General features: G+C 38.9%; 4 protein-coding genes across 4 annotated transcripts; 3 read left to right on the forward strand and 1 right to left on the reverse strand.

Annotated features, from left to right (window-relative positions):
* Positions 1 to 1,184: 1,184 nt before the first annotated feature.
* Positions 1,185 to 2,747, reverse strand: LOC120417102 (palmitoyl-protein thioesterase 1). Its single transcript, XM_039579079.2, has 5 exons — positions 2,474 to 2,747; positions 2,267 to 2,412; positions 2,010 to 2,098; positions 1,508 to 1,943; positions 1,185 to 1,452 (listed from the first exon to the last, which is right to left on the reverse strand). Exons 1-5 carry the CDS (start codon positions 2,580 to 2,582, stop codon positions 1,333 to 1,335), a joined length of 900 nt encoding a protein of 299 aa, XP_039435013.1. The 5' UTR covers positions 2,583 to 2,747; the 3' UTR covers positions 1,185 to 1,332.
* Positions 2,748 to 38,157: 35,410 nt separating this feature from the next.
* Positions 38,158 to 42,611, forward strand: LOC120417091 (retina and anterior neural fold homeobox protein 2). Its single transcript, XM_039579070.2, has 3 exons — positions 38,158 to 38,509; positions 41,904 to 42,015; positions 42,075 to 42,611. Exons 1-3 carry the CDS (start codon positions 38,303 to 38,305, stop codon positions 42,479 to 42,481), a joined length of 726 nt encoding a protein of 241 aa, XP_039435004.1. The 5' UTR covers positions 38,158 to 38,302; the 3' UTR covers positions 42,482 to 42,611.
* A 466-nt stretch (positions 42,612 to 43,077) lies between these two features.
* On the forward strand, positions 43,078 to 45,084 carry LOC120417097 (chitooligosaccharidolytic beta-N-acetylglucosaminidase). The gene is made up of 2 exons (XM_039579075.2): positions 43,078 to 44,778; positions 44,840 to 45,084. Exons 1-2 carry the CDS (start codon positions 43,179 to 43,181, stop codon positions 45,019 to 45,021), a joined length of 1,782 nt encoding a protein of 593 aa, XP_039435009.1. The 5' UTR covers positions 43,078 to 43,178; the 3' UTR covers positions 45,022 to 45,084.
* A 432-nt stretch (positions 45,085 to 45,516) lies between these two features.
* LOC120417096 (serine/threonine-protein kinase fused) lies at positions 45,517 to 48,277 on the forward strand. The gene is made up of 4 exons (XM_039579074.2): positions 45,517 to 45,768; positions 45,825 to 47,890; positions 47,948 to 48,077; positions 48,144 to 48,277. The coding sequence occupies exons 1-4, from the start codon at positions 45,658 to 45,660 to the stop codon at positions 48,207 to 48,209; spliced, it is 2,373 nt and encodes a 790-aa protein (XP_039435008.1). The 5' UTR covers positions 45,517 to 45,657; the 3' UTR covers positions 48,210 to 48,277.
* The last annotated feature ends 21,421 nt before the right edge of the window (positions 48,278 to 69,698 follow it).

Raw genomic sequence — 69,698 nt, forward strand, 5'->3', positions numbered from 1 at the left:
TGCACATAATGATCAACCACACAAAACGTGTTTGTTATTGTTTTCATTGCCTGCTCTCGTTTTAGTTTATTCAAGGTCAAACATTAAAACGCGTCTTTCTCGGAACGTCAAAAAGCGACACCTACAAATTCGGAACACTTTTGTGATAATTTGTCAATAGCATACAAAATGCATCTGTTCTGGTGCCTCTACTATTTTTAGGACCTTCATTTTTACATTCTCTTGCTATTTCACTAGTATAAGTAGTACTTTTCAAACAAAAAAAACTGCATTTCAAGACTATTTTATTCGAAGCAGCAAAACACTGCCTGCAAATTGCCTGTTCCATAATTATGGGATGTTATTGTACCTCCCACAGTCCCCTGAACTTAACTGATATTTTCACAAAAAGTTATCAGACCATGTATAAAACATTACTAAGCTTGAGTTTCATTGGTTTCAGTGTGTGAAGTCATTATTTTGTTAAAAATATGTTCTCCTGGTCCAGGAGAGAACCAAAGTTTGTTTACATCCGTAAGCAAAAAGTGTTTCGAATTTGTGGATTTCAAGGGTCAATGTTTTTCTTTGAAAATTTGATATAAAACCTTAACCGTTTCGTCTCAAAATTGCCACTGTTATTTTTTGACCATTAACTGGTAAACCAAATTCACACATTCTCCCCCTCCAGGTTTTTTAGTGGAATAAAAAGTACCAGACAAAAAAAATATAATTTTCACTCGTTTTTCCTCATTGTTTCGAATGCTTTTTTTAAATTTTTAACTTGACTTGACATTGACTATTATCAAAATTATTGTTAAAACTTCATTTAGGCCTTTTTTGCTGGGAGGGATAATCTGGATCTACATCACTCTCAAATTTTACTAAAATGGGGTCCCAGAACTCAACAAAAAGCCCAGACTCGATTATCCGAGAAGGCCTTGGAAAACTTTCACTTAGAGCTTGAGTGTGGCGATGATAAAATATCGAAAACATACATTTTGTTATTTAATAGGCAATCAACTATTCAAATTTGTCCAAAACTGGGGCGCAAAACTCGAAGAAAGAAAATAAAAAATACGAAAAAAATGGATTGTTAAGGATTCAAATATCCGAAGTCCCATACAAACCTTCGGATAAACGAATTTGGACTACACAAAACTTTTTGGTGTCCACGATTGACAAATCGACAATTCAAATATTAAATGGTTTGATTTGGTTTCGTTTGATACTAGTTTATTTGAAAATACACTTCCAATATGAAATCTCTTCTTTCTTACTTACTATGTTTAAAATTCACACTTAAGATAAATTATTATCACCAGCTGAAATCTCGAATGCACCACTATCTTTGGTTTACAAGAATGGGTAGATGTTCTGCTTGAACCAGTCCTTTGTGAACTGCAGATGGTTGCCAGGACATTCCAGGAACACAAGTTTGTTTCGCTGCTGCATCTCTTGCAGTCCGAGGCGGTTCTAAAAATATATTATGAGATCAACTCCAGTTGCTAAAGCGTATCGTTCAAATTACCTTCAGAAACAGCTCAGACTCTTCTAACTTTTGGGTTTCCCGATCTTGTCCGGGTTTGTAATACCCGAACCACTGGGACTCGATCGGTTGAACAATTTTATCCTTGGTAAACTTGACCATCACAAACTTGTTCAGCTGCTGCAGATTTTCGATGTACGTTTCGTTGACCGCCCGCTCGTTGTTGATGTCCGCCAAGAACGTGCTGGACTCTTTGTACGCCTGCTCGTTCAAGGGATCGTGCCAGTAGGTGGCCTGGACCAGGTAATTCTGCACCCAGCTTGCGTACGCGGCATAATTCAGCAGCTGCCGGAAGTACTCGCACGTTTTGCTGCTGATCGAGGGACAGTCGGGCAGTCCAAATACGCCCTGATGCTGGCCGCCGAGAGTGATCAGATTGTTCATGCGTGGCGTTGGGCAGCGCTGAGCAATCGCTCGTCTGGAAATGGAAGCAGTATCGTTAGAACATTGCCATAATTTAGGTATGACTCGACGTTTTGCATACAGAAACTGTCCGCCTTGTGAGAATCCTATTGCGTTGTACCCGTTGGCCAACTGGGGGTCGCCGTTGAGCTGATTGCAGACGTCTTCCACCTGAAATGCATTGTTACATATTCATATTATGAACTCAGTGGTGATCGATACTTTTCCCTTAGCCGGCAACACAACGCCCAGACGCAACACCTTCACTATCGTGCTTGCTTGACCGAGTAACGATGAAGCAAAAAAAAAAAAAGCTCTTACAAGGAAATTCCAACCAACCTGCCTATTTGGGTGAATTAGATAGCCGCTCTTGTAGTCGGTTACGATTGAGTTGCCGATTTCCAGCGACTTGACGTAAACGCCAAGCTCGGCCTCCAGAAACTTTTTGAAGCCGCCCAAACTGAACGGGAAGCAACAGGTATCGCCTGAAAATGTAGTTGTTATCATTTCTGGATTAAAATCAATATCTTTTATCATATTACTCACCCATTCCGTGCCACATAACAATGGGGAGTCCTGGACTTGTTACGTTATCCCCGCTTGCCTGTACAGCCAACAGGACCAACAAGACACCAATAGCACCGAACGTCTTCATTGTGATGATGGTGATGAAAGCCACTTACCTAATTGATCAGAACTATCTCAGCAATTCAAAAATATGAAATGCAACCACCTCGAATGATTGCCCACCAAGCAATAAAGCGCAGAAAGAAAATACTTATCGATTGCAGCTGCAAATCAAAATAATGCACTGCAATCGGTGCTCCAGCTCGAGCGTGACTTGTTCTTTGAGAAACGCACACTAGTTGAATCGCTTTTTGTGTCGTACATGGGAAAGCTTGAGAGAATTTTTGCGTTTCGTGGTGCGTTTTTAGTTGTGTTGCAGGTAAGTTCCGCTAGGTGGCAGTGCAGCGGTACTGCGAGCTTTTTCGTGTGGCTCTAATACTGAAGCAAGCAAGTTCGATATGTTTCTCTTGGGGGGTGTCTTTCGATAACGTTTGAGATTTTTTTTTAAAAAGTTTTAATCTTACGCGCTATATAAAAAATTATCAATAAAAATTCTAAGTAAGGCGATGAATAGTTAAAGGCATCGCCAAAAATAACAATAATAACAAGTTCCATTTTCAACACTTGTATTGAAGTGCAATACGATGGGCATTTTAGGAACTTAAAAAATAAACATTTCTTTTTAAAAGCTATTTTTTCATCTTTAATTTTTTTTTCAATAGTAAAAAAATGTCCAGCGGCGTTCAGGAGACTATGTTGTAGTAGAATCAACTTATTTCATTGCTAGCAACAATTGTTCATAGTACAGAAAAAATTGTTGTGGGGATTCATTGGCCAAACTAATTAGACCCATATTTCTTCTTAAAAATCTCATAACTTTTGGTAGAATTAACCAATTTGGATGCCGGTTGCAAAAGATCCAGATTTGTCTATATATTTACTGTCAGATGGAGGACAAATATGGTCCATTTTTAATGGAGATATTCCGGATTCGGCTGGGGTGCCTCGACCCTCCTACATGGGTTTTTGGTCAATATAACGAAAACTTTTCCAAAGAACAATGCCGGAAATTATGCAAAATATTAAGGTATTATCCTAATACAAAAATCAAATTCAAAATCAAAATCAAATCGCAGTTTTATTAAAAAAAGCTGATTTTTTCTCGTTTTTGTCATTTGTAATTTATTGGAAACGGTAGCCCGTTAGTAGAACACTTTGTATCAGGTTAAGGAATATCCTGTTTTTGTGCGTGGCTCGTCGAAAAACTCACCCTAATGGCCAAACAAAAAATACGGGTCTAATTATTTTGGCCAAGGAACCCCCACAAAAATGTTGAGCCCGATTGGAGAACTTTTTTTCGGTTTAGGCTCTTTTTCAAATGGAATTGCTGGCTATAAATATCAAAATTAGTGCCTTCCATTTCAAAACGGCACAAAACTTTAATTAACAAAAATGCATCCCTCTCACACCTTATGTAAACTGCGATTTTAGTGAAAGGGATACACTCGTGTTTACAAAAGTTTTGTGCCATTTTGAAATGTTATGCTCCAATTGTGAAAATTACGGGAATTAAAGCATGTTTTTCTTTTGTCCCATACGCACTATGGTACATTGGGTGGCCAAGTTTCAAAAAAGTGACCTTCTCCAAATATTTTTTGGTATTTTTTTCTCGAAAGTAAACATTCTAACTAAGAAAAATCCAAATTTTCAAAGCTGTAAGTTTGTTCGTTACGGAGATACGCAAGCTGAAAGTCAAAAAATGGAGTAAAAAACTAGCGTTTTTCGTAAAAAAGGCTGATTGTTTAATTTTAACATAGCTCAGCCATTTTAAATATTTTATTAGGACAATTATACATCTTTGGAAAGGTAATGAGATAAGCTTTTAAACTATTGACAGATAAAATGTTATTTCCAAACCAAAAACTGAAGTTTTCATCGTATAACTGGAGCATTTTTTTGACAAAACTTATTTTTTTTGTGTTTGTTAATCGAGTACTTTTTTTGCTAACCGATGCTAAACATGAAACTAAGATCACTTAAAAGATTGGATCATAATCTAACATTGCTGAAATTTCCAGCCTGCGATTTTTTGCGTTTTCGGAGATATGCCATTTTGAACATTTACGTTTTATCAAAATTTGCTGCAATCTACATATGCGCCCGTTTATTTCACTTGCTTTGCTACCTACTTCGTGGGCATCGTCGCTTCAAAAATCAATACCTGGTTTCAAGAAGTTCGAAATGACTTTATTGAAATTTTCTGTTGCCTACATTTAAAATTGAGTACCTTAGTCAAAATAAGGTATTCGTACCGAAGTTTTTCAAGCGAAATTGGAGAATCTCAGTTTGATACCGAAAAAGTATTCAGCAAAATATTGACATAGCATGATGAATTTCTGCGATCAATCCATGAAACTGATCCACATTTAAGTTCTATGTTGGTTAGTACAAAACATCATAAAAAGTACCTTTAACATATCCTGAAGCCGTCAGAAACTCTATAATCAAATGAATTTTCATGAACAAGAACATCAGGATTAGTAAGAATATGTTTTGTTTTTTATCGTTTTACTTCATAATTAATATTTTGAATAAAATTAATTTTTCTGTTATTTGATTTAACAATTCAAATTTTCGCAATTTATGCCCGTAAAGGGTAGGTGGGGCGTGGGGGTAAGTCTCAAGTTATATGGCATGGACTCACAAAAAGAAACACACAGCAGTAAATAATAAATATTTGACTTTAAATGGATTTATTACGTTTAACAAAATTTTGTTGGAGGGGAGGAGGGGAGGGGGGGGGGGTGTGAAAGAAAGTGAAGGGAGGGGTTGTGTCCTTAATGTGGGGATGTATTAGCTGATCCATAATTTAATAATATAAACTTGCAATACAATATATACGCAATTCTTTTGCACTTGCAAATGTATGAAAAGACTATTTATTATAAACAATCAACTTTTGAAAAACATGAAAAGTCATAAAAATCGACGTATATCATTTCAATACCATACAATTACCCAAATTTGTATGAAAAAAAAACATTTAAAAAGCAAAAAAATAATTTGGCCGCCTGTTTGTATGGAGATGGCCCATAGTGATACGGTCGTCTTTTTCCACATTTTTTAATTTTTTTTTTGGGAAATTGATGTGATGCTTTTTAAAAATCAATGATTTCAATACAGATTTTGTTTGAAAAATTGGTCTTGATGGTATAGAAAGTCTTCTCCAGGAGTTTATGATTGTATTATTAATCAAATAAAAAAAAACCTTACTTGATCCACCTATAGGTGGTTGGTGCCTTCCTCGCATATTTGTATCAAAATATCTGAGATCCGGCCTCAAAAAGGTTTATTAAAAAAAGGTGCAGGTGGTTATGTTACACATGACCAGTATGACAAAGAACTTATGCGTCAGATACTATCAAAACATTATTGGATTTATAATTTCGTTTAATTTCTCTATAAGCTCCGTATTAAAAAACCATGATATCTCTATAATTCGATGTTTGTCCCCCAATCGGAACAATCGTGAGGTAGCGGACTCTCCAGATTGTTGCCACCTTTTACGAAATGGCCAGTATTGTAAACCATGAGTTGTGATACCCATATTGCCAAAACTCGTTGGTTCAAAAGATGTCTTCCTGGGAAAACTTTCCTTTAGGGCACCGGCCACTGCAGCTTTTGGCCAACTTTTTCTAAATTGCCATTTTCATTACCAATATCAAAAACCATGAAATTTGATACCAATATTGCCCAAAATCGTATGGTTCGGTAAATGTCCTACCGGGAGAACCTCCCTGAGGGCACCGGCCACTCCAGGTTGTGGCCAATACTGTCAAAATGGCCATTTTCATCACCAGTATCAAAATCCAAGAAGTTTGATACCCATGTTGTCCAGTCTCGTATGGCCTTCCATCGGAACACCCCTGAGGAATCTGGCCACTCCGGGTCTTGTGGCCAGAATATTCCGGTGGCTCTCAATTATTCTGGCTGGCCTGCCTCCGCTTGGTCTGCTCCTAGCCCTGGGTTAGATGCTTTTCGGCCAACTGCTTCTGAACCTCCAGGTCTTCTGCTTCCAGGTCCAGTTTGTTGTTTACTCCTCGGCGTCCAACGATAGAATGATTTCCCAGGGTTGACCAAGCGGGCTTATATTGGCTTAGAATGGAGACGGATGTCCCGCCCCTTAGCGCCGGTTATCCCATTCCTACGTCATTCGCTTTTTGATGCACTGGTGAAAATGGGAAGTCGTAAAGGCAGCATTTTTGCCAACGATTTTCATTCCATCGTCATCGTTCGAACCGACAACATCGTAGCAGCAGCAGCAGCAGCAGCGGAAAAAATCAACGACTGGAGGAAATCAAGAGCGAGCTCCGAGAAGAAGAAACACGCCAGCGTGTGCGTGAAATTGCTGCCAAAACGACGTCGAAGGAGAAAAACAAGGCCTACTTGGATGGACGCTCGAGAAGATGGCCACAAAAATCAACTTCTGCTGCAATTTAACAAAATGGCGCTTTTCAGCGCCAACGAAAAATTCACGAAAGAGTTATTGTTTCAAATGATTCATGCACTGCTTTTGGTGCAGTTTTAAAGCTTTTGACGCTTGGCGTTTAAATTAATTTAAATATTTCCTCCAAAATTTTCATTTTAAAATAATTTAACGAATATTAACAATTTTCGCTTGCAAGTGTCCACGGTCAATCGATCGCAGTTGGCCTTGAAGAAGCAAGCGCGTGCTTCGACCCACGCAAAAAATCTTTCCGCTCTCTGATTGGCTGTTTTGTTTTGCCGTGGAGTCGTGAAGGCAGCATTTTTGCCAACGATTTTCATTCCATCGTCATCGTTCGAACCGACAACATCGTAGCAGCAGCAGCAGCAGCGGAAAAAAATCAACGACTGGAGGAAATCAAGAGCGAGCTCCGAGAAGAAGAAACACGCCAGCGTGTGCGTGAAATTGCTGCCAAAACGACGTCGAAGGAGAAAAACAAGGCCTACTTGGATGGACGCTCGAGAAGATGGCCACAAAAATCAACTTCTGCTGCAATTTAACAAAATGGCGCTTTTCAGCGCCAACGAAAAATTCACGAAAGAGTTATTGTTTCAAATGATTCATGCACTGCTTTTGGTGCAGTTTTAAAGCTTTTGACGCTTGGCGTTTAAATTAATTTAAATATTTCCTCCAAAATTTTCATTTTAAAAAAAATTAACGAATATTAACAATTTTCGCTTGCAAGTGTCCACGGTCAATCGATCGCAGTTGGCCTTGAACAAGCAAGCGCGTGCTTTGACCCACGCAAAAAATCTTTCCGCTCTCTGATTGGCTGTTTTGTTTTGCCGTGGAGTCGTGAAGGCAGCATTTTTGCCAACGATTTTCATTCCATCGTCATCGTTCGAACCGACAACATCGTAGCAGCAGCAGCAGCAGCGGAAAAAAATCAACGGCTGGAGGAAATCAAGAGCGAGCTCCAAGAAGAAGAAACACGTCAGCGTGTGCGTGAAATTGCTGCCAAAACGACGTCGAAGGAGAAAAACAAGGCCTACTTGGATGGACGCTCGAGAAGATGGCCACAAAAATCAACTTCTGCTGCAATTTAACAAAATGGCGCTTTTCAGCGCCAACGAAAAATTCACGAAAGAGTTATTGTTTCAAATGATTCATGCACTGCTTTTGGTGCAGTATTAAAGCTTTTGACGCTTGGCGTTTAAATTAATTTAAATATTTCCTCCAAAATTTTCATTTTAAAATAATTTAACGAATATTAACAATTTTCGCTTGCAAGTGTCCACGGTCAATCGATCGCAGTTGGCCTTGAACAAGCAAGCGCGTGCTTTGACCCACGCAAAAAATCTTTCCGCTCTCTGATTGGCTGTTTTGTTTTGCCGTGGAGTCGTGAAGGCAGCATTTTTGCCAACGATTTTCATTCCATCGTCATCGTTCGAACCGACAACATCGTAGCAGCAGCAGCAGCAGCAGCAGCAGCAGCAGCGGAAAAAAATCAACGACTGGAGGAAATCAAGAGCGAGCTCCAAGAAGAAGAAACACGTCAGCGTGTGCGTGAAATTGCTGCCAAAACGACGTCGAAGGAGAAAAACAAGGCCTACTTGGATGGACGCTCGAGAAGATGGCCACAAAAATCAACTTCTGCTGCAATTTAACAAAATGGCGCTTTTCAGCGCCAACGAAAAATTCACGAAAGAGTTATTGTTTCAAATGATTCATGCACTGCTTTTGGTGCAGTATTAAAGCTTTTGACGCTTGGCGTTTAAATTAATTTAAATATTTCCTCCAAAATTTTCATTTTAAAATAATTTAACGAATATTAACAATTTTCGCTTGCAAGTGTCCACGGTCAATCGATCGCAGTTGGCCTTGAACAAGCAAGCGCGTGCTTTGACCCACGCAAAAAATCTTTCCGCTCTCTGATTGGCTGTTTTGTTTTGCCGTGGAGTCGTGAAGGCAGCATTTTTGCCAACGATTTTCATTCCATCGTCATCGTTCGAACCGACAACATCGTAGCAGCAGCAGCAGCAGCAGCAGCGGAAAAAAATCAACGACTGGAGGAAATCAAGAGCGAGCTCCAAGAAGAAGAAACACGTCAGCGTGTGCGTGAAATTGCTGCCAAAACGACGTCGAAGGAGAAAAACAAGGCCTACTTGGATGGACGCTCGAGAAGATGGCCACAAAAATCAACTTCTGCTGCAATTTAACAAAATGGCGCTTTTCAGCGCCAACGAAAAATTCACGAAAGAGTTATTGTTTCAAATGATTCATGCACTGCTTTTGGTGCAGTTTTAAAGCTTTTGACGCTTGGCGTTTAAATTATTTTCAATATTTCCTCCAAAATTTTCATTTAAAAAAAATAAGTAATATTAACAATTTTCGCTTGCAAGTGTCAACGGTCAATCGATCGCAGTTGGCCTTGAACAAGCAAGCGCGTGCTTTGACCCACGCAAAAAATCTTTCCGCTCTCTGATTGGCTGTTTTGTTTTGCCGTGGAGTCGTGAAGGCAGCATTTTTGCCAACGATTTTCATTCCATCGTCATCGTTCGAACCGACAACATCGTAGCAGCAGCAGCAGCAGCAGCGGAAAAAAATCAACGACTGGAGGAAATCAAGAGCGAGCTCCGAGAAGAAGAAACACGCCAGCGTGTGCGTGAAATTGCTGCCAAAACGACGTCGAAGGAGAAAAACAAGGCCTACTTGGATGGACGCTCGAGAAGATGGCCACAAAAATCAACTTCTGCTGCAATTTAACAAAATGGCGCTTTTCAGCGCCAACGAAAAATTCACGAAAGAGTTATTGTTTCAAATGATTCATGCACTGCTTTTGGTGCAGTTTTAAAGCTTTTGACGCTTGGCGTTTAAATTAATTTAAATATTTCCTCCAAAATTTTCATTTTAAAATAATTTAACGAATATTAACAATTTTCGCTTGCAAGTGTCCACGGTCAATCGATCGCAGTTGGCCTTGAACAAGCAAGCGCGTGCTTTGACCCACGCAAAAAATCTTTCCGCTCTCTGATTGGCTGTTTTGTTTTGCCGTGGAGTCGTGAAGGCAGCATTTTTGCCAACGATTTTCATTCCATCGTCATCGTTCGAACCGACAACATCGTAGCAGCAGCAGCAGCAGCAGCAGCGGAAAAAAATCAACGACTGGAGGAAATCAAGAGCGAGCTCCAAGAAGAAGAAACACGTCAGCGTGTGCGTGAAATTGCTGCCAAAACGACGTCGAAGGAGAAAAACAAGGCCTACTTGGATGGACGCTCGAGAAGATGGCCACAAAAATCAACTTCTGCTGCAATTTAACAAAATGGCGCTTTTCAGCGCCAACGAAAAATTCACGAAAGAGTTATTGTTTCAAATGATTCATGCACTGCTTTTGGTGCAGTATTAAAGCTTTTGACGCTTGGCGTTTAAATTAATTTAAATATTTCCTCCAAAATTTTCATTTTAAAATAATTTAACGAATATTAACAATTTTCGCTTGCAAGTGTCCACGGTCAATCGATCGCAGTTGGCCTTGAACAAGCAAGCGCGTGCTTTGACCCACGCAAAAAATCTTTCCGCTCTCTGATTGGCTGTTTTGTTTTGCCGTGGAGTCGTGAAGGCAGCATTTTTGCCAACGATTTTCATTCCATCGTCATCGTTCGAACCGACAACATCGTAGCAGCAGCAGCAGCAGCAGCGGAAAAAAATCAACGACTGGAGGAAATCAAGAGCGAGCTCCAAGAAGAAGAAACACGTCAGCGTGTGCGTGAAATTGCTGCCAAAACGACGTCGAAGGAGAAAAACAAGGCCTACTTGGATGGACGCTCGAGAAGATGGCCACAAAAATCAACTTCTGCTGCAATTTAACAAAATGGCGCTTTTCAGCGCCAACGAAAAATTCACGAAAGAGTTATTGTTTCAAATGATTCATGCACTGCTTTTGGTGCAGTTTTAAAGCTTTTGACGCTTGGCGTTTAAATTATTTTCAATATTTCCTCCAAAATTTTCATTTAAAAAAAATAAGTAATATTAACAATTTTCGCTTGCAAGTGTCAACGGTCAATCGATCGCAGTTGGCCTTGAACAAGCAAGCGCGTGCTTTGACCCACGCAAAAAATCTTTCCGCTCTCTGATTGGCTGTTTTGTTTTGCCGTGGAGTCGTGAAGGCAGCATTTTTGCCAACGATTTTCATTCCATCGTCATCGTTCGAACCGACAACATCGTAGCAGCAGCAGCAGCAGCAGCGGAAAAAAATCAACGACTGGAGGAAATCAAGAGCGAGCTCCGAGAAGAAGAAACACGCCAGCGTGTGCGTGAAATTGCTGCCAAAACGACGTCGAAGGAGAAAAACAAGGCCTACTTGGATGGACGCTCGAGAAGATGGCCACAAAAATCAACTTCTGCTGCAATTTAACAAAATGGCGCTTTTCAGCGCCAACGAAAAATTCACGAAAGAGTTATTGTTTCAAATGATTCATGCACTGCTTTTGGTGCAGTTTTAAAGCTTTTGACGCTTGGCGTTTAAATTAATTTAAATATTTCCTCCAAAATTTTCATTTTAAAATAATTTAACGAATATTAACAATTTTCGCTTGCAAGTGTCCACGGTCAATCGATCGCAGTTGGCCTTGAACAAGCAAGCGCGTGCTTTGACCCACGCAAAAAATCTTTCCGCTCTCTGATTGGCTGTTTTGTTTTGCCGTGGAGTCGTGAAGGCAGCATTTTTGCCAACGATTTTCATTCCATCGTCATCGTTCGAACCGACAACATCGTAGCAGCAGCAGCAGCAGCAGCAGCGGAAAAAAATCAACGACTGGAGGAAATCAAGAGCGAGCTCCAAGAAGAAGAAACACGTCAGCGTGTGCGTGAAATTGCTGCCAAAACGACGTCGAAGGAGAAAAACAAGGCCTACTTGGATGGACGCTCGAGAAGATGGCCACAAAAATCAACTTCTGCTGCAATTTAACAAAATGGCGCTTTTCAGCGCCAACGAAAAATTCACGAAAGAGTTATTGTTTCAAATGATTCATGCACTGCTTTTGGTGCAGTATTAAAGCTTTTGACGCTTGGCGTTTAAATTAATTTAAATATTTCCTCCAAAATTTTCATTTTAAAATAATTTAACGAATATTAACAATTTTCGCTTGCAAGTGTCCACGGTCAATCGATCGCAGTTGGCCTTGAACAAGCAAGCGCGTGCTTTGACCCACGCAAAAAATCTTTCCGCTCTCTGATTGGCTGTTTTGTTTTGCCGTGGAGTCGTGAAGGCAGCATTTTTGCCAACGATTTTCATTCCATCGTCATCGTTCGAACCGACAACATCGTAGCAGCAGCAGCAGCAGCAGCGGAAAAAAATCAACGACTGGAGGAAATCAAGAGCGAGCTCCAAGAAGAAGAAACACGTCAGCGTGTGCGTGAAATTGCTGCCAAAACGACGTCGAAGGAGAAAAACAAGGCCTACTTGGATGGACGCTCGAGAAGATGGCCACAAAAATCAACTTCTGCTGCAATTTAACAAAATGGCGCTTTTCAGCGCCAACGAAAAATTCACGAAAGAGTTATTGTTTCAAATGATTCATGCACTGCTTTTGGTGCAGTTTTAAAGCTTTTGACGCTTGGCGTTTAAATTATTTTCAATATTTCCTCCAAAATTTTCATTTAAAAAAAATAAGTAATATTAACAATTTTCGCTTGCAAGTGTCAACGGTCAATCGATCGCAGTTGGCCTTGAACAAGCAAGCGCGTGCTTTGACCCACGCAAAAAATCTTTCCGCTCTCTGATTGGCTGTTTTGTTTTGCCGTGGAGTCGTGAAGGCAGCATTTTTGCCAACGATTTTCATTCCATCGTCATCGTTCGAACCGACAACATCGTAGCAGCAGCAGCAGCAGCAGCGGAAAAAAATCAACGACTGGAGGAAATCAAGAGCGAGCTCCGAGAAGAAGAAACACGCCAGCGTGTGCGTGAAATTGCTGCCAAAACGACGTCGAAGGAGAAAAACAAGGCCTACTTGGATGGACGCTCGAGAAGATGGCCACAAAAATCAACTTCTGCTGCAATTTAACAAAATGGCGCTTTTCAGCGCCAACGAAAAATTCACGAAAGAGTTATTGTTTCAAATGATTCATGCACTGCTTTTGGTGCAGTTTTAAAGCTTTTGACGCTTGGCGTTTAAATTAATTGCAATATTTCCTCCAAAATTTTCATTTTAAAAAATTTAACGAATATTAGAAATTTTCGCTTGCAAGTGTCCACGGTCAATCGATCGCAGTTGGCCTTGAACAAGCAAGCGCGTGCTTTGACCCACGCAAAAAATCTTTCCGCTCTCTGATTGGCTGTTTTGTTTTGCCGTGGAGTCGTGAAGGCAGCATTTTTGCCAACGATTTTCATTCCATCGTCATCGTTCGAACCGACAACATCGTAGCAGCAGCAGCAGCAGCAGCAGCGGAAAAAAAATCAACGACTGGAGGAAATCAAGAGCGAGCTCCGAGAAGAAGAAACACGTCAGCGTGTGCGTGAAATTGCTGCCAAAACGACGTCGAAGGAGAAAAACAAGGCCTACTTGGATGGACGCTCGAGAAGATGGCCACAAAAATCAACTTCTGCTGCAATTTAACAAAATGGCGCTTTTCAGCGCCAACGAAAAATTCACGAAAGAGTTATTGTTTCAAATGATTCATGCACTGCTTTTGGTGCAGTATTAAAGCTTTTGACGCTTGGCGTTTAAATTAATTGCAATATTTCCTCCAAAATTTTCATTTTAAAAAATTTTACGAATATTAGCAATTTTCGCTTGCAAGTGTCCACGGTCAATCGATCGCAGTTGGCCTTGAACAAGCAAGCGCGTGCTTTGGCCTACGCAAAAAATCTTTCCGCTCTCTGATTGGCTGTTTTGTTTTGCCGTGGAGTCGTGAGGGCAGCATTTTTGCCAACGATTTTCATTACATCGTCATCGTTCGAACCGACAACATCGTAGCAGCAGCAGCAGCAGCGGAAAAAAATCAACGACTGGAGGAAATTAAGAGCGAGCTCCGAGAAGAAGAGCAAAAACAAAATGGTGCTTTTCAGCGCCAACGAAAAATTCACGAAAGAGTTATTGTTTCAAATGATTCATGCACTGCTTTTCGTGCAGTTTTAAAGCTTTTGACGCTTGGCGTTTAAATTAATTTTAATATTTCCTCCAAAATTTTCATTTAAAAAAAATTAACGAATATTAGCAATTTTCACTTGCCAAAACGACGTCGAAGGAGAAAAACAAGGCCTACTTGGATGGACGCTCGAGAAGATGGCCACAAAAATCAACTTCTGCTGCAATTTAACAAAATGGCGCTTTTCAACGCCAACGAAAAATTCACGAAAGAGTTATTGTTTCAAATGATTCATGCACTGCTTTTGGTGCAGTTTTAAAGCTTTTGACGCTTGACGTTTAAATTAATTTAAATATTTCCTCCAAAATTTTCATTTTAAAATAATTTAACGAATATTAGCAATTTTCGCTTGCAAGTGTCCACGGTCAATCGATCGCAGTTGGCCTTGAACAAGCAAGCGCGTGCTTTGACCCACGCAAAAAATCTTTCCGCTCTCTGATTGGCTGTTTTGTTTTGCCGTGGAGTCGTGAAGGCAGCATTTTTGCCAACGATTTTCATTCCATCGTCATCGTTCGAACTGACAACATCGTAGCAGCAGCAGCAGCAGCAGCAGCAGCAGCAGCGGAAAAAAATCAACGACTGGAGGAAATCAAGAGCGAGCTCCGAGAAGAAGAAACACGTCAGCGTGTGCGTGAAATTGCTGCCAAAACGACGTCGAAGGAGAAAAACAAGGCCGACTTGGATGGACGCTCGAGAAGATGGCCACAAAAATCAACTTCTGCTGCAATTTAACAAAATGGCGCTTTTCAGCGCCAACGAAAAATTCACGAAAGAGTTATTGTTTCAAATGATTCATGCACTGCTTTTGGTGCAGTTTTAAAGCTTTTGATGCTTGGCGTTTAAATTAATTTAAATATTTCCTCCAAAATTTTCATTTTAAAAAAATTTAACGAATATTAACAATTTTCGCTTGCAAGTGTCAACGGTCAATCGATCGCAGTTGGCCTTGAACAAGCAAGCGCGTGCTTTGACCCGCGCAAAAAATCTTTCCGCTCTCTGATTGGCTGTTTTGTTTTGCCGTGGAGTCGTGAAGGCAGCATTTTTGTCAACGATTTTCATTCCATCGTCATCGTCAACGATCGCAGTTGAGCCTTGAACAATTGCTCAAAATCATATGGTTCGGTTATTGTCCTCCCGGGAGAACCTCCCTAAGGGTACCGGCCACTCCAGGTTGTGGCCAATACTGTCAAAATGGTATTTTTCATAACCAGTATTTAAAAACATGAATTTTGATACCCATATTGCCAAAAATCGTATGGTTCTCTTAATGTCCTCCCGAGAGAACCTCCCTGAGGGCACCAGCCACTCCAGGTTTTAGCCAATACTGTCAAAATGGTCATTTTCATTACCAGTATTGAAAACCAAGAAGTTTGATACCCATATTGCCCAAAATCGTATGGTTCTGTTAATGTCCTCCCGGGAGAACCTCCCTAAGGGTACCGGCCACTCCAGGTTGTGGCCAATACTGTCAAAATGGTATTTTTCATAACCAGTATTGAAAAACATGAATTTTGATACCAATATTGCCCAAAATGGTATGGTTCGGTAAATGACCTCCCGGGAGAACCTCCCTGAGGGCACCGGCCACTCCAGGTTGTGGCCAATACTGTCAAAATGGCCATTTTCATTACCAGTATTGAAAACCAAGAAGTTTGATACCCATATTGCCCAAAATCGTATGGTTCTGTTAATGTCCTCCCGGGAGAACCTCCCTGAGGGCACCGGCCACTCCAGGTTGTGGCCAATACTGTCAAAATTGCCATTTTCATCACCAGTATCAAAATCCAAGAAGTTTGATACCCATATTGTCCCCTCTCGTATGGCCTTCCATCGGAACACCCCTGAGGGTTCTGGCCACTCCGGGTCTTGTGGCCAGAATATTCCGGCTGGCCTGCCTCCGCTTGGGCTGCTCCTTGCTCCAGGCCAGCTGCTTTTCGGCCAACTGCTTCTGGGCCTCCAGGCCATCTGCTTCCAGGTCCAGGTTGTTGTTTACTCCTCGGCGTCCAACGATAGAATGATTTCCCTGGGCTGATCGAGTGGGGTTTATATTGGCTCGAAAATTCCACGCAACAGTGCCTTGTTGCGTTGCAGACCCCTTCCCCAGTACCAAGCATGCAACATTTTCGTAACGCGCGACATTTTTCGTTTTTCTGGATTGACACCTCACCAGAATAGAGCCCTTAGGACAAAGTTCTTTGTCAAAAACTAAAGTACTTATAGCTATTGATAGGGTTGTCAGATCATTAATCATTAAAATAACACTTAAGTGCTCATAACTTTTTATGGGGTTGTCAGATTTTCAATCTTTTGAACGCGTTGGTCTTTCAAATACCTTTCTAACAATATATAGCTTGACGGGTTTTCTTACAAAAACCACCCTTTTTTACAATATTTCAAATAACAGCCAAATCGTTTCTTAAGCATAAGTTTAGAAGTACTTTTCTAAACTTCATAATATTACTAGGGTCTTGTGGGACCCCAAGACTGATCAAATGAGACCAAAACGGTCCAAATCAGTTCAGCCAGTCCGGAGATAATCGTGTGCATATTTTTCGGTGCACGGACTTACAGACATACACACACACAGACATTTGTTCAGAATTTGATTCTGAGTCGATAGTTATACGTGAAGGTGGGTCTACGAGGTCAAATAAAGAAGTTCATTTTTCGAGTAATTTTATAGCCTTTCCTCATTGAGGTAAGAAAGGCAAAAATGTTGGAAGCTGTTTAATTTTTTTTTATATTTAGTATATCAATTCAAATTTATGTTAATACAGTAACTAATATTAATATAGATTAAGAGCAATTTGTAAACAAAACTTACTATACATTTCGATTTCGATATCCACATCTAATAACGCTTTGATGATTTGCATACTGTAGCTACACTTGAATCAAACATCTTTCCTCTCCAACAAAACGGCTTGAAAGGCGGCCGGCCTTCTTCAATGGTGGCCAAGAGTGCATTCATCCGCCGACAAAACGGACTCCCGGTCAAAACTCTTTCTCCTTGGCCGATCGCACCGGCCTTCTCCTCCTCCTACTACTACTGCGCTCAATCCCTGCCGGAAAGTGGCCAGATCAGCAGAACTTTGTACTATGCTGGCTGGGTGGAGAGTGGTGGTGGGAAGGGGCTGGGGAGCAGTTTAATTCCGTAATTAACTTGTGTAAATTAATCAACCGAGCTCGTTCAGTTCATCTGTCTCTCTATCTCTCTCTCTCTCCGGGCCAGGCTCCCAAGCCAACTGAAATGAAATGATGAAATTACATAATAGAGTTTATTTCGATTTGCTCCTGTGATGGTCTCGTGTCCTGCGGTGGAGCCTGGCTCAGAGTGAGGTGTGTGGTGCAAGGACGAATCATCCTCTGTGATGTGATGAAGAGGAAGCTCCTCTCGCACTGGTCACTTTGCTCTCTCTCCCTTGAAAAGGGTTTACACAGTTACGTCAGGGTTGGATTAGGCATTTCTGCAGGGTTGATGCTAATTTGGATGGTCAAAAGTACGTCCCTATTTCGGATACGGCCTGCAATTGAAACGGCACCATGCTGGTTGTAGCCCATTGAGAGGAGAACAGTGGCCAACAAAAAACAACTCACATAAACAAATTACCAAATGAAAATTTCATTAAATTTCGTCCAACTCAGTCGGGATGGGAGGGGTGAGTTTGTAGAACTTTGTGCCATTCGAACGTGGACCAGTTTTCGAGATCGTTGATTAGTTCGCCTCGTTTGACAGCATGATACCGGTTGCGATTGTTGGCTTTCCCACACACATGACATTTTTTGCTGCACGAATGTTTCGCTAAATTTGTGCCAATTCAATGGTTGACAAAATTTATTCAACAAATTTCATACTCTAACGCAATTTGGCAAATGCTCCTCGTTTTGCTGTGATTCAATATAGGCAGTCAGCAGTGAAATTGTCTTTTGAAAGCAGCACTTTTTTTTGCATACATTTATTCAATTCCATCATTCTGCTGAAAAAAGTAGCACACAGTTTCGACATCAAAAAGCTCGATTTTCCATGAATCGCAAAAAAAGCGAATTCGTTCCAATCAGTGATTCCATTATGAATATTATTAAATGATTCACAAAAAAGCTGCTGCTGCTGCTGCTGAACGATGCATAAAAATATTCGGCCCCGGAACCCATCAGACGAGATCGAAAATTTTTAATCAGTTAAGTAACGCTCCCCAGGTGATTCAATCTGTTGCTCGTTGCACTGCTCATTCATGGCTGCATGAATCCCGTTTCTCATCCATCCGCTTTCTTCGCCCCTCCAAACAAAGGTCCTTATTAATAGTGAAAATATTAATATTAATGCACGGTGGAGTTGGTTCGGTGCGCCGTGATCCGTGCCAAATGCGACACCTTTCGGGAACCGGTCCGGAATCCGTGCTGAGTGAATCTAAACAACGAGGGATACAAAAAAAAATCACTGAAATCATCACACCGCGTGAAAATCCGGACTCAGAGCTAAAACAATGGAAAATGAGCGGGCAGGTCAGGGAGAATAGTGTGGATGCGAGCGCGGAAAATATTTCATTTCAATTTGAGCACTTCTACAGAGAGAGAGAGAGAGAGAGAGTACTAAAAAGCAAGTAGACAGTCCGAGGGAAAGAGAGAGAGCGATGCCAGTGAAAGACAGTGAGTGTCGTGAGAATGACGAGGATGCTGTTCAAGCCACCGAGTTGCACAATAGGACAGTGGCACACGCGAATCCTTTTCCGTTCCTTTCGTTGAAACATCCTGAGTGTTTCGACGGTTTTGCGGAAGGAAGATTTTGAAAAAATATGAAGATTCTTTAAAAAGTTAAGTCATGTTAAATTTGTTATACAAATGCCGAATAAATTGCAGTTTCTTTTTATTTCTCGTTTTCCGTGAATGCTATTTTTATTTTGCAAAGAAGAAAAATGTTTGTTAAAATTAAAATATGATTATGGGTGTCATTGGTATAATTCCATTTGACATATTGGACCTTTGGCATATTGCTCATTTTGCATGATTATTTAAATTTTCTAAATTTGATTTCAGGTGACAAAATTTAATTTATCATTTTTGGAAGAAGAAAATTCTCTTGACTTACAATAACTGATAAATTTTTCCTTCTTTTAAGATCTCCTGACACAAGTTGAATTTTACCTTCTTTAAAGAAGGGAAAACTGTCTTGACTTGTGATATCTGCTAACAGAAGTTGAATTTTCGCTTTAAAGTTTTTTTTTCTTGTATTCTTTCTTGTTTCCATAAGGAAAAACTCTCTTGAAAAGTTGTGTAAGTGGTCAAGTATTTTTTCCCTTCCTTAACCCTTTCAGGCCTGAATTTTTCTGAGCTGTGTAAATCTACAATTTTGGTACCAGTAGTTAAATATTTCCATTAGTAAACAGAAACAGGCAACAAAAAGTTAAATTTCATTATTGGACGTTCTGGGTCCTCCAAAGTGTCCTGGAATACAGATCTTGGAGTCTACCGCCGTAACAACACGATTCTACCAAGTTTCCGATTATGGTTCATATTCAGTGATGTCCCTGGGGCCCTTTGACAACACTCGGAGCTATGTGGATCACTTTTGGGATGTTCTGGGTCCTCCAAAGAGTCCTGGAATACAGATCTTGGAGTCTACCGCCGTAACAACACGATTCTACCAAGTTTCCGATTATGGTTCATATTCAGTGATGTCCCTGGGTCCTTTTGGCAACACTCTGAGCTATGTGGATCACTTTTGGGATGTTCTGGGTCCTCCAAAGTGTCCTGGAATACAGACCTTGGACTCTACCGCCGTAACAGCACGATTGTACCAAGTTTCCGATTATGGTTCATATTCAGTGATGTCCCTGGGTCCTTTTGGCAACACTCTGAACTATGTGGATCACTTTTGGGATGTTCTGGGTCCTTCAAAGTGTCCTGAAAGACAGATCTTGGAGTCTACCACCGTAACAACACGGTTCTGCCAAGTTTCCGATTATAGTTTATATTCAGAGATGTCCCTGGGACCTTTTGGCAACACTCTGAACTATGTGGATCACATATGGGATGTTCTGGGTTCTCCAAAGTGTCATAGTGTTGCCAAAGGGTCTCAGGGTCATCACTTAATATAAACCATAATCGGAAACTTGGTAGAATCGTGTTGTTACGGCGGTAGACTCCAAGATCTGTATTCCAGGACACTTTGGAGGACCCAGAACATCCCAAAAGTGATCCACATAGCTCAAAGTGTTGCCAAAAGGTCCCAGGGTCATCACTGAATATGAACCATAATCGGAAACTTGGTAGAATCGTGTTGTTACGGCGGTAGACTCTAAGATCTGTATTCCAGGACACTTTGGAGGACCCAGAACATCCCAAAAGTGATCCACATAGCTCAGAGTGTTGCCAAAAGGTCCCAGGGTCATCACTGAATATGAACCATAATCGGAAACTTGGTAGAATCGTGTTGTTACGGCGGTAGACTCCAAAATCTGTATTCCAGGACACTTTGGAGGACCCAGAACATCCCAAAAGTGATCCACATAGCTCAGAGTGTTGCCAAAAGGTCCCAGGGACATCACTGAATATGAATCATAATCGGAAACTTGGTAGAATCGTGTTGTTACGGCGGTAGACTCCAAGATCTGTATTCCAGGACACTTTGGAGGACCCAGAACATCCCAAAAGTGATCCACATAGCTCAGAGTGTTGCCAAAAGGTCCCAGGGTCATCACTGAATATGAACCATAATCGGAAACTTGGTAGAATCGTGTTGTTACGGCGGTAGACTCCAAGATCTGTATTCCAGGACACTTTGGAGGACCCAGAACATCCCAAAAGTGATCCACATAGCTCAGAGTGTTGCCAAAAGGTCCCAGGGTCATCACTGAATATGAACCATAATCGGAAACTTGGTAGAATCGTGTTGTTACGGCGGTAGACTCCAAGATCTGTATTCCAGGACACTTTGGAGGACCCAGAACATGCCAAAAGTGATCCACATATCTCAGAGTGTTGCCAAAAGGTCCCAGGGTCATCACTGAATATGAACCATAATCGGAAACTTGGTAGAATCGTGTTGTTACGGCGGTAGACTCCAAGATCTGTATTCCAGGACACTTTGGAGGACCCAGAACATCCCAAAAGTGATCCACATAGCTCAGAGTGTTGCCAAAAGGTCCCAGGGACATCACTGAATATGAATCATAATCGGAAACTTGGTAGAATCGTGTTGTTACGGCGGTAGACTCCAAGATCTGTATTCCAGGACACTTTGGAGGACCCAGAACATCCCAAAAGTGATCCACATAGCTCAGAGTGTTGCCAAAAGGTCCCAGGGTCATCACTGAATATGAACCATAATCGGAAACTTGGTAGAATCGTGTTGTTACGGCGGTAGACTCCAAGATCTGTATTCCAGGACACTTTGGAGGACCCAGAACATCCCAAAAGTGATCCACATAGCTCAGAGTGTTGCCAAAAGGTCCCAGGGTCATCACTGAATATGAACCATAATCGGAAACTTGGTAGAATCGTGTTGTTACGGCGGTAGACTCCAAGATCTGTATTCCAGGACACTTTGGAGGACCCAGAACATCCCAAAAGTGATCCACATATCTCAGAGTGTTGCCAAAAGGTCCCAGGGTCATCACTGAATATGAACCATAATCGGAAACTTGATAGAATCGTGTTGTTACGGCGGTAGACTCCAAAATCTGTATTCCAGGACACTTTGGAGGACCCAGAACATCCCAAAAGTGATCCACATAGCTCAGAGTGTTGCCAAAAGGTCCCAGGGACATCACTGAATATGAATCATAATCGGAAACTTGGTAGAATCGTGTTGTTACGGCGGTAGACTCCAAGATCTGTATTCCAGGACACTTTGGAGGACCCAGAACATCCCAAAAGTGATCCACATAGCTCAGAGTGTTGCCAAAAGGTCCCAGGGTCATCACTGAATATGAACCATAATCGGAAACTTGGTAGAATCGTGTTGTTACGGCGGTAGACTCCAAGATCTGTATTCCAGGACACTTTGGAGGACCCAGAACATCCCAAAAGTGATCCACATAGCTCAGAGTGTTGCCAAAAGGTCCCAGGGTCATCACTGAATATGAACCATAATCGGAAACTTGGTAGAATCGTGTTGTTACGGCGGTAGACTCCATGATCTGTATTCCAGGACACTTTGTAGGACCCAGAACATCCCAAAAGTGATCCAAAGGGATGGAAGTGGTGCCAAATGGTCGTGGGGATGTGACTGGTAATAACTAAACTTTTTTTGCCTGGAAAAATCGTTGTGAGTCTGATTTTTCTTCAACATTTTCTGAAGTTTCCAAATTTCAGGTTTTCAGGATGTTCTAGGTCGTCAAAAAGGCCATTAACAACCACTCAAACATTTTTTACTAGGTAGAGAAACTCATAAATTACAACTTTGCTGAACAATGTTACATATTTTGAGCACTTTGTGATTTTATACAACCGAATTTCGGTATGGGTCATATATGACCCATCAGGCCTGAAAGGGTTAAAAGAAGGGAAAACTTTCTAGCCTTGTAATAACTGCTGATACAAGTTAACGTTGTGATTATTGCACTCGAGCGTAATATTTCAATCTTTATTTCTCGCATCACGATCGAGATTTTTCGATCTAAACATTACGATCATAATTTGTTAATGGTAAGTCAAAAAAACCAAAGCTTCAAAAATGTCATAAATTAAAAACATTTTCAAAATTCTCAAAAAAAATCAAAAAGTTTGAAATTCAAAAATCAAAATAAAAGAGAAAAGAAATTTTAAAATTTAAAAAAATCAAAGATTATGAATTTTTTTTTTTGTTTTTTGAAAATTTGAAATAATGGAAATTTTGGATTTTTTTGGAATTTTTGGAAATTTGAGAAACTTTAAAAAATTTGGAAATTATGGAAATTTTGGAAATTTTGGTAAATTTTGGAAATTTAGGATTTTTTGGAATTTTTTGAAATTTTGGATTTTTTGGAAATTTTGGAAATTTTAGAAATTTTGGAAATTTTGGAAATTTTGGAAATTTTGGAAATTTTGGAAATTTTGGAAATTTTGGAAATTTTGGAAATTTTGGAAATTTTGGAAATTTTGGAAATTTTGGAAATTTTGGAAATTTTGGAAATTTTGGAAATTTTGGAAATTTTGGAAATTTTGGAAATTTTGGAAATTTTGGAAATTTTGGAAATTTTGGAAATTTTGAAAATTTTGGAAATTTTGAAAATTTTGGAAATTTTGGAAATTTTGGAAATTTTGGAAATTTTGAAAATTCTGAAAATTTTGGAATTTTGGAAATTTTGGAAATTTTGGAAATTTTGGAAATTTTGGAAATTTTGGAAATTTTGGAAATTTTGGAAATTTTGGAAATTTTGGAAATTTTGGAAATTTTGGAAATTTTGGAAATTTTGGAAATTTTGGAAATTTTGGAAATTTTGGAAATTTTATAAATTTTGGGAATTTTGGAAATTTTGGAAATTTTGGAAATTTTAAAAATTTTAAGAATTTTAGAAATTTTAGAAATTTTTGAAATTTTAGAAATTTTAGAAATTTTAAAAATTTTAGAAATTTTAGAAATTTTGGAAATTTTAGAAATTTTGTAAATTTTGTAAATTTTGTAAATTTTGTAAATTTTGTAAATTTTGTAAATTTTGTAAATTTTGTAAATTTTGTAAATTTTGTAAATTTTGTAAATTTTGTAAATTTTGTAAATTTTGTAAATTTTGTAAATTTTGTAAATTTTGTAAATTTTGTAAATTTTGTAAATTTTGTAAATTTTGTAAATTTTGTAAATTTTGTAAATTTTGTAAATTTTGTAAATTTTGTAAATTTTGTAAATTTTGTAAATTTTGTAAATTTTGTAAATTTTGTAAATTTTGTAAATTTTGTAAATTTTGTAAATTTTGTAAATTTTGTAAATTTTGTAAATTTTGTTAATTTTGTAAATTTTGTAAATTTTGTAAATTTTGTAAATTTTAAAATTTTGTAGATTTTAAAATTTTTAGAAAATTTGAAAATTTTGGAAATTTTGGAAACTTTGGAAATTTTGGAAATTTTGGAAATTTTGGAAATTTTGGAAATTTTGGAAATTTTGGGAATTTTGGAAATTTTGGAAATTTTGGAAATTTTGGAAATTTAGGAAATTTAGGAAATTTAGGAAATTTAGGAAATTTAGGAAATTTAGGAAATTTTGGAAATTTTGGAAACTTTGGAAATTTTAGAAATTTTTGGAAATTTTGAAAATTTTGAAAATTTTGAAAATTTTGAAAATTTTGAAAATTTTGAAAATTTTGAAAATTTTAGAAAATTTGGAAAATTTTGAAAACATTCAGAAATTTTGAAAATTTTGGATTTTTTTTGAAATTTTGGAAATAATTATAATCACCACGATAAATTTTTCTGGGGAACGGTACATTCTGGGGAATGTTTTTCTTGAGAATAATACATTCTGGGGAATGTTTTTCTGGGGAACGGTTCATTCTGGGGAATTGATTTCTGGGGAATGGTATTCGGGGGAATGGTTTTCTGGGGAACGTGACACAATCCAAGATAGAACACAAGCAGCGATATGATTTTTATTGACATCAGGATTATTATACTTATTTTTTTAATGGTTTGAAGCAAATAGTTGAAACTACTTTGTGTGATTTTAGTTGATCTTAGAAATTACGAATACAATCTGAGAATATCGTTCTTTTCTCTATTGCACATTGTTTAATATTTTCTGAGGGCTTTTCTAGTGTAAGAAAGAAGATTTTGCATTTATTTTGCCAACATCTAGCATTTCACGCTCCGCTCCGAGTTACAAGTTTCCATATCAGTGCTTGTTTTTTTGTTGTGTCGCGAGGCGTCACCGTCATCATAGTCCTAGGCTATCGTGAGAATAATAGATAATAGCAGCGCAGCCGGAGCAGCTCTTAGCAAGCAAGAGCGCATATTCCAGTGCAGAATAGTGAATCCAAGCACAAATGCATTCATGCGATTTTCACGCATATTAAATTTTGACACCTGTTTCGCGTTGATATTTTGCTTTCCATTATGTTCTTTGTTTTGTCATTCTCTCCCTGTTACAAGCAAAACGCCCTCAATAAAGATTACCCCGAAGATTGGTCTGAAAAATCATCTATCCGTCAGCGACTTTGACTAATTGATATCCAGCGGACTGACTTCCGTTGTGATTGAAGCGCATTTTATCACTGAGCTAAATGTTGTTGGGGTTTTAAACCATTTAAAGACCACTAACAATAGGCAAACACTCTCTTTTGTAATCGGCTCTTTTGTGGAACACACTCGTCAAAAGTCATAATTGGAATTACTAGGGTTGCTCTAGAAGATACTTGTGCTAACAATATTATGTTTGTGTTTTTCGTTAAGGATCAACCCTAACCGATTTTTTCTCACATAATTGCTTTTGCCCTCGTAACAGGGGCATGCAAAAAGGGAAGGATCAAAACAGAACCAGCGTGAGCACGCGAGAGCACACACAATGAAATTACGCCCACTCTTGGTGTGTCCTCAATCCAGCATTTGCTTTTTTTTTTAATTTTAATGTGATTTCAATCCAACAGCTGGTGCTGCACCATTCATTGTTCGCTCGACTGTTTGACTGTGCGAGAAGGGGGTTGCGATTGCATAACATTTGATTTGATTGAGCCACATTGCACCCCCACAGCTCTTAAGGATAATTAATTTGCACTGAATGATCCTTTACTGAATGGGCCTGGCTTGTGCTGGATACTGGAACAACAATTAACTACTTTGAGGTTAATTACCAACGAGTAATCCCACCCCGAGCAAACAATTTTCCAACCCGGTGCACATTCCATTATCACTATTATTCCGTTTGCAGGCCGGGGCGTGGGACGTGACCGAAAAAATTTCACAGCTTTATGCATTTAATTATGAAAAATTTCTCGGAGTTTTTAATTTTAATCATCTTTTTTCCTCTTTGCCCGAGCGACCGTGCACGTGTGTGTGTGTGTGTGTGTGAGTGTATGAATGTGCGCGAGCAGGAAAATGGAAAATGTAAATGAAAATACGAAATCAGGGCTGCCAGCGCGCAATCCCGAGCAAAACGTACAATGAAAAGCCAGCAGCATACATAAACAAAAAGAATTTAATTTCTATTGAAAAGCATGATGTGCAAACGAATTGCATGAGCTTCGCAGAATGAGCGCTGGGGAACACAATAATGAAGTGCTCCTCCCGTGCTTCATCATCAGCCCGTCGTCGTCGAGGGGTCCATCAGTGTCAGTGTCGGCTGGGCTTCGTTGCAACATTGTCACTGCTCCCAGTGGAGCACCCCTCGGCAGTCTTCAGGGCGGTAACTCATTAGCAAACGGAGGAGAAAAAAAAAACAAATGAGAATGTGTACCTCAGGATTACATGCTGCTCGCACACGTGTTGCGCAAGGGTTTCTAAAATTGTTAATATTTTTCTCCCAGAGAGCACAAACGAACTAATTATCCAAAAAGTTCCCCAGGCAGATTTGTGCCGCCTGACGGTGAGATCCACCGAGACAGGCCGGGTTGACAATTGGATTTTTTTGCTGCTTCTTACTTTGCAGCGAATATGACGTTTGGTCGGGAAATGGAGGAAAACCGAGCAGGGTCTTAGTGGGGTACAAATACCTTTTTGAGATTTTTTCGGAAGAAATTCACAAATCATTATAAAAATGTTTTTGTATCTTAGTTTTACCGAGCAATGGAGCCTAGCGGTAATGCAAGGCCCACGCATTTTTTAAAAGTTTGTAATCGCTTGATTATGGCCGAGGTCGATCAAAAATTTTCAACACTTTCATTTCAAAAGAAATCTTTTCAATTTGTTTTAGTTGATTGCACGTTTATTCCCTTAGATATTTTGAAAGAATATGTTTTAAAATATATTTTTGACATTTTGCTGTCGAAAAACTCTTTTTGTAAGATTTAGTTTATAAATGAAACTTCACTTATACTACTAAGATCATCACTTTTGATGCTATAAAGTTAAACTGACTGATTTATTTAACTTTTGATTCAACAATTTAATTTTTCTTGGATATTTCAGACTAATTTAAATTTAAGCATATGAATGTGTATTTTAATAAAATCTATACAATTTACAGCACCGCTAAAAAAACCCACAAAAAAACAATATTTTGTCAATAATTAAATATTTTCAAAACTTATAATTTCAAAACTATTCATTTTGAATTTTCGTTCAAATATTGAAATCTTGATATATAATTTTTTTAACAACCCATCCGACTTCAAAAAATATTTGCAACGATCTTATAGAATGGATTGTAAAATATTCATAACGTTCATGTTTGACGTCGTCCATAAAGTATGTCACGAAAATTGGCAAAAAGAGCGTACTTTATGGATGACGCCTTTGCATTGATAATCAAATCGGCCAGTTTGGACCTATTGTATACTTTTATTTTTAAGACCACAGATTGGAAAAAGATGTTAAAATTTGAATATAAAAATAATTTTCTTGAACGCATTAAAATTTTGCAAAATTTGAAATTAATGAATAAAGCATATCTCGGATGAGATTTCAAAAAGCCGTAAGAGCCACCGTGACCTCCGATACTAATTTTCGTTTTTCTTCAAATTGAAACAAAATTTCCTTAATTTTTAGTTTGGGGCTCTTGAAGGACGTGTATTTGAACAATCTCAAGCATTTTTGAAATTGGTTTTTCGTAAGAAGGTTGAATACCGATGCAAAAAGGACTACATTTACCAATGGCACTTACGGCTTTTTGAAAACTCATATTATGAGCAATTCTCTACCAAAACTGGAAATGGATTTTATTTGTATTTTTTTATTTGGCTCATACTTTGTGGGGGCCTTCCCTATTAGCATTAGCATTAGCATTAGCAATAAAGGTCGCACAATTCCGGATGGCTGCACAACGCTTATCTTGCTGTTCAACTGTAATTAAACGTATAATAGCACTAGACTCTCATTCGGTTACAATATTCCAACACGGGAGATACCATGTTTTCATCTTTAGATGAGCGTGTAATACTATCCAGTAAGATAAGGGGCTCCTGGCCGGTACCTTGTTAACCTCGGGGATTGGAAGGCATGTTAGTAAACATCTATCTAGAATGCGCAGAGATCTCTACGTCACCTAGTGGTATAGATGTTTGTAGGGAGGTTTTGGACTCAATGTTAGTAAATTGAGTGTTCTTATTAATTGACACCATCCACCACCACCAAAAACAATTCCATCACCACAAAGAACTAAGCTAGATTTTAACACAAATACATTACAAAACGAATACGACAATGAAACCATCATTCTGCTGCTCACACGATCACTGGCGTGCCCAGCTCTTTGAAAAAGGTGGGGCAATAAAATGGACGTTTTGAAAAATACGTCATTTGTGGACACCCCCTGACCAAATTTAGAACAAATTTCTGAGGATGGTGGGGCAGTTGCCCCATGTTGCCCCACCCTGTGCACGCTAGTGCACACGATACTGACGTGCAATAATATTCATTAGCACAATGATCCCCCACCGCATGCATGGCATGAATATGTACAGTGTACATACACGAACACAGCACAAAGAGAACACCACAAAAATCCCTCTCCCCATCACTACTGCTTGCACGATAATCACGAACAGCGACACAAAAGCACAAAAAAATTAACCTGAATAATCTCGACTTCGCGTCCCCACTTCCAGCACACCAATGATGCTATTATTCGATTACCACAATCACTCAACCCATACGATCAGCGACACAAAAGCACACAAAAAAATTAACCTGAATAATCTCGACATGGCCTTCCCTATGGCCAAATAAGCTATGTTGTATCATTGGTTCACCCATACAAGTCTCCATACAATTTTGGCAGCTGTCCATACAAAAATTGTTTGTAAATATTCAAACAGCTGTAACTTTTGAGTGCATTTTCTGATCAATTTGGTGTCTTCGGCAAAGTTGTAGGTATTGTTGAGGACTTTTGAGGAAAAAATAGGTACAAGGAAAAAAAATTGCAGATTTTTTAATAAACTTTTTTTTTCACTAAAACTCAATTTCCCAAAATACGTATTTTTTTGATTTTCGAGATTTTTTGATATGTTTTAGGGGACAAAAATCCGCAACTTTTGAGCTATAGAGAAACATGGTCAAAAAATCTGCCGCCGAGTTATAAATTTTTGAAAAAACAGTGATTTTTGGAAAAAATTGAAGTTTCATGCAAAAATAAGTTTGACATTATTTTTTAACGCAAAATTGAATTTGCAATCGAAAAGAACTTTACAATTTTTTTGATAAAGGGCTCCGTTTTCAAGATATAGCCACCAAAAGTTTGATTTTAGCGATTTTTTTGCAGTTTTTCAATTTTTAAAAATAGTGACCATGAGTGACCATATCTAAAAATATTTTTTTAGAAAAGTTCAGAAAATTTGCTTTAAAATTGTCTAAGAGATATTGAAGATTGGACCTCGGGTTGCTGAGATAGAGCCGCTTTTAGAAAAAGAAACACGAAAATTGAAGTTTTCTAAGTCTCGCGAAAACAACCCACCATTTTCTAATGACGATATCTCAGCAACTATTGGTCCGATTTTCAATGTTAATGCATGAAACATTCGTGAAATTTTTCGATCTTTTTGAAAAAAAATATTTTGAAATTTTTTAAATCAAGACTAGCATTTTAAATGGGCGTAATATTCAATGTTTTGCCCTTTTAAAATGTTAGTCTTGATTTAAAAAATTTCAAAAAAAAATTTTCGAAAGGATCGAAAAATTTCACGAATGTGAACATGAAGTATTAACATTGAAAATCGAACCATTGGTTGCTGAGATATCGTCATTAGAAAATGGTGGGTTGTTTTGGTGAGATTAAGAAAACTTCAATTTTCGTGTTTCTTTTTCTTAAAGCGGCACTATCTCAGCAACCCGAGGTCCAATATTCAATGTCTCTTAGACAATTTTAATGCAAATTTTCTGAACTTTCCTAAAAAATATTTTTAGAAATGGTCACTTATGGTCACTATTTTTAAAAATTGAAAAACTGCAAAAAAATCGCTAAAATCAAACTTGCTGTGGCCATATCTTGAAAACGGAGCCCTTGATCAAAAAATCTGTAAAGTACTTTTCGATCGCATATTCAATTTTGCATTGAAAAATAATGTCAAACTTGTTTTTGCATAAAACTTCGATTTTTTCCAAAAATCACTATTTTTTCAAAAATTCATAACTCGGCGGCAGATTTTTTGCAAAATACGTATTTTGGGAAATTGAGTTTTAGTAAAAAAAATTGATTTAAAATTCTGCAAATTTTTTTTCCATGTACCTATTTTTTTCTCAAAAGTCCTCAACAATACCTACAACTTTGCCCAAGACACCAAATTGATCAGAAAATTCACTCAAAAGTTACAGTTGTTTGAATATTTACATACCATTTTTGTATGGACAGCTGCCAAAACTGTATGAAAACTTGTATGGGTGAACCAATGATACAAAATAGCTTATTTGGTCATAGGGAAGGCCCCCACAAAGTTTGAGCCAAATAAAAAAAATACAAAAAATAAAAATGGTCGAAATCGGCCGATTTCGTAGAGAGTTGCTCATATCGTGATTCTTTTTATCAAGATTTTTTGAATATTGCTTTATTTTTTTACGAGCGAGAAAAAAATTCTAGTGATAAAATATTATTGGAGTTTTCTATTTCATATTGTCATTATTTAATAGTTGATTTAATAGATGTATTTAATCATTTTGGGTGCCGTGAAATTGCCGTATTTTTATTAATGATAGAAAATGGATTCAAATGATCGCACACGACAAAAAGTAATAAAAAGGTAACAATAGACTTTTCTGAAATATATTTTTTTCAGTTTTTTCCCCTTTTTAACACCACAATAAGCTCTGCGACCACATTTTCGTCAAAATGAATGGTGAAATTACCAAATGCATATCCTCCATGTTTCATCACTTCCGTTTTGACCGCCATCATGAATCTAAAAAGTCTAACAACAATAAGAAATATGACAAGACAAAAACAATTACAGTCCAGACTCGAATATCCGAAGGCCTCGGAAAAATTTCACTTCGGATAATCGAAACTTCGAATAATCGAAACTTCGAATAATCGAACCAGGAAAAAAAAATTTCATCCGAGATGGCGGCCGAAATATTAAAAAAATGCATTTTATTATTTAAAAAGCAATCAACTATTCAAATTTGACTAAAATGGGGTCGCAAAACTCGAATTTGATGTTTAAAACAAGAAAAAAAAACGAAAAAACATTTTTGTTTGTGATTTGATTATCCGAAGTCCCAAACAAACCTTCGGATAATCGAAACTTTGGATAATCGAGTCTGGACTGTACATGATTTGATTATTCGAAGTAAAGTTTGTCCAAGACATCCGGATAGGCGAGCCAGGACTGAATAGCATTACACCCCTGTGCACTGAAAATGTTCATTTCCCACGTTCTTTTCGCTCTGGTGACTCGCAGCGTTGCAACAGTAAATTATCCTGGAAAATGTATTTCCCTGGCCACCTTCCCGTTTCCTCTCCCGCCTAAACGTGGATTAATTCTGTTATGAAAATGCATCTAGTGAATATTTATTCCTGAAGGAAAAGAAAACTCATGATATTTTTCCAACGCTAGAGGACAACAAAAGATCTCTGTGCCTTCTTTTCATTTCATTACGACTGGAGCGCAGTCCTTTCCTCTCCCATCACATCTCGCACAGTTTGATTAAACGTGCCTTCTGCGCTCAAGATTACTTTACTTTACCTTTCTGAGCTCTGTTGTGTACCCCTCAGCTCAGTATTGTGTACCATCTGCAGGAAAGGATGCTCTGCACAGCTCTATAATTCTGTGAGCTCGCGCGGGTATTGTTATTGTTTTGCAAAATGATTAAAATTACTTCATATACACGATGACAAAAGAGAGTGGGGGAGGAGGTGTGAGGAGAGGATGCTTGGTCGGAGAAATGAAATAAAAGAATGAAATGTGGATACACTCCCTCAGTCTGACTGGTTTTTCCCGCCTCTTACTTCCACTTACTGCCACCTTCAGCATCCTTCTGGTGTGGAAAAAGTGTGCTGCCTTTGTTGAGTCGAGATTTCCCATTGGCCTGCTATTGCAGCAGCCGCCATTCTCATCCCGGCAGGTTTTCCACTCTCCGAGGAAATGTCTGATGAGATTGTGTTATGATTATGAATCCTATTTGAATTCCACCAGACGAGCACACAGAAACCCAGTAGAAATGGAGGAAAATGTGCTGCAGGGCGAACAAAGCACAGTTTCAAATACACCGACAACGTTTCAACAAAGTTAGTATTGTTACTTGTTTTTTACCCCGTCCCGAGAGTTTTGCTTTTCCCACCTTTCCTCACCAGCATTTTTCCTCGTCTGCTCACTCTCGGCATCAGATGAAAATGAGAAATTCTTATCCAATCACGAGCTCTGGTTTGTGTGTGTGTAGGTTTCCACTCGTACACCGACAGTACAGACAGAAATAATATTTTAAAATTATGTTGGAATTTTGTGCTTCCACAAATGGAGCCCACCAAAACCCATTCCCTCCCCCCACCCACCACAACCACCCATTTTCATAATTCACAAATGAATAAACTTTTCATCACAAAGGACCTGGGTTGTCGTTTGAGGTATCTCCTCTGCAGCTGAGTTGAGCTTAGCTGGGATGCGGTGAATTTCCCGTTGTTTCGGGGCCCCGAGCGCCTTCTGGGACATCAAAAAATTAGACTGCAAAGCGAAACGAATAATGGGTTTGCGAGCTCCTCACAACAATACATTTTTGGTGATTAATTTGGAATGGTATGCGTTTGTTTAGCTTTGATGGTAAAGGGAAACTTTAGGATAAATGAGATAGAATTTTATTTATTCTTTAAAACTGGAAATGATTTTTGCCTTTTTAGAATAATACTTTTACGGATTGTTAAATTTATTGAGCAGGGTTTTGCTTATCGAAAATGAAAACATATAATTAAATTAATAAATGCACAATAACGCAGAAATAAAAAAATCAAGAAAATCACAAAAAAACTAAAAACTAAAAACTAAAAACTAAAAACTAAAAACTAAAAACTAAAAACTAAAAACTAAAAACTAAAAACTAAAAACTAAAAACTAAAAACTAAAAACTAAAAACTAAAAACTAAAAACTAAAAACTAAAAACTAAAAACTAAAAACTAAAAACTAAAAACTAAAAAAACTAAAAAAACTAAAAACTAAAAACTAAAAACTAAAAACTAAAAACTAAAAACTAAAAACTAAAAACTAAAAACTAAAAACTAAAAACTAAAAACTAAAAACTAAAAACTAAAAACTAAAAACTAAAAACTAAAAACTAAAAACTAAAAACTAAAAACTAAAAACTAAAAACTAAAAACTAAAAACTAAAAACTAAAAACTAAAAACTAAAAACTAAAAACTAAAAACTAAAAACTAAAAACTAAAAACTAAAAACTAAAAACTAAAAACTAAAAACTAAAAACTAAAAACTAAAAACTAAAAACTAAAAACTAAAAACTAAAAACTAAAAACTAAAAACTAAAAACTAAAAACTAAAAACTAAAAACTAAAAACTAAAAACTAAAAACTAAAAACTAAAAACTAAAAACTAAAAACTAAAAACTAAAAACTAAAAACTAAAAACTAAAAACTAAAAACTAAAAACTAAAAACTAAAAACTAAAAACTAAAAACTAAAAACTAAAAACTAAAAACTAAAAACTAAAAACTAAAAACTAAAAACTAAAAACTAAAAACTAAAAACTAAAAACTAAAAACTAAAAACTAAAAACTAAAAACTAAAAACTAAAAACTAAAAACTAAAAACTAAAAACTAAAAACTAAAAACTAAAAACTAAAAACTAAAAACTAAAAACTAAAAACTAAAAACTAAAAACTAAAAACTAAAAACTAAAAACTAAAAACTAAAAACTAAAAACTAAAAACTAAAAACTAAAAACTAAAAACTAAAAACTAAAAACTAAAAACTAAAAACTAAAAACTAAAAACTAAAAACTAAAAACAAAGATTCATCATTTGACTGGTTTACAGGGTTACAGTTTCCCAGTCTCAAGTTATGTGTTTATTTATATTTTATTATATGTTATTGTTTATTTATATTTTGTTCCCTAACTTTGTTCAAAGCCGAAGGAGATAAATTAAAAAAAAAAAAAACGTTTCTTAATCCACCTTAAGGTGGTTGATGCCTTCCTCGCATTCATAAAGTGAATACACTACACAGCCCCAAAAAAGTGTATAAATAACACTTATTATTATGAAAATATCTGAGATCTGGCCTCAAAAAAGGCGTATTAAAAGCACTAAAGTACTTATAACTTTTGATAGGGTAGTCAGATTTTTAATCTTTTGGGCTTGTTGGAAGGTTCTTTTGATTGATGGGTCGCATGGTAGATCCGAACTTTTTCATCAACATATTTGAGATTCGGCTTCAAAAAAGTATATAAATAACACTTAAGTGCTCATAACTTTTGATGGGGTTGTCAGATTTGCAATCTTTTGAACGTGTTGGAATGGTCTTTCAATTTCCTTTCTAACAATATATAGCATGACGGGATTTCTTACAAAAACCACCCTTTTTACAAACTTCCGAAGTTAAGCAAAAATCTTTTTTTAGCATAGCTTTTGAAGTACTTTTCTAAACTTTATAATATTAACTAGGGTCTTGTGGGACCCCAAGACGGATCGAATGAGACCAAAACGGTCCAAATCGGTTCAGTCAGTCTGGAGATAATCGTGTGCATATTTTTCGGTGCACGGACTTATAAACATACACACGCACAGACATTTGTCCAGAATTTGATTCTGAGTCGATAGGTATACGTGAAGGTGGGTCTACGAGGTCGAATAAAGAAGTTCATTTTTCGAGTGATTTTATAGCCTTTCCTCATTGAGGTGAGGAAGGCAAAAACTTCTTTCAGATTTGAGGCATATTTTTGTATTAACAAACTCATTTATAATGGTTATATGCTTCTATCGAACATTTGATAAATGTTTATAAATTCATGAATTCATGTCGCCATTCAGGCCGTTGCAAATATTTTTTAAAGTTTATTTAGCACCCTCCCTCCCTCTCCTTCGAAATTGGTCAAAAAATCAGGGGGCAACATTTTTTCCATAAGGGGCCATCCATGAACCACGTGGACACCTTAGGGGGGGGGCGGGGGGGTGCGGTATGGCGATTGTCCACAATCCATACAAAAAAGCAGACTTACCTTTTGACGGGTGCGACAACGGTTTGCTATGATACCGGTTTTTCTATGCGCACCATTTCTCGTCACGAATAAAACCCGACACAGCTCGGTAGCTTGATCGGTGCACCGAAACCGAAGTTTGGTGTGACGGCGGTGTGGATCGGGTATACAAAACTGACATAGTTTCTGCGCCTACCACACGGGAGAAGCTTGGAACTCTTGGTGCCTAGCAAGCCAACCGAACTCAACAGTTCTTAATGGTGTGGTTGTCAAAGGCAGTGCATTAGTATTTTAAAGGTTCTTGGTTCGAATCTCGACAGTTATTATTTTATTTTTTGAATGTTTTTTATTTGTTTAGAATAATTCGTTAGGAATAGAATTTCGTAGGGTCATGAAATATAAACTTTAACTTCTCGTGCATATAATCCTTAAATAGTCATTTCCACTTAAACATGCCTGCATAATATGGAACGTTTTCTCTATTCCACTACAAAAATCCATTCAATTTTCTAACTCTTTGACTAAAGCGTCGCAGGTTCGAAGAAGTTACTTAAAAAATGTATATAATCAGTAATTTTGACAGCAAACATTGAAAAAAAAATCCTCAAAAAATTGTGTACTCAGGATTGAACCTAGAACCTCGTGGTTAAAAGACGGAGACAACAACCGCCACGCCATCCCGCAGATGTGAATGATGGCTGACAAACCTCAATCAAAACAATGTCGCCTCCGGTTTACTTGGATCAACCATATGTTGAGTTGCATCCTTGGTATACAGTTTGGGTGCACCGGTGGTGTACCAAGGTGCTTTCGGTACAGTTGCTATGGGGTGACAATAAACAGCTCGGTTTGGTTTCTAGAGTGACACGAAAACCGCACCACGGCGCACCAGATCTTGGTGTTCAGTGAAGCCTGCAAAAAAGTTTTTTTTTGTATGAACAATTGTCCACGAGGGGGGGGGGCTGGTAACAGATTCCCAAAAAACCACGTGGTTTATGGATGGTCCCTTAAAGCTTCAAAATTTCCATGAAAATAGAAGTCTAATCTACTGAAAACAATCTAAAATGCCTTTTTGTGCAATTCCTCTGTGAAACTGTCAACTTTTCCTGTCCTTCTGGAGAAACGAAACGGCCTACTTTTGCCTACCAAAAACAACAGATTTGAAAATCAATACCTTTCAATACCAGTGCTGAAATGTTCAGCACTGAAATGGGTGCTGAAAAGTTGAACTTTTCAACACTTCTATCGAAAAGTAACATTTTTCAATACAGTTTTGTTTTGAACGGCGATTTTACTTATTGTATATGAATGTTTGTCATTTAATTCTATTCAATTCCATTCCGTTTTTCGGAATTGCAAAAAATGTTGTAAGAAACTCGTTGCAAAACTTGATTTTTTCAGCACTCGTCGTATTTTCGTCAGTACTTAAATATTTTGGAAACTAATAATGGCAAAACAACTGGACAGGTGTATAACGCATTTCAAAATACTTTTTTCATTAAAATGTTGAAACCATGGCTCGATATTCAAATTTTTATCCTTTTTTTTATTTTTTGCCCCCCTCGGGCCTCCTTGACTTTGGTCAGAGTCGAGGGACATAATCTTAAAAAAAAATTGCATCGGCCTCATTCAAAATCAGAATTTTCCTTGAATTTATTTTTTAGTCTAGATTTTGTGGTGAAATATACAAGAAGCATTCAAGCATTCAATTCCAAACAATTACCATTTTTTTAACAATTTCCCATTTTTTCATATTTTTCAATTTTTTTTATCATCAATTTCAACTGCAGGATTTTTTTTTATCTTAATGCTTTCCGTCATCAGTCAACAATTTGTTTACTGTCACCCTGACATCACCGCAGGAAAACTCATTAATCAAAAAAATCCCTAAACAGACTGCGTACGCGAAAACATTTTTCCCCCTGCCAACCCCTCTCATCTGCCAGCATCACAAGGACTCGCATATTGCTATATCGCATTATGATTGGCCTCAATTTGCCCCGCCTTTTTAATAACAACGAAACTAAAAAAAAGCGGCTTGCCTGCCTGTACATGATAATAAACAACAACAACCGCATGGGGTGCCGTTTTTTTCCGTCCCTTTCCACGAATTTTCTTGGCGCTGCTCCTGGCGGTAGCATTGTACTTTCCCGTGCTGCACCTCACCTCACCAGAGGGGGGGTTAAAAATTATCTCATCGCGAGCAGATAACATGAGAGAGCGAGATCGAGCACGAGCCTGCGATATGGGTGAGAGTGAAAACGAAACGATAACAATAGGGGCGCAAGCGCCAGTTATAATTTCATTTAGAATTGGATTGGTGGAAATCCTGGCGGGAAATATAATTGAGTTAAATATGTAAATGTGAAAACATGTTTTCAGCTTCTGGTTGAGTACAATGGTGGATTTTATAATATTTAAAGAAAACTTTTTTTTTTTAAATTTTAATAAGTTTTAAATGATTTGTAAAACAGTAATGATAAATTATTTTGGTTGAAAATTTGATGCTAAAATTTCTAATGAAAAATAAATCATAAAAACGATAAGATCAAACGTTGACACTTTATGCCTCAAAAAATACTAAAAAGGAATCGAGACCAAAAAAATAATCTCAGTTTAAAAGTGAGCCAATACCACACACCCTTGCTGGGCATCCAAATTTGCTCTCTCCCTTTCGCTTCTGCTCTCAGCTCAGCAGCCAGGACGACCTGCTTGTAGGGCGGGTTGAGGAGAGGAGAAACGTTTATGTGCATTATGATCGCAAGGACTCCGGTCTGGTCGGAGCCGGGAGGGTGGTTGAACCACGGCAGATTTGCATCAATTTTAAGGGATGTTTATGATAAAAATCTTCAGTCCCATTGTAGACTTCGGACAGGTCGGTTGTACTCGGGGTTCAAGGATAGCTTCCGGAATATCAGTTCAGTTAGAAAGTGTTGTTTGTTGGCAAACTGTTTCCAAGTGTGCTGACTAGCAGGTGTTGAGCGCCATGGCTGGACCATTTTTATCGCCGTTGCCCGGTGATCTGCTAACGGAGTACATGTTTGGCCGGAGACGCCAGCGACGGAACAGGACCACGTTTACGCCCCAGCAGCTGCAGGAGCTGGAGACGTTGTTCCAGAAAACGCACTATCCGGACGTTTTCCTGCGGGAAGAGGTGGCTTTGAGGATTAGTCTCAGTGAGGCGCGAGTGCAGGTGATAAGATATTGGAATATTTGTTTGTGAGAAGACTACAAAGGAAGCTAATCAAGAATGCAGAAATTATAAGTTATTGTTTGATTTAAAACATATTTTATAATTTAGTAATAAATTTTTAAAATGATGCTATTTGGAGGATCCACCCATGATGGAAATGTGCTGAACAAATTATAAAATTTATAAAAAAATCAATTTAAAATAATTGAATTTATTCAGCATTCAAGGATTTTTTCGAAGCTTTTTCCTGAAAAATAAGACTCCTTAAATTATATTTAGTGTATACCTTGGTATTATTTGTGATCCACGTCAACATCATGAGCGTGTCGGTCAACTTCTTACGATAAATTTAGTGTACACAGAAAAAAAGTTGAATTTTGGAATGTTGAAAATTTGGTAGGTTGAATATTACCTCTTTATTTGTGTAATATTACATAAAAAATGTGTAAAAATGTGAACCTGATGAATATTCTTCAAAAACTGATGAAAATTCATCATTTTCTGGGGTAAAATTTATCATTTATTTTGCCACAAAATCTGTCACCATTTCCTGATGAATATTACCATCATTTTTTTTCTGTGTATATAATATTGAAGTTTAAAGTTCCTGGAGCTCTGAACAGATATTTGAAGATAAAAAGTACGACTCGGCAAAATTATAAGCGTCTTAAAACGACGCTATCGACACTTTTGCTGAGAAAGTCTTTTTATTTTGGAAAGTCTATGCAAGTTCAAAACTTCAGTAAATATTTCTCAAAAATTCGTTCTACATGAAATGACCTACATGCTCATAATCGGCCGTTACGGGAAAAAGATTTTCCAAACTTAACAAAACTGATAACAACGATTTTTTTTAATTATTTACAGCATTTAGTTTTATGATTTATTTAAAGTGAATAGTGTAATGTCTCCCTAAATTTAATTTTGTATTAACAAAGTGAAAATTGTTTGAATAAGTGCAAATTATATCATAATTATACATATTAAATTAATAAAACAAAAATTAAATAAAAATCAGTGAGCTCCCTTTTCTGCAAATTATAAAAACATTCCAATTATTTTTTTAAATCTGAGAGCAAAATAAATAATTTTCTTTCTATAAATATATATTCAAAAACGCAATTACAATTAAGGTGAAGCTTCTAAAGAAAAAATGATCAGCATTTTATATGCTCTGTGATTAATGCAATTTAACGATTACATCTACAAACATTAAACAGCATGCAACAGCTTAGTACCTTTAGAAGCTGCTTAAGAAATTCCAGGCCTGAAAAATGTGCATCAAAATTAGTAAAAAACGTTTTTGATGCTCTGGTGTCAATCATTGGTTGGTGAAAAATTTCTAATCATTGCAAAAAATAGCTCTAATAAATCATTCACGTTTGTGGAAGGACTTTCGTTGAAATATTGGCAGTGAAGCAATTTTTGTATCTTCGATGGATGTCGTCACCTTAAAAACGCTTCAGCATTTTTAATTATTTTTTTGGATATAAGTTGCTTACAATTTGTGAAATACAAAACTGAATGGAATTGATGTTCTTAGGGATATTGCAGTGGAAAGAATCATACACCCAAAGGAAAAAAATATCTCAAAATCTGCAACATTGGATTTGCTGCAGAAAATGTCACATTTTATTACATTTTTTGCAGCAAGCCCGTAGATCATTTTTGCCCGCGTGTAAAAATTTCAGCGATCTGCAGTTCTCACCAACACATTTAATTCTGGCCTGTCCCCGAGCAACACTCCAAAGAGAAGCATATGTTGGTGCTCTTTCACTCACTTTTCATCAAGCGTTCATGGCGCGGTGGTAGCGTGTCGGATCAATAACCAAGAAGTTGGTGGTTCAATCCTCGTTCTGCTATGTTTTTTTTTGTGAAATACAACCAAAAAGCCGTCGGTAATGTCGATAATTGTCGGTAACGGGCAAAAATGTCATACTCCTATATTGCAAAAAATGCATGAGGACAGATTTCATGCAGATTCTGATATACTTTCATGCCGCCATGCATCACAATCATGCGACTGCCAGTTGGGTGTATAAAGTCTGAGAAAATCACAATGAAGTGTTAAAATATTGAATACATCTCAAAAATAATTAAACATATTTGTTAAAAGTTTTTCTTACTATTTTAATTTGCCTTTTAAAAATTCCGAAGTGTTCGAATTTTATTATAAACCTTTGACCTTAGGGTAGAGTGGGAAGACTTGATCCTCGGGGACACTTGATCCCAAGCCTGTTTCTCTTCAGCATGTGGGTAAAAAAATAGCCTTTTTGAAGAAAGTTGTGCAAAATTAATTTAAACTCATCGTAGAAAAATATTTTAAAAAAAATTGGATTAAGTTTATCTTTAAAGTGCTGAAAAAAAACCTCCAATAGATCGTTTTTCTTTGTTTTGATATGTATGAAAAACACTTCAAATTTATTCAAAAAATGTTTTATGCATGAATTGTTGGATAAACTTATCAACAACAACCCTTACCCATTTGACGTTTAATTTACTGTCATACTATTTTTAAAATCATTTGTTTAAAAAAGTTCGTTTCAGCCTAAAGCTTAATTAATTGAATTCGATTTTCGTACATGGTTTTCTTTAGTATAGTTGTACATAACTTATTGCAGCTTGAACCATTTTTCAAATGTTTGCAATCAAAAATTATCAGCTTTTGTGAACATGCTCAATTTTTGTAAAAAATTATGCTTTTAATTTTAAATGTTTGACATACTAAATTTGTTTAATTTTGAACACAACCGTACAGGTTTTATGTGTCATTTTTGTAACTTATAGAAAATCAAAAGTTTTGATGAATGAAAAACATTTTTCTTAACATTTCTTTAAAATGATGAATGGGGGATGAAGTTACCCCGAACATTTTGAAATGCCGGTTTAAAATATTTTATCAAATGCTTGACATGATTCGAAGAGTTCATATGATTGAATACCCTTATATGTCAAACAAAGTTGAATGTTTAAGCTTTCAATTCATGCAAATTGATCATAGTTTTTTGAAAAATTGATATAGTTATGTGCGATACTAAAAGGCTTCTGAAACCAATAAAATAGCAAAAGATTAAATTGACCCACAAACAAAATAATATTCTTTGGAAAAATTTATGGAACGTTTGCCATCGATTTTACAGACGATTTTACGTGACGCATTGAATCAAAAATGTATTTTTCTTATACTGACGCATATTTTTTAATTGAAATTATAAAAAAAATACGATGTCATGTGGTATCTTCAACATTACAACAAATCTTGAAATAGCAAAACTGCGTGACAATAGTTGGTTATTGCCGTGTTTTGTTGATTAAAGTATCAGTTCGGTTTGACGGTTATAATCATGACAATGTCCCACAAGTGTAACTAATTTGTATTTTTCCACTACATCAGGTATGGTTTCAGAACCGGCGGGCAAAGTGGAGGAAACAAGCTAGATTGCAATTGCTTCAGGATGCTTGGCGAATGCGTTGTTTGGGAATCAGCTCTCCTCAACTTGTAGCTGGTGAGTTATTTCAACAAGCAGAATTATTCGAAGAATTTACAAGACTTTAAAAATTTCAGATCCCCAAAATCCTGCATCGGCCAACAACAACAATCCTCCGAGCAAAAAACCAGACGATGCCGAGTCTCCTCCCAAAGAGCCAGAATTCACGCTGATGCATCCGGCCTTCCAGGGACCAAACGGTGGCACAAGCAATGGCAATAACAACAACAATAACAACAACACTGGCAACTTCCCCGACCCCGCTAAAAGGATGGAGGCCAGCGGAAACCCAATGTACCACAATGGAACTGTGCCGCCGCTGCGTGACGACCGGACACTGTACCACGCGATGCAAAGTTCTGCCAAGATTATGAACCATGCGGAGGACTCCAACAGCAGTGACCTCTCGGATGGATCGGAAGAGATCGATCTGACCACCAACGGCGGCTGCATCGACTACTCCAGCAGTTCCAAACAAAACTGAACTCGATGCGACGTTGAACTCGTTGTACATACTGATTCTCACGTAGTGGCACACAACACACATGTAGACAAGGTTTATATCTGAATTAAATACAAACTATCATTCTTCATTTATTTCTGGCTGAACCTAGTGGGTGGTGGTTTCATTTGCTTTCTCTGGATTTTGGGAAAGGTTGTTGAACTTCGTTCGAACTAAAACTACCACCCCCGACTTGACCCAATTTACTCAACTCTGGATGAATCTGGATTAAAACTTCAGAGGGATTTTGTAACACTTAAATGTTTTGGAGATAAAAATTATAAATCAAGACATAAGTACCGTGCACCTCCTTCTGCTCATTGCATCATTAGCTCTTATCGCCGCGAAAGTAAATCGTTATCTCGTTTGGATCGTTATCAACAGCTAAACTTGCTTGTTCCACAATACACATGTACCACTTTGTACACTTTTACTACCGCACGACACCTTTTTTGCATAATTTAATCGCAAAGTGCAGTTACTCCCGCGATGCAAAAGCGTCCTATTTCCAGCGTCATCATCCCAGCTGTGACAATTTGCTCCACAATCGCCAGCCGGCGTCGAGTGCGGTTATTCTGGGATGTCTTACCTTTACAGCTCAACACACGTACTCCCGCGCAAATCAGTATAAGTTCACTGCGCCGGGCACTTGTCGCGTTTAGTCCAATTTCACGCTACAATGAGAACGGTCGCGATCTCCCGCTGCGGTGGTTTCCTGGCATTGTTGGTTCTGGTTTTTGTGCTGATTAATTGCACGCTTTGTCAAAATAGCTCACCGTATCGATGCGTTGACGGAAAGTGCCTCCGCCAGTACGAGGACGACGTTTTGGGTGGAAATGATCAAGGCTTCGGTTCGTTGAACGAGTGTCGACTAGTTTGCGGAAGGTACAGCTCGTTGTGGCCAATCCCGACTGGGACAATTCAGCTAGGTCAAGGAACGCGAGAGTTCATCCCGGCAAATGTCGAGTTTAGCTTCAGTGAAAGTTCGGAAGATGAGGAAATTAAGATCTTTTTCAACGAAACTCAGCGGATTTTCGTGAAGAACCTGTACAAAGAGTGCAGTCGTCATTGCAACCACTCGACAAGCACAAGTTTGTTTGTTAGCATTAAAGTCTTGACCGCGGAAACGAAGCTCAAGTGGTCAACAAATGAGTCCTATGAACTGCACATAGCTACTCATGAGGACACGGTGCATGCAAAAATCATTGCAGGAACCGTTTTTGGGGCACGCCACGGTCTGGAGACCCTTTCCCAATTGACAACGGAGCGCAGCTATCAGGATGGAAGTTGTCTGGTGATTCTGTCCGAGGCTCAAATAACCGACAGTCCAATCTATCCCCATCGAGGATTTCTGCTGGACACCGCAAGAAACTTCATTTCACTTCGTGGAATCAAACGTCAACTTGACGGAATGGCTTCGGTGAAGTTGAACGTGTTTCACTGGCACATTACGGATTCACAGAGCTTTCCACTGGAACTTGTGAGTTTCCCTCAGGTTACAAGACTCGGGGCGTACTCTGCGAAGCAGATCTACAGTCAAGCGGAGGTACGGGAGACCTTCGAGTATGCCAGATTCCGTGGCATTCGAGTGATTCTTGAATTTGACGCCCCAGCCCATGCTGGTAATGGCTGGCAGTGGGGTCCCTCCGAAGGTTACGGCAATCTGGCAGTCTGTATCAACCAGCAACCGTGGCGGAAGTTGTGCATAGAACCACCCTGTGGTCAGCTGAACCCTGCCAATCCGAAACTGTACCAAGTCCTGCAAGAAGTATACGCAGATTTCGCAGGTCTCATTCCATCGGGGGAGATCCTGCACATGGGTGGAGATGAAGTATTCTTCGGGTGCTGGAATGCCACCCAGGAGATCGTGATATACATAAACGAGCGTAACTTTGATTTCTTAGACCTGTGGGGAGAGTTCCAGAGCAAAGTTTTGGCCCTTTGGGATCAAGCCCGAAATGAAGAAGCTCCTGTTCCTACTGTACTCTGGTCAAGCCATTTAACAGATCCGGAAGTGATTGAAAAGTACTTACCAAAAGATCGTTACATCATCCAGACTTGGGTCGAGGGAAACAAAGACCTGCCGAAGCAGTTGCTGAAGAAGGGATACAGACTGATCATCTCAACGAAGAACGCATGGTACTTTGACCACGGTTTCTGGGGTGTTACAAGCTACTACCAGTGGAAGAAGGTGTACAATAATAAGATTTTGAAAAATCCCCTTGTTCTCGGCGGAGAAGCATGCATTTGGACGGAGTTTATCGACGAGCACTCTTTAGGTAATTTATCGAAAATCAAATTAAGCTTTACAATGGTAATTTTGTCAATTATTTTCTGCAGACTCCAGAACCTGGCCACGGTTGGCAGCTGTAGGCGAACGACTGTGGGCGGATCCCAAACTGGACGCCTCCAAGGTGGAGGGCCGATTCTACCGACAACGTGATCGGCTCATCGCACGTGGTTTGAATCCGGAGGCCGTTACGCCGCACTGGTGCGAACAGAACGAGGATCGCTGTCAGTAGTTAGATTTGTATTTCACAGTTATTAAACAAATAAATTGGATACATTCTCCAACGACAAAACGACACGTTTCGACTGGTAGGTCTTAATTATTTATTCGTTACTTCATTGCAATCATCAATCACAGCACAGATGGATAAATAATTAGAAATGTTTACAATAACTAGAACATGACTTATTAGATTGTATGAAACTATAGTTATAAACAGGGTCGAAATTTCCCTAGTTCTCACTCCGTTGCAACGCCACGGAGTAATCGATGTGGCAAATAAACAATTTGACTTAAAGTGGCAAATAAACAATTTGACTTAAAAACTATTTAAAAAAATACTGACTCCAAAATTCATACAAGAAATTTCAGACAAGACTTCCATAAAATCCAAGATACACTAGAAATTCCAATTGAGAACACAACGTCGAGCTTTTTTCGAACGCCATCGATTCCAATAAGAACTCGAGCTCGAAAATGAAAACGCAAAAGTTTGCGTTCTTTGACAGTCGCTCCCCGCTGTCAGTGAGTGGGAACGGATTAATGTTTTTATTTGCACTGCTCGCTGTCGGAGCTGTTTTTACCTGTTGAACAAATATTTATCGAAATCGAAAAATTGTTTTGGTACTGTGTACGAGGAGCTACGAGGATGGATAAATACGCCATCAACAACCTGGTTGGGGAAGGGTCCTTTGGGAAAGTGTACAAAGCCATCGATAAGGAGTCCAAAATTACGGTTGCCCTCAAGATTATTAGCAAGGTAAGCAGTGCGAGGATTGGAGTTTACGAATAAACTAATATTGAGATTATTTTTAGAGGGGAAGATCGGGACGCGAACTGAAAGGACTCCGGGGAGAATGTGAAATACAACGAAATCTTCAACATCCAAATATAATCCGAATGCTGGATTCTTTCGAAACAGAACATGAAATTGTGGCAGTGACCGAGTTCGCTCGGACTGATTTACACAGTTTGCTTAGGGATGGATCGCTTGGAGAGCCAAAGACTCAGAAAATCACCTACGATCTGGTTTCGGCGCTGTACTACTTGCACTCCCATCGGATTCTGCACAGGGATCTGAAGCCACAGAACATTCTGATGGACAGAAACATGACAGCAAAGCTGTGTGACTTTGGGTTTGCACGAAATATGACGATGGGAACTCATGTGTTGACGTCAATCAAAGGAACGCCTCTCTATATGGCACCGGAGCTGCTGGAGGCCAAACCGTACGATCACCATGCCGATCTGTGGTCACTGGGTTGTATTATTTACGAAATGCTTGCGGGAGAACCTCCGTTCAGTTCTACATCGATGATACACTTGGTCCGCCTCATCCGAAATCAGTACATCAAATGGCCCAGTTTTCTCACCGCCAATTGCATATCCTTTGTTCAGGGACTTCTGGAACGAGATCCCTCTCATCGAATGGCCTGGAGTAAGATAATAAGCCATCCATTTGTAAAGGGACACATCGTGATTCTCAAAGAGGACATTCCTGAATCTCCCTTCACGAACCCCCTCACTGCCTCGCAGTGCCACGAAAAGAAAAAGCAAACCAACCGGATTATGTACGGTGAAAACTATGAATATTTGCAGTCAGGGTCGAAACGACCTCCTAAAACGGCAAAGGGTTCCAACGAAGAAGACTTGGCCTCTTCAAGGGATAGTATGAACGTGATCCTGCAAAGTGACATGGAATACGTGGAAACGGACGCGGAGGAACTTGGTGCTGGCTCGATGATGCGAAATAGCCAACACGATGATGAGAAAAGCAGCATAGTAGAAGTGCCACGAAATCTCAATCCAGAAGACTTTACGGTAGAATACCACCATCCGTTAGGAGAGAATGCTGAAATCGTACATGACAATCCAAACCTTGTGATGAACAATTTCAACGATAATTTCCCAATGTTGGACAAAAAGGGACAGAAGATAATCGGTCCCAACGAACTGGCAACTAGACTGAATAGTATGAGCTTACAAAACCAATCGCTTAGGTTTAAATCACAAGAATTGGAACGGAGGAAGCTCAGTCAGAATATTGACAACTTCTCAATAAGGTTGGAAAAGAACTCTCAGAGCATAAGTAAGAAGCCAGAAGAGGACTCCACTGAGATTGACAAAAAGCCTGAGAAAATGACCCCAACTCTGCTGCCAGGCTGGGACTCGTGTGACGAATCTCAAAATCCACCCATAGAGAATGAAGAATGGTTGGTGTTTCTGCAGAAATCCATGCAGGAAATCCTCGACGGAGAATTAGACTCTCTAAAACAACAAAATTTTGTCAGCATTATCGTTGCCCCTTTACGAAATTGTCGTGCCAGTGCCAAAGTGATAGAAAACGTTGCCCACCTGCTAAGTCTTCCGTTGGCAATAGACGCCCCTCCCGCAATAATCCACGACATCCTAAGCGTATACGCCGAACTTAAGCTCGTTCCAAACCTGGTGTACGCCTCCAAACTCCTGTGCAATAAAAAACTAACCTCCTCCAACAGCGAAAGCCAGTCCCACTCCCCAACACCGGCCCCGCTAACCCAATCGGACGCCTCGATCCGACAGCTGGCCTCGCTGGAACACGACGAGGTCAAGACCCTCACGGCAGTGTACGATCTCATCTGTTTCCTAATTCACTCGGGGGAGAACTTCCTGAACCAGTTTTGCGACGCCATCGAGATCCTGGGCGTGAAGGAGCTGTTTGTGAACTTCATCAACGCCGTGCGGACCAACGACGGGTACGTGAAGCTGAGCTGCTCGATTCTGGCCGTACTGAACTGTGCCTTGCGGGAGCTGCCCGAGAACGCGGAGATCATCGAGCAGGTCGTGTTTCACGACAACGTGGACCTGATTCAGATGCTGAAGCACGGCGACTCGATACTGAGGTGAGGACGGTGCTGACGGTTAGGTTGAGTGGAAGTTTAGAAAACTTTGAATTTCAGGCATAGAACGTGCATGCTGTTGAGAATTTTGGCACGGTTTAGCTGTCTGGCGCTTCAGAAACATTGGAATAACGAAATCAAGGAATCGTTAGAGTCACTGTTGGAAGATCGCGACCTGGAAGTGAAAACGGTAGGGTTGACATTAAATTATTTGTAGTTGAGTATAATGAGTATAATGAGTTTTTATTTATTTCAGGAAGCACAATGTGCGCTCGATGAGTTCAAATATCTGTCGTTCATCGCTGCTGAGACTGCATGTTAAAATAAAACTATTTTTTAAATATTACAGCAATTTGCTTCAAACTAAAAATATCACATCCCGGAAAATTGGCCAAAATTTAATACTCCGTGCCTTGTTGTCACTTTTCATATTAAATGTAGGTTTGACCGTGCAATTGTGGTAATTTGTCATAGGAAATTTTATTCAGTGGCATTTTGTCACTCTTGCATGCAAGTCTACTGTTTCTGTTTTGGATTATAACTCAGGAACTCGCCAACTGAATTTACTGACAGTGCGCAGAACAATCCGGAAATAAAAAGTGCTTGTTATTGTTTATTCTGATGTTTTTATCCACAAGCATGATGTTTTTATCCACAAGCATTTTAGGCCAAATTTGCTCACAATACCTCACCCAAGTGAATCCTGAGAAAATTCAATAAGAACAGAAAACTCCGTTCATTTTTGTCACTTGTCATATGAAAAAGGATTCAATCTTGCCGTGCTATCTTGACACATCCTGAAAATTAATGTAAGTGCGACAAAGGGCAAATGGATTTCAGGTCAGAACGCGTTTGACACAAGTACAAGGTCGACTACCGTATACATTTGTAATTATAACTCGGGACTCTAGCAACCAAATTCAACCAAACTTAAGAACAATGCACAAAATGGTCAGTCAAACAAAACATGTTTGTTATTGTTTACATTGCATTTTCTCGAAGTTTGGTAGCCGGAGTCCCGAGTTTTAATTATAAATGTTTACGCGTGCTGACCTGAACTCCCTTTTTTTCTACGTCCGCCAGATGACCCCCTCTAAGAACACGTTTACGGAAGTACGTTTCACGCGTTCCCCTTATGGTATACGTTTTCCCTGCGAAAGTCAATCAACTGCTGAGAAAGTCGTACCAGTGCCCTATATTTTTTCAACAATTTTCCATTCCCTTTTCCGCTCGCTCGTCCGCCTGGGCCGGGTGATAATTAATTAATTGTATCAATACCCAACGACAAACACCATTTGTGGCATCATCTACTTATCACTTGGGTGATATACCTGGCACACACTCCACAGTCTGGTGCATCTCCAAAAGGTGGCGAAAGCGGCCCAGCCGTGACAAACCCGTATATCTACGCACCGGACCGGACGTCTGCAACCGCGCGACCCCAAATAGAAGCAGGTTTCTATAATTACGGTATTCTTCAACTTCCAACTTGATTGGTTCGTGGGATACAAAAAAAAACTGTAAACATTGTTGAACTCATCATGAACGCGGAAGGTCAACCCCGTGTAAACCGGTGCCGCGTGGTCGTGGTGCTGGTTTAAGGAAATTCAACCACACACTTTGCGGGCACCCTACAAGGTCAATGACCGCTTTCTCACAACAACAACGCTGGCAGCATCAGGTTCGAGCTCGAAACTGGCTTAATAATCACACTTAAACGGAAGTAAATAAAGTATCACTCAGCAGCTGGTTTTATGCTGCGACTCCACACGTCTATTTTGTAACGCACGGCGAGTTGCGAGCTGCGTAGCGTCGCCGTCAGGTCCACTGGCGCTGCAGCAGACTCTTCTGGTCTCAGCTGCGTTTCTTCGAAGTCGTCGTACTGGTGAACGGGGTGGTGGGGCCTTGCATCTGGTTGGCCTACAATTCTTCCCGAGAAAAAGAATGTCATCCTTCCCGCTTCCCTCGGCCATGTTCCGGAAGAGGCCCACGAAGAGAGCGATTTGTGTGGGAATGGGGTTTGGAGTTCTCAATTGAAGTGGTTACAACCAATGAATCATGTTACGCGCATATTTACATAGCTTACCTTGAACGGTTCAACTTGGTCGTTGAACAACTTGCCCGGTTCGCACACCCTGCTCGTGCTGCCCCTTGCTCCGCGGTCTTGCTGGCTTTGTGGACGACGATCTGTTTTTTCCAATCCATGTGGAGTGGAGTAGTGCAGAGAGAAAAATGCATCTCTATTGCAGTTGGTAAGTCGCTCGTCGTCACTATGTATCAGTATTATGCGATTACGGAAAAGAAAACATTCGATTTCCTACTCGGACCTCCCCTTGCTACCATTGGCAGCATAAGCTGAAAGGAGGAGATTGTCAAGCCGGTTTTTCTTTGGTCCGGTACTCCGCGGAGGCCACAGCTGAAGTAGTAACCTAGGCCGTATCAACAAGGTGGCCTCAGATGATAGGGGGCTTCCCGAACTATCATTGGGAAGAATACTATTTTTAAAATATTTCTGAAATGTATACATTTATTATCCATATATTCCTTCGTTTTATAAAGCAAAACATAGCATTAGTGATTGCCCGTAGTTGCTACTTCGTTATTGAGCAGGACCTCCAAAAATTGCTCCATAGACCACAGATGAAGTTCCTAAGTGCACTTTATACAATATAAAAACAAAATTTCGTGAAATCGTTCAATATCAAACTAGCGTTTGGATAAATTACTTGGTAAAATTGTATAAGAACAATATCGCATCTCGGATATCTAGCTTAAACTAAAAAGCTTTTGGTTTTGCATGCAAAAGGGGGGATTGGCTTTTTCAATTTTTACTCATCGGAATTTTTGCTGACAAAAAATGTGATTATACACAAAATCGTTTTTTTTTGCAGCTGTCAAACATTCAATGTAATATTAGCTCACGATTGTCACAATAATAAGTAGCATAACGTCATGATTCGAATTCCCGGACGCTTTGAAACCCGGACACCTAATCTTGTTTTATCAATTATTTAGACATAAGTTCGCATTATGAATGTCAAAACTGTGTTATTTGATGAATACTAACATCAACTTCCATTTAAAGTTTGTTTGAACACTGTAGTTAAAGCCAAATCAATTGTATAAGATATAACATTACAAGTTTACCACAGATGTGAAACATTTCACTGAAATATTTCATTTGCACCGAGAAAGCAAAGCAGAAATTAATGGTTTTGATTTCCTAAAATTCTAGCATCTTTTTATATAAAATATCGATTGTTTAGATGTTAACAGCTTTCATTAACATTTCAGTCCAAATTTGTGCGGTTCATAGGCAAAATCGAGTGTCCGGATTTCGAATCAGCTATTATCAGTGTCCGGGATTCGAAGCACAACAAGTCATCTTAATTTTAAAATTCTGATGATTGTTTTTTACTAAATGTATATTTGACCGATTCTTAGCGAAGCTACACCAAAATGTCACTTTTTTCAATTTTCAATGTTATTTTTTATATGAAAAATTTCATTTTAATTATGATCTAATAATTGCAATGTGCTTTAAATGCGTTTTCTTATCTGAAATGCCAAAAATATTGACCAAACAAGGTCTGCAAGTCATTGAATGGGAGAGGAGTTTTTTCATAAATCTGCTCCTTTCGTTGTCCCGTCACGAAAAGAAATGGCTGGCAAAAACTCAAATCTCAACCAAATCTTTCAGTTCAAGGAGCAAAAGATTCGTTTTTCAATTTGTGATAATGTGTAGAAGAGCAAAAGTTTAAAAAAGTCAATCTGGCAAAACTGTGTCGATTTTTTTGGTGTGCCTTTTAAAATTCCAGTTTTACGATGTTGTCCCGTCACGCTACATTTTCATTTCAGGAGAAGCACAGGTATAATATTGTTCATTATGCATGTCATTTCTATGTTGGAAAATCAATTATCTTTTCAAATATGTAATAACATTGGGGGTTTCTTCTTTAATTGTGCCACTACAGCCAAAAGGCTGAAAAAAACTTGGGAATTTTTTGAAAAGGAGCCGAAGAATCGGTCATTTAACATGCATTCTCTTAAAACTGACTGTTGAAGCAGTGTTGCGATTTTGAGAGCTCATCCGCTCATGAGCGAGCATTTTTCGCTCATTCGTGAGGAGGAGCGCTACGTAAGCTGGCTCACGTTTGCTTCTGCTCATGTTTGCTCATACATTTTATGAGCGAAAATGCTCATCGCTCGCGCTCGCGCTCATTTTTTGCTCATTGAGCAAAATGAGCGGTCTTTTTTTACCTGTAACGGGTATACAATATTTTTTTTTTCAGCAGAGCTTTGTTGTTGTTATTTTTTATGGAGGCTGGAATAGGCTAATCTCAATAATATTGGGTGAAGATATTTTTTTATAAATTTTGTTTTGAAGCTTGTTTAGGATTCAGAGTTTAGATGACAAATTAGGATTATCATCGTTATCTGAAGAAATAATCCGATTTATAAAAATAAAGTTGATAAAAGAGTAACACGTGAAGGTCAACTATTTAATTAAACTGAAAAGTATCATTAAGGAACACAAAAATGTTTTTTTGGAAATACAATACGTCATTTTTTTTTTAAATCGTAAACGTTTTGAAGTCTGGGCATCTCTTCTTGTTTAATCAATTATTTGTAAATAATTTAGCATAATAAATGTCAAATCTGTGTCTTAGATGAATTGTAATAACCTATCTTATTTATTAATGAGTCCACAATTAAAATTATGTTTTTTTTAGTATAAAAAAGAACAATTGTCTTCCTGTTAACAGTTTATTTAAGACCTAAAAATGCCGTTTCTTGAAAGTTTAGTCTAATTATGAAAGTTAAAATAATAAGCTAAAAGGAGTGTTTGGAATTCTGAGCAAATGTATCTTGATTGCAAATCAGCAATTTTTCATTGATCGGGAACCTAATAACAACTAGTATTTTTAATTATAAAACTCTGAAAAAAAAATGCTTACAACATTAGATGAGTACTTGCCTTTTTTCTCAGGAATATGAAATGAGCTTCAAAAGTGGGAATCCAATTGGCCTGTTCAAGATTCATCAACAATATTAAAAATCTCCCTACTTTGCTGATGAGCGTTCATTGATCGCGAGCACAAGCGATGAGCATGAGCGAGCACGAGCTACCTGATAATTCCTCATGCTCATGAATGAGCGAGCATCGATTTGAGCTCGCTCGCTCATTCGCAACCCTGGCTGAAGTGAACACACACAGTAAATATAATATTTTTTTGATTTTTTGGATTTAATGTTCGAACCACCCTACTCCCATTGCTTTACTCTCCACTTTCCGCCAATTTTCCGACTGCAAAACAAGCTTTTACGTTGTTGTTTTTCCTGAGAGACGACTGCATCGCCACCACCATCCCCGGCCGCTTCTTCACGGCGCTTTTTCCTAATGCCACTTCCCTTAGAGTGGATACAAATCTCGGTCGCAGCAACAGCCACGTGAGACACAAAGTCGCCCCTGATGCTGCTGCTGCAAGTTCAGTTATTCCAGAAACGTGCCCCCCCGAGGGGTGGAGCGGGGTGTAATGTGGAGCTGCAGCGGCAGTCTTACAATTTACAGCGTCCGCGTGTGCACGCGCGGTGCCGAGAAAATAACATAATAGTGAATAACGACCTTTCACATAATTATAATAACTTAATATTATCTATTACACCTCTACGCACTATCCGGCCGCGCATGGACAGTGGAAGTTCGTCGAGCACATAAAAAGAGTGTTACATCGTTTTGGAGGCCGTTCCGAGGTGACTTTGGAGTGTGGAGTTGAGTGGATCCATTTTATGGTTCAAGCTGAACACAATGGAGATTGACCACTTGGCATTCGTACCGTTTTGGGGCCGAGCTTGAGGGGGGAGGGCGGTGCGAGGGCTAGAGGTGGGTAGATCTCCTGGCACGAGGCGGAACAAAAAGAAGAAATAGCACCGCACAGACAAAGAACCTAGATTGAAGGCACGCTAAAAGGGGCATCGGATCTGGCCGTCGGCCATGGGCGGTGGTACGAGATGGGTGAAGGGAGTGGTTTCGTCTTTCTCTTTCTTGGTGTCAGTCGGTCAGCACAAGTTGGAAATCTAGAGCAAGTTTAATCAGGGGTCACTGAACTCGGGAGCGGTGGGTTGGAAAGAAGATTTGTTGAATGTTTATAATATTGAATCTTAGATTTCAATAATAGCTTTCAAATTGTCTCTCTTGTTCTTATAGAGATCACCATGTATCTACCTCAAAATATTTTTTATCAGATATCAGGCAGTCCAGAAGTTCATTTCAATCTTTAGGGTCTTCATATGAATTTCGGCTAATCAAATCGCATTTTTGTGGCAATGTTTATGGCTTTTTTTATTTTTGAGTAATTGGTTCGAGTTCAGCAAACCAAATTAATCGGTGGTCGATTGTATGTTAGCCTACCAAATAAATGTTTTCAACACCCCACCACTGCAATATTTTCCAAAAAATCAAATCAAACCATCCACATTAACGACCCCCGGGTCTTTTGTGGTCTCTATTGCAAGTTTCTGCTCGAACCTAGGAGTCCGAAGGCTTGAATGGGGAGAGCACCCAAACCTCTTTTTACTGCAAGGAACCTTCCACCCCAGTGTTTGAACTGACGACCTTTGGATTGCGAGTCCAACCGCCGCCAGCGATTCCACCGGAGTAGGCTTGGTTTGGTGTGTTGTTTGTACTTATGGCATGGAGACGACTCCTACACCTGGAATGACTTAACGGCCTAACAACCAAGGCCGGGACCGACATTTTACTTCCTCATCCGATGGAAGGTTGCAGCAGATGGGAATCGAACTCCATTAACTCAATAATTGTCAACTGGGGCGAATTGGGACAGCAGTTTTAACCATGTTAGAGCATCATATTTTGATTTTTTCTGGTTGGTTTCGGATAGAACAGAATCAGACCAACAAAATATGTACATCCATTTCCAAATTTAAAACCTTTAAGTGCTCCAAATACTGCTGTCCCTATTCAGACTGTAGTCCCGATTCACCCCAGATGACGGTACCCAAATTACTAATCGAGTCTGGAACACATCTCGGAGTTTTGTTAATGTTAATCATTTTTTGAGTTGTTACGTAAATCATGCTGAAATATCTGAAAACATACTGTTACTTAAGAACCCAACCTTTCTTTTGCTACTCGGTGAGCAAATTTTTGTTCAGCTGTTATGGAGATATATTTAAAAAAAAATCATCGGAAAACATTTTTTTGGACATCGATGCCAAATTTAAGGCAGTACACTCATAATTCTGAAAAATCTACAATAGTATGAGACTTTCGAGGATTTGGTTTTTAGTTTGTGAAATTCAAATTTGCACACCTTTTTAAAAAATCTCCAGTTGGACCACCGCACTTCTTCCACTCCATCCCGTGGCTCTTGATGGTTTCGCACTCGCCAACTACAATTTCATCTGTGTGGATTCGCTTCGACGACCCTCACATCCCACGATCTTTGGCACTGGCGACCCATGTAAACGTTTGAATAGCTATTACCATCAATCCACTTTGCCCTACTCGGCCCCACCCCCTTCTTCAAACACCCCTTCCACCCTGTCGTACCATCAACGATCAACATCCACACACACACACACACGCTCGTCGCAACTCCTTCCGGCGATATTAAGTGATTGATTTTGTAACCTCTTGGAAAGTTGAATAAGACTTGTGTGGGCGCCCTCCTAACTGTATGTGCCTCCCCACCTGAACCCCCCACTCTTCCCCACCCAGCCGTCCGACGACGATTGCATCGTTTGGCTCTGAGCCGAGCGCGAAATGAACGAAAAGAAAGAAAGAAAGGTGTGCGGAGGCTCACTCAAGCCGAACTCTCAAGGGACCTCACCAACAAATCCCCGGAGAAAGGCCCCCCTTGTGGATTCGTGATGATCTAGTTTCGGTCCGGTTTTTCCTTCTCGGCGGTGGTGGGACGAGCTCTTATTATTCTGTCTGTATTTTTTTCTCTCTCTCTCTCTCTCTCTGCAGCAAATGTCATGAACTTGTTTGTTCTACTTCGGCGACTGAATGGTGCAAAAGATTGCCTGGCAGGCCTTCACGGTTGATCGGGACGGGAAATGCAAGCTGCTTACCTACAAAGAACTTAACAACAACAACCAGTGGGTGGAAAGACGAGGAAAACTGACGGAACAAATGCCTGTACACCAACTGGAGCAAGTGGGCGGATTCTTTGTGGGTGGGAGATAGTTGTAGTACTACAAAGAAAACAAAAGAAGTTCTCACCCGTAATTGTGCATCTCTCAACCCCACGAGTGCCATTGATGGATGTGGGTTTGGTGGGACAATGCTGTCGGATGTGGATTATTATTTTGTGAAAACCAAAACCACAAGATTTTTTTTAACAGTTGGAACTTTTGGGCAAATCTTCGCACTGCAGTTTTAGGTTTTTTAACAGCATTGTGATACAAAACTTTAAAATAAAAATTTATATTTGGGTACATCAACATCATTTATTTATTTCATTTCAAGGGTATTTTTTAAGAATTCGTAACAGAAATTAAGTTTTCTAGGATTCAATCAACCGGATCGCGCACTGGATTTGCAACTCAGCTTTCGTCAAATCCAAACCCGACATTTTGCCTCTCCCTGAAAATTGGTTTATGCCATTTGTTTTAATGGAGACGCATGGTGCTAAAAAATCATTCATTTTATACTTTTTCCAAGGTCCTATTAAGTCATTGCAATTTTTTTTATTCCAGCCTTCCTTTAAAAAGTTCTCTACAAAGGGCTATTTTTTTCAAACAGATTCAAAATTTTATTGAAGTTAGAAATGCAATAATCTCAAGTCTACTAAGTTTTGATTAAGGCAATAAGGTATTCTGGGTAGCTCAAACTATTTATTTTGTTTTTTTTTTTTTTTTTGCAATACCATTAGGAAAATGCTCTACTTATTAACATCAAAACTAACAGTTCAACTTTTCAGCGCTTTTATCGAAAAAAAATAATACTGTTTTGATTTTCATATTTATCTTTAAGAGGCAGTTTTTTTAAATATTGCTCGGTTTGTTCTAGAGGTCGTATCGAGGTGCTCCGATTTGGATGAAACTTTCAGCATTTGTTTGTCTATACATGAGATGAACTCATGCCAAATATGAGCCCTCTACGACAAAAGGAAGTGGGGTAAAACGGGAAGTTTGAGGTCCAAAAAACATGAAAAATCTTTGAATTGCTCGCATTTCCGTAAAACTTCATCAATTCCAACTCTCTTAGATGCATTCGAACGGTCTTTTGAAACACTTCAAAATGTGCCTTAGACATCCAGGATTGGTTTAACTTTTTCTCATAGCTTTTGCAAATTACTGCTCAAAATGGATTTTTTTAAAACCTTTATATCTTTTTGCAACAGCCTCCAACACTCATACTCCTATAGGTCGAAAGTTAGGGAATTTCATGGACTATAAGCCTATGGTATTAACTTTTTGGTCAATTGCAGTTTATCTCATAGTTTTTCGATTTTTCTATATCAAACATTTTACAACGTTAGTTTTTGCCCTGCAGGTTCCATAGAGGCACTTTTTGGTCTCAATTTTGTCATATTCGGAATAATCATGGATCATGGAATCAAAGTTTCATCCAAATCGGAGCACCTCGATACGACCTGTTACACATTGGTGAAAAGCTCGCTCTTAAAACTCTCTTAATGCATTTGCATGGACGTTTCATTTGAAAACCTTTTTATAGGGTGTTTCGGATTTTTTCAACACTCGTTGGATTTGTCTAACTTGACAGAGCCTCGTTTGATAAATGCACGACTCGTGCTTAAAAAATTATCATTATGTTATTTGTTGCAACTCCGTTGTGAAACTTTTTACTTCTTTTGTCTTTCTGTACTGATAAAAATGCCTGCTTTTTATCGCACAAAAAAATACAAAGAAGTTAATTGTTGCATTCATTTTAGTTTTGAAAAGTTCAGCTTTTCAAAACAACGTCAATATCAGAGAACAATGCTGAAAAGTTAATCTTTTCCCAATGTCGATAAGCGTAAAACTACGGAAATTAAAAAATCTGGAGGATTGGCGTGGAAACCAACGTGTCTGAAATACAAATATTTTGCTGATAAATCATATTCAAAGAGTGTGCTGAATGGAACTTATTGCAAAAATCGTGTTTTTTCAGCAGTCGTCGTAGTTATCCAACTCAGTCAAACCTAAACTCATGCTGAAAAAATCTGTTTTTACAGCTCTTTGCATAAAATTTCCTACACTCATCGCCATTTCAGAAAAATTAATCATAAGCAATAAAATATTTATTTTCATAATTTTAATTTCGTCATTTTCAACATATAGAATTTTTTTTTTTTTTTTTTGAATTAAATATACTTTATTGAATCTTTCTTATAATAATTACATTTGGTTTACATAATAAGTGGTCAGCTGTGGCTCTTCAGCTTTAGTATGCTTTTCGTGATTTAAACACTGTTCATTTTCATAACTTTAAAAGTATATGATTTATCATTTTTGTAACACTAGGTACAATGAGGAAAAAAAAATGTTAAGAAAACATAACCTAACCTAAAACTAACTTAAACTTATCATAAACTAAACCAATCCTTGAATCAAGGGGTATTCAGATATAGCACATTTTTCCCTGAATTTCAAACATTTTTCTTGAATCTTCTGATCCAACATTTTTACTTCTGCTAATTCATGAACCTCACTTGATCTTGTCCAGCCAGGAACATTCAAAACCATTTTGAGTACCTTGTTTTGGACACGCTGGAGCTTCAATTTATGAGTTCTAGCGCAACACTCCCAAACAGGTACTGCATACTCAATAACGGGGTAAATTATTTGTTTGTAAACTGCTAGCTTATTTTTCAAAGATAGCTTTGATTTTCTGTTAATTAAAGGATACAAACACCTGATGAGAATGCTGCACTTGTTCAGTATTTTGTCTACATGCTGTCGAAACAATAGTTTCGAGTCAAGTATGAGACCTAAATAGACAACTTCCTTTGACCAGGGTATCGAAACATCATTCATTTTTATCAAAACATCATCCTTTGGGGCAAATCTGGCCGATTTGGAAAGTGGAAAAATGATGGTTTGAGTTTTGGTTGCATTAATGCGAATTTTCCAGTCGCCAAAGTATTCGGAAAGAACGTCAAGACCCTTCTGAAGACGGCTTACTAAATATCTGGTTATTTTACCCTTATAAATAACGGCAGTGTCATCAGCAAAAAGTGACAACACACCATTACCAGGAAGAGTAGGCAAATCAGATGTAAAAATATTGTACAGAAGTGGGCCAAGAATACTTCCTTGGGGAACCCCAGCATCAATGTTGAATAATCCAGAAGCAATCCCATTCAGAAAAACCCTGAACGATCTCTCCGAAAGATAGTGCTGGATAATTTTGATAAGATACATTGGAAAACCGTATAAATACAGTTTATGTATCAAACCATCATGCCAAACATTGTCAAAAGCCTTCTCAACATCCAACAAAGCCATAGCAGTTGATTTAGACTCAAGCTTGTTCTGCTTGATGATTTTGGTTACTCTCGTAAGCTGATGAGCAGTATTATGTCCCTTTCGGAAGCCAAACTGTTCATTCAAAATTATATTATTATCGTTGGTAAAATCCAAAAGCCTTGAGTAGATGACCTTCTCAAAGAGTTTGGACAGACTACTCAAAAGACTAATGGGACGATAACTTGTTGGCGATGTTGGATCTTTTTGAGGCTTCAAAATTGGTATGACTTTGCCCAGTTTCCAATTGGTGGGGAAGTAACCAAGTTGCAAACATTTATTGAAAATATTGGCTAGATGTTGAAAGAACTGATCACTCTGTTTTTTCAACACTAGATTAAAAATGTTATCAAAGCCTGGAGCTTTCATATTTTTCATTTGTTTAACTGCAACTTTGACTTCCTCACCAGAAACATGGGAATCTGCAGGAAATTCAAAGGTAGAGTCATTGATTGTTGAAATACTATTGGCAACTGATGTTTCTTTACGGCTGGTCATAGAAGCGCCAAGATTATGTGAACTAACAAAATGAAGCCCAAGTGCATTTGCCTTTTCCTCGGATGTAATCAAAGGAGAACTCTCAACAATAAGAGGAGGAATAGGCTTTGGTTTATTTTTAAGAACTTTTGAAAGTTTCCAAAATGGTTTTGAATAATTCCCAAGCTGGCTTACATGTTTTGAAAATTCTTGATTTCTGATATTGTCAAGTCGGTCTTGTATGATTTTGTTCAAATTGTTCACTGAAATCTTTTTGTCATAGTCCCCAGTCCGTTGATATTGTCTCCTATAAACATTCCTAAGTCTAATCAAGTGTTTAGTATCTTCGTCAATATCAGTTACCTTAAAATTAACAGGAACCTCCCGAACGTTGGCAGCCTCTGCTTGGTTGATAGCCTGCTGGATCACCTCCAGCGAACGATCAATATCAGCAGAAGTTTCCGGGTGTTGATCATAGTCGATGTTGCTGTCGACCACTTGCTGAAACTGCTGCCAGTCAACGTTGTGGTAATCTTTCCGGGTTGGTTGCCGCTGCGGAGTAACGGAAGCTCCAACCTCCACAATCACCGGATAGTGATCAGAACTCAACTCTTCAAACACCTCAGGATGAGCCACGTTCTCAGCCATATTGGTAATGAAGAAGTCGATGATTGAGTGATTCCCAGACCGAGCCACCCTCGTTGGACGATCCGGACTCACAACGTTGTAGTATCCGTTTTGCAGATCGTTGTGCAGAATCACTCCGTTCCGATTCCTCCTGCTGTTGCCCCAAACTTCATGCTTCGCGTTGAGGTCACCAGCGATGATGTACTTTGCGCTCCGCCGTGTCAGCTTCTGGATATCGCTCTTCAGTTTTGCTGCTGAACCATCTCTGGAATTCACCTGACGTGGGCAGTATGCAGCAATGAAGAGTACTGGGCCAACAGAAGTGGGAATTTCCACCCCAACGGCCTCGATGATGTCCAGCTTGAAGTGTGGCAGCCGGCGTGGCTTGAGATCACGATGAACAGCGACAAGCACACCTCCTCCTCCAGAGGTGGTCCTATCGAGCTGCGTCGCGATCTTGTAGTTTTGCAGATAAACTTTTTCACCGGGCTTCAGATGAGTTTCCGTGATGGCAGCTACGTCGATCTCCTTCTCGCGAAGAAAATCCACCAGCTCTAAGTGCTTCCTCCTAATGGAGCAAGCGTTCCAATTCAGCAGCTTGAGGGACCTACGATCCATACTGGATGACGAACGAGGTCAGCACTTCAATCTGCTGGGTCTTGGTTTTGCATCCACGCAGTGCAGCGGACATCTGTTTGAAAATATTGAGGAGTTCGGTTGAGGTGTAAAGATCATTACCATTTTCCTCAACTGCTGGTTCTTGGGTTGGTCTTGGCTCCTGGCTGAAGCCCGGTGGTGGCGGTCTCGGCTCCTGACTGGAACCCGGCCGTGGATGATTCATCTCAGCTCTCTTCCTGGGATCCAACGGCAACGGTGCCAAGTTCGGGACCTGGCGTCGCGGTTGTAGAGGTGGAAAATTTTGCTCCACCAGGGCTGGAGGAGTTCTACGACGCTGAGGCTGATTCTTCGTCGATGCTTGCTGCCGAATTTTCACGAACTCAGCTCTCTTGGGGCACTTTCGATCGGTTGACGAATGCTCACCGTTGCAGTTGAGGCACTTCACCAGCGAATCTTGGATGCACTGGGATGTGATGTGCGCATCGGTACCACATTTGGCGCAACGACGCTTCAGGTGGCAGTTCTTACCTCCGTGCCCGAAACCCAGGCAGTTGAAGCATTGTGTGACGTCACGATGCACTGGTCGGTATCGCTCCCACGACACGATAATGTTGAAAACCGCTCGGATTGCCTTCAGCTCAGGAAGCGTCGTCGATCCCTTAGCCAAATGCAGCAGGTAGAGCTGGTCACGGTACTTGATGTCTTTGTTGCGTCGGCTCATTTTGTGCACGGCCAACACATCCAGTTTCAAAACTTTTAGCTCGGCAGCTAATTCCTCCACTGGCATGTCGTACAGACCTCTGACGACGATTTTGTACGGCTTATCCATGACGACATCATGGGTAAAGTACTCCGCCTCGTTTTCGGTCAAGTAATCCTTGACCAGTTGATAGTGCTGCCTGGATTGCACCAGCACCTTAAATCCGTCCTGACACAGACGAATGTTGCCTTGGACTTTCCCAGACTTGATGAGTTCAACCAGCCCCGCTCGAAAGTCGATCGTTGCTGCTGATTGCCTCACATAGAAAGGATGCAGTTTCTCCTTTCGCTGTTTCACTTCATTCTCCTTTGCTTCCGCTACCTGGTCCTCGTCAGGCAGTCCAGCGAACTTGTTGTTCTTCAATAGTTGCTCCTCGTGCGACGAAGAGTTCTCCTCCTCCTCATCCATCGGTACAGTACCGTCGCTCTTTTTCGTCTTTTTGCTGTTCGATGTCACTTCCAAAAGCACCTTCCTTTTGGAAATCCCCGGTTTTTGGCCATCAGTTGAGGCCTCAACCTTCCTTTTGGAAATTCCCACTTTTTTGCCTGCTTGAGCCGCAGGTAGGGCAATATTGCCGGCGTTCTGCGCCGGGACGCGACGAGTCATGTTGATTCAGACAACCTTCACCAACGAATGCTCGGATAACAATGATTCAACATATAGATTAAGCTCCTTTGTACCCATTTTAGTCAGGAGCGGTTTTGGAGTCATATTTGAGCTCAAAGACCAAATTTCATTATTCAAAGTGAAAGTTTTACGAATACAGTCGACTCTCTGGTTGTCAATATCCAAGGTACCGTCGAGGAATATAATCATCACTTTACAGAACGATGCAAAATGAGGACTCGATTAAAAATATGTTTTTCTTGGTACCCAGCTATGGGAGAGAATCATGGCAACGACCAGCAAACAAAAACAAACTAATGTCAAACACCTTTCAAAGTTTCGTTTCGCAAAGAAAAATGTCTATGCAAGCCATGAGATAGTGACAATATTGACAACCGGAAGAGATGTTTAAAGCAAACAGAATCCAAGGGACCGTCGAGCAAGAGATCCTTCAAGCAAGAGAAAATATCGAGGAATAAAGCCAATCGAAGTATGCAGTTTGAAGGGACTGAAGAATTCATCGATGGATGGAGCAATATTGATATCGAGAAGATGGACAGCCAGAGCGTCGACTGTAATAAGAGTCCCGGCCCGGAACATCCAACGTGAACAAATGCTGCGAAGCGAAGATTCGCAGTGAGGTTTGAATTTTTGTTTGTTTGGATCACATGAATTATCCCATTATCGGATTCTCACACGGGTGAAGTTAAAATTGCACTTGTCTTTAGTCTAAATGTTTTATTAATTAAAATTATTTGCTGATATTTTTTACTACATGTTTGTCAAATTTCGTAGACAAAATCGCTTGAAAATAAAAGATGATCTTGCTAAAAAACACGGTAATTATGGGAAATATTTAAAAATTCAAATTAAACTTTCACACAGATATCGACAGATCTATTAAGAGGACGTAACACATAGAGTTTTTCAACAAAAAATTAGCAATTCAGTCATTCTCGTACGATGAAACAGCCTACTTTTCTCTATCAAAAATAACAAAATTTAATAGAAACACTTTTCAAAACAAGCACTGAAATGGATGCTGAAAAGTTGAACTTTTCACCACTTGTTTTGATTTATACGGTGGATTGACTAAATACAGAGACATTTGACACGGTGAACCTCTTTGAATAAACAAACGGCGCCATATTGCCATTGTTGTTCTGTAGCGTTTACCAGGTCGTCGCCGGGGACCGTATAAAAAGATGCATAATTTAGTTTATATGAAAATGTTTCAAATCCTTATCTTCTACGCAAAGTATCGCAAAATTAAACTTCCAAGAAGAAAATACGCCCAATGATGCTGTGCCCATCCGTTAGAACACGTTTCTCATACTACTCAGCTACTAGAAACGATGTCAAACCCACCTTCCTACACACGCACACCTCTCCGTTGAGATCATCAACCGGTCCGATCTCCCAGCAGCAGTGCAGTGCCGTGGGGTGTTTGGGGTCGACCATCGTAGAACCACACACACACACACTCTAGAGTAAACATTGTAGTACCGGATCGTTCGCGCAGTGGGCATTAGCATTTGCCATTGCCATATTCCATCGAGATAAGCTGCCCTTGGTTCTTGATGTTGGTAAGGGGAGGGGCAGCACCAGAAGACGGATGACGTTGTTATTGTTAATCAAATGCACCTCATCAAAGAAACATGCCCTCGCGCGGGCGATCTCTCTCTAGTACAAACGCGAAATGCTTTTTCTTTAATTTTCCCTTCTGTCCCTCCAGCGATCCCGCTCTTAGCTTGTTGTTGTCACACACATTCAACGTGTGCTAAGAGCTCTCCTCCTCGCTACTCGCTGTACTATTGAGCCAAGAAGTGTGTTCCTCATTTTCATTCGAGCGCGCGCGCGAGCTTCTTTCTTTCTCTGCCTCCTCTCCAGTGCTCCTCGTACCTCTTTCTCTGCGTCCTCCTCTTGCTTATTTTGTTTTCTTCTGCTCTTCTGCGCGCTGTTCGTGCTGCTGCTGCGACGGCTGTCACCTAGTGTTCTACATTTCGGCCTCGGAATATGGGTCAATGGAGGGGGCGAATCTTGCAGTTCAATGACCGCTCGTGAACGCGCCCGCGAAGAGTCAGTCGTGCCGGAGAAGAACTCAGCCCCGGGAGAGCGGAGTTGCTCAGCCGTTTGTCGTCGTCTTTGGGTCGTCGTCGTCGTCGTCGCGGCTTAGTCGGTATGCGCGTGTTGTATAATGTGTGTTTTGAGAAATGCTGATCGCGAGCTTTGAGCTTTCGGAGTGGGAGTTGGGGGAGGTGGTGCGGATCGAGGGGTAAGATCACGCATATGGCCCTCGCGAGAGCTTTTGTGCGTGTGGATGTGACTCTGGCCGGTGAGTGGCAGGCTATACAGTTATTCATCTGCAATCAATCGCAACGTGTTTAAGCGGTGGAGAGTCGCGGAGGTGACCCCGTGCAGGCCGATGAGAGTTTTTTTTATGTTTGATAATTTTAATATTTTTATAAAGGGTCCCCAAGATTATCAATAGGCATTTTATTTTAAGTTTGTTTGAATATATAATTTAGTTGGGGGTTTCCCCTCATTTTGTGTTCGCATGAATATGGCAATATTTTATATTATGCTAATACTGAATAGCTAACGAATGCACAGAAAAAAAATAGCATAACAGCAAGTTAGTTTGAATCAAAGGTGTATCTGCTAGAAAAACTAGTCTAAATATGCTTTTAACTTTCAATACGAGAAATTAAACATTATTTGTGAACAAAACAGAGCATTGATCAACTCTTCATTATATTTATCATATCAAATATTATTATAAACAAAACATCATTGTAAACAGTAGGTGACTTTAATGGTGAAAAAAGCATTTAGATTTTAGGAAATGTAATTTTAAGTTGAGTTCATACTCGATTTGGAAATTCTATTTCCAGCATTTTTTATGTGTAATTATTGGATTCCTTTATAATTGGTACAGAAAGGTAGGTTCGAACTACGAGAATAACAGGAAGAGTATGTACAGAAGATTCCATTATACGAAATTCGGTTATCCGAAGGTTTTTATGGAACTTTAAACAATCGAATTATGAACAAAAAAATCTAATTTTTTATTTTCCTAATTTTAACATATGATTCGAGTTCTTTTTTCAGTTTTTTTTTAATATTTCAACACCGCCATTTTAGTAGCCATTTCAGATTTTAAAATTTCAAATTACTTTAGAGCATGTTTGGGGTCACATTCAAGTTCGATAATCAAAAACAAGATAATGAAAAAAAATCTTGATTCGAAATTTGTTCGATGCCTTCGGATAATTGAGTCTAGGCTGTAATGTTTTTCAACAAATTACCCAAGTAACATTTTTTTCCAGGAGTTCTACAAGAGCTCTTCAAGATAGCTACAGCATAGCAGTTTGGACCGCGGTAGGATAAAATTTTCATCAAAACTTCTTCAGGAGTTTGGAAGAGTACTTGAAGAGAGTTTTATCCTACTGCGGTCCAAACTGCTATGCTGTAGCTATCTTGAAGAGCTCTTGTAGAACTCCTGGAAAAATTTTACTTGGGAAACTATGTCGGATTGTTGAGCTCAACAACAAAACAAACCACTAAGAGTAAAAACCCCCAGATCTTTTGTGAAACCTCATTCAACAACTGAAGCCGGAACCAACGTTTTACTTCCCCATCCACCCGACAAAAATAGAAATGTTTCAAAATTGAAATGCATCATGATACCAATCCTGCAATCATTAGATTTCAAAATTTTAAAGTATTAACATAATGTTTTTTGGCAAAAAAAAAACACCGCGGTAATGTACATCGGATTTATACAGAAATTATTTGTTTTTGCAATTCCGTCGTGAAACTACTTTTTTTTACTGTCATTCTTGAACGACGAAATAGCCTACTTTTCTGTACCAAAAATAACAGAATCGAATAGCAACACTTTTCAAAATAAATGCACAAATGGGTGCTGAAAAGGTGAACTTTTCAGCACTTGTTTCGAAAAATAACACTTTTCAACATTGTTTTGATTTAAACGATTTATTGACAAAATACATGAAAATTTTACAAAAAATTTCACTCAGTGTGTTTTTTGGAATTGCAAAAAATGTTGTATGGAACTCATTGCAAAACTTGATTTTTTCAGCACTCTTCGTATTTATCCAACTCGGTGAACCTCGTTGGATAAATGTACGACTCTTGCTGAAAAAAATCCTCTTTTTGCAACTTGTTGCATAAACTACTATTATACGTTCCCAAACATGCTAGATTGTTTTAAAATAAATTTAGTTTTCTTTACATTTTTTTTTCATGTTTTGCTCCTTGATTTTTTAGGGTGAGCGAAATATACATCCAGATAGACTTTCAAAGTTAGATAAATTCATTATCGAGGGTAGATAAACAAAAGTTTTTGATTCTTCGAATAGAGCATTCAAAAAGCAGTCAACTCCATCCCAGCAAGTTTTCGGCAAAAACAAATAACTAGATACATGTTTCAAAATTGTTATGCTTCATTTTAGGTTTCCCAGATTTTTTTTCATGCTGTTATAAGCTTAGATTTAGATAGGACAAAATAATATACTTAAGCACCTGATAATTTAAATAAATCTATCTTGATAAGGTATTTCAAATCTACTTCGTGTCTTCGGTGAAGTTGTAAGTTATGATCAGGACTTTTCACACAAAAATGGGTCACGAAAAAAAAACAATGTTTTTATTTGATTTTTATAACTAAAAGTTGAATACCCACAATAAGGTTTTAATTATATTTTCGAAATTAAGGGTCTCAAAAGCATCTTTTTCGCTAGAGTTTAGGATGGTGCAAAATCTGGTACCGGAGTTACACAGTTTTGAAATAAATAAATATACATTTTTAAATCAAAAATAAGAAAACTTCATATACACAATTCAAAAAAAAAAATAAATTGGAATTACAAGCCATGGTTTTAACATGAAACTTCAAAAGCACTTGCTAAAATCACAATTCACAAAAGGGGCATATTATACCCAAATGATGCTAGCTCGTCAAAAATCTGTTGATCTGATATTTTTTCCTAAGTATGGAGTATGGAAGAGAGTGTAATTTTTCAATATTAAATTTTGCCACGGCCTGATTAATCATATTTTAAAAATAAACATTAAGATATTCAATGACTCCATTTCGGTTTTATATCACTCCAGCCTAATGCCTGTGTCACAATACTTCACCTCGCTCCACCTTCAGCTTCATTTCTCCTCTACACCACCCGTCCCCGGAGCAGCTCGCACGGGTTCCGAAGGCCGGCTAAAATTGTGGCAAATAACTGTACATCTTTTTCTCCCCGCGGTTTACGAGAATTTTTCCCAAAGATTACCCCGCGAGCAACAGGCCGTCTGACTGCCTTTCTAGCCTAGCCTTCATCACGGGCTTTCTAGCTTCGACAGACCACGGGAAGTAGCGTGTGAGAGAGTGAGCGAGAAGAAGCGTCGCAGCAGTCACCTAGATACGGAGAGAAAGAGAGAGATAGAGGGAGTGACGTTACCAAAAAAGGCTTCCCTCATTACGCATCTGTCAGCGGACTTGGCTCAGATTATGGCCTACTCCCGTTGGTTCGGCGTTCGGATTAACGGCCATCGGGGAGGAAGACATAAAATCCTAGTCTACATATCATTTGTCATAAGAGTACGAACGTATACAAAAGTGTTTCTTCTTCTTTATTTCTCTCTTGAGCCGGCACTTTAGGCTGATTTTGGGTGTCTGAAAATTTACATAACCACAGACTGCGGAGGAAACAGTGCGTCTTGTGCGTTTCTTCCTTTCTCCTGGCACCTGAGCAGTTCGCCAAATTGAAAAAGCTTGACTACCTCTCGAAAAAAAACGCTTTCCGTCAGATGATAGATTCATGGTGCGTGTGCGTATGCGTGCCCCCCAACCGAAAGGCTGTAGGGGAGTGTGGTTCAGTTGGTATCACTTCAAAAAATGTGGGAATCATATATTTTCCGTTCTAGCTTATAAACCGATTTTACAAATTATGTTTCAGAGTGGTTTTTTACTTTGAATCTCTCGTCTCCCCTAGACATGCGTGGCTCCGTGAGAGCTCACGCAACTTGGTCAACGATTTTCGACACGTCCGCCCCGACTGTTGCTATGGTCCAAAAAGATCCGAAACCGGCCCCAGGGTAGCCGGCCATACAATGGCCAGCGCACGGACAATAATCTGCACAGCAACATCACTATTCGCCAGATGACCTTACATAAATGCTCCAGTCTCTTTCTCCTCTCCGTGGGTCTCTACTTCTATCGCAGCAGTGCCACGACGAGTTTCGGGGGTCCGTCCGCCAAAGCCTCTTTCATTACGCACTTTTCGCATTCTCTATGCGTGGCCAGCCCCAGCGGACGGCCAGATAGTCGAACGGACGGGCCGAAATCATATGGCAATGATGTGATGGTAGTGGTGGGTTTTGAGACATGCGTGTAGCGGCACTCTGTGTTCAACAAAGATAAAGAAGAAGAATGATCCAGCAAATGTATTCAATAGTACCTTATTTAAGTTTAAACGTTGTTACGTAAAGATTTTATGCAAAGTTGAACCAAAACCATAAGGTTTGATATAATTTATGGGGAGCGTTTTGAAATCGATTTAATTTATGTCTTTTCACAACAATATAGAAATCATGCAAAAACAGATTTATGATAATTTCGTTATTTCACTAACCGAACATTTTCAGTTTTAAAATGAATATGCTTAGGTCAAACAATCAAATAAAACCTTTAAATTTAGTCATGAAGTAGGTTGTTTTATTAAGAAAAACGGGTTTGAAACTCCATGAAATCACACCCTTATTGATTTTTTTCTAAAAAAAAACGTTACTTAATCCACCTTTAGGTGGTTGGTGCCTTCCTCTCATTTATAGTGATTCCAACCCCCCTAAAGTGTCCACATGTTTATGGATCTCCCCTAATAAAAATAAGTGATGAGTAAAAAAACAGACTACCTACAGACTTTTTGTCAAGATTATACAGACACGGCCTTTGAGGAAAATGGCATCCCTCTACACGGCTTTTTCGTGGCGATCAGACCCGACCAGTTGAGGTTATGTGAATTTAGACCATTTTTTAAACTGCTTGTAATTTAAGATAGGTAAGTCAGATCTTGAAAATTCTTACTCCATCTAAAAGATCTTCTCATATGCTTTCTAAAAATATACAACATGTGAGGGTTTCATGAAAAAACCACCCTTTTTACCATAATTTTAATTTAATATGAAACATTTTTTTTAACATAACTT

The sequence above is a fragment of the Culex pipiens genome, chromosome 1 (genome assembly GCF_016801865.2).
Source record: "Culex pipiens pallens isolate TS chromosome 1, TS_CPP_V2, whole genome shotgun sequence".
NCBI classification, from domain to species: Eukaryota; Metazoa; Arthropoda; class Insecta; order Diptera; family Culicidae; genus Culex; species Culex pipiens.

Excerpts from the sequence above, each read along its gene's own strand:
- LOC120417091 (XM_039579070.2), top strand. The coding sequence starts at position 38,303 with ATGGCTGGACCATTTTTATCGCCGTTGCCCGGTGATCTGCTAACGGAG. Across the intron at positions 38,510-41,903 it reads TCAGTGAGGCGCGAGTGCAG|GTATGGTTTCAGAACCGGCG; the intron begins GTGATAAGATAT and ends CCACTACATCAG. Across the intron at positions 42,016-42,074 it reads CTCTCCTCAACTTGTAGCTG|ATCCCCAAAATCCTGCATCG; the intron begins GTGAGTTATTTC and ends TAAAAATTTCAG.
- LOC120417096 (XM_039579074.2), top strand. The coding sequence starts at position 45,658 with ATGGATAAATACGCCATCAACAACCTGGTTGGGGAAGGGTCCTTTGGG. Across the intron at positions 45,769-45,824 it reads CCCTCAAGATTATTAGCAAG|AGGGGAAGATCGGGACGCGA; the intron begins GTAAGCAGTGCG and ends GATTATTTTTAG. Across the intron at positions 47,891-47,947 it reads CACGGCGACTCGATACTGAG|GCATAGAACGTGCATGCTGT; the intron begins GTGAGGACGGTG and ends TTTGAATTTCAG.
- LOC120417097 (XM_039579075.2), top strand. The coding sequence starts at position 43,179 with ATGAGAACGGTCGCGATCTCCCGCTGCGGTGGTTTCCTGGCATTGTTG. Across the intron at positions 44,779-44,839 it reads TATCGACGAGCACTCTTTAG|ACTCCAGAACCTGGCCACGG; the intron begins GTAATTTATCGA and ends TATTTTCTGCAG.
- LOC120417102 (XM_039579079.2), bottom strand. The coding sequence starts at position 2,582 with ATGAAGACGTTCGGTGCTATTGGTGTCTTGTTGGTCCTGTTGGCTGTA. Across the intron at positions 1,944-2,009 it reads TCACAAGGCGGACAGTTTCT|ACGAGCGATTGCTCAGCGCT; the intron begins GTATGCAAAACG and ends TTCCATTTCCAG. Across the intron at positions 1,453-1,507 it reads AGTCTGAGCTGTTTCTGAAG|AACCGCCTCGGACTGCAAGA; the intron begins GTAATTTGAACG and ends ATATATTTTTAG.